At 56.5% G+C, this 68565-nt stretch overlaps 2 protein-coding genes across 3 annotated transcripts; both read left to right on the top strand.

The window, feature by feature from the left end:
• Nucleotides 1–8634: 8634 nt before the first annotated feature.
• TEKT3 (tektin 3) lies at nt 8635–20504 on the top strand. Its single transcript, XM_021539056.3, has 7 exons — nt 8635–9604; nt 10117–10200; nt 11545–11615; nt 11932–12075; nt 13286–13508; nt 13979–14133; nt 15344–20504. Exons 1-7 carry the CDS (start codon nt 9029–9031, stop codon nt 15573–15575), a joined length of 1485 nt encoding a protein of 494 aa, XP_021394731.1. The 5' UTR covers nt 8635–9028; the 3' UTR covers nt 15576–20504.
• Nucleotides 20505–21247: 743 nt separating this feature from the next.
• On the top strand, nt 21248–38467 carry PMP22 (peripheral myelin protein 22). Of its 2 annotated transcripts, none has more exons than XM_021539067.4 (5): nt 21248–21572; nt 22446–22546; nt 23774–23864; nt 33407–33547; nt 37323–38467. In XM_021539067.4, the coding sequence occupies exons 2-5, from the start codon at nt 22469–22471 to the stop codon at nt 37487–37489; spliced, it is 477 nt and encodes a 158-aa protein (XP_021394742.1). In that variant the 5' UTR covers nt 21248–21572; nt 22446–22468; the 3' UTR covers nt 37490–38467. The 2 variants fall into 2 exon arrangements, with proteins under 2 accessions (XP_021394742.1, XP_085413000.1); XM_085556874.1 differs by having other exon boundaries at nt 21286–21572; nt 22342–22546.
• The last annotated feature ends 30098 nt before the right edge of the window (nt 38468–68565 follow it).

Here is a 68565-nt window from a genome sequence, read left to right as displayed (position 1 = left end):
AAGTGAAAGCCTGTAATGGCCCTAAAGTGCTGCCGGGGAGGAAATGTTCTTCCTTGGCAGGCACAGGGATTCAGCTTTTGGAGCAGGATCAGAATCAATTGCTCCCCTCACGTCAGAATTTCCTCGGCAGTGGAAGCTCCCAGCCGGGCTGCTGAGTGTGTTAATGCTTCCCTGGGGTCGGTGTGTGTTGGTCATTCCTGGGGTCGGATGCAGCAGGATAACTCTTGGGAAGCGGATGCCACCCTGCTCCAAGACACCGCAGCCCAGCTGGGAGCATCCTGGGCTCCTCCCGGGATGGGATGTTTGATCCCTGCTCCAGGAGTGACAACGGCATGAGAGCTTTGCTGATTATTCCACACCAAACTTGTGTTCGCCTTGAAAAAGCAGCAGCAGCAGCAGAACACCTTCCCAAAAACCTTGCGAGGAGGAAAACAACTTTCTGTTTCTAATAAGGGCCTCCAGCACCAGCTGAGCAGGCTTTATTTTCATTTTTCTTCTCCACGAAAGTTTCCATTGTGTCCAAAAGCCATTTTCTGTCAGAAGGGGTTTTGGTGGAAAATATTTTACTAAACCTGTTTGCAACCGATTCAAAGCTGTGCCAAGAAAGAGCGAAGGAGTGAAGGCCCTGAAGCTGCTCCTCGGCACATTAAAGGGAATATCCCAGACTTCCAGGGCCTCTGGAGGGTGTTTGGGTGGTCCTGGTGGAGCTGGGCTCATCCCAGCCTCCGGTAAATGTTAAACCAACAAATAAATCTGCTTCGCTCAGCAACCAGGGCCCTTCGAGCTGGGGTGAAGCTTTTAAATATCATCAGCGTATTTTCTTTAGAGGAAGGAAGGATCTTAATTCCAGCATTCCAACCCAAAATAGACATCCCTAAGAACAGCCCTTCCCCATGGCAGGGCAGGATGCTGCCGGGAGGAAAAGGGCTGGGGGAAGCCAGGAGTGCTTTCCCTGGACAGGCTGGGACAGGGAAGGGATGGGTTTAGCTTTGGCTGGGGGGATTGGGAAGGGATGGGTTTAGCTTTGGCTGGGGGGATTGGGAAGGGATGGGTTTAGCTTTGGCTGGGGGGATTGGGAAGGGATGGGTTTAGCTTTGGCTGGGGGGTTGGAGCACCCAGCCCCATGGGAGCTGCTCCTGGGGCCGGGGCTGCAGCAGCTCGGGAGTCACCCTGGAGCCGGAGCTGCCAGGCTGGAGACATTGCTCCGGCAGGGAAGGCTCCTCTCCCACCCCTCCCAGTCTGAAAAGCCCAGAGCTGGAGCACCCCAGGCTCCGTGGAGCTCGGCAAGAGACTGGAGGGATGGAGTCTGTGTTCCCAGCCCTTTTCCCTACAAGTACAGCTTGGCACCATTTCAACATTTTGACTTGGACATTCCCCTTCTGGGGCCAGCTTTTCTGTGCAAATGGGAGCTTCAGAGAGGAGTCTCAGCATGAGAGATGAGTTTCTCAAACAGCTTTGTGACCCCCGAGCTGTGGCTTTAAGAAAACCCCGGATTTCCGTGGAAGTCCCGATGAAACAATAAAACCTGACAGCACAGGCAGCTCCTTCCACCCCATTTCCTTCCTGGAAGGGCTGGCAGTGCAACTGCAATTTCCCAAGTTATAAACACCCTCAGGAGCCGAGAGCTCAACATCTCCTGGAGGCTCCAGCTGCACCTTCCCAGTTCCTGCAGCTTGTTCCTGCTCCTGGGACACCCTCCCAGAGCTTTTGGGAGCTCTTCTGTGCAGCCTCAGTGTCACATTTGGATTGAGCCTTCCCCACAAATCCGTCACTGGGCTCTGGTGATGCTCAGCACTAAATAACACCAGCCCAAGGTTTTCACGAGCGCGTGCCAGACCTCAAATATCCTGATTTTGGCTTTACCAAATTGCATCTTTAGTTTGAAAACAGCATTTTGAGGGCTGCATGTGACTGGTGGAGGGTGGCATTTGTCCCAGTTCATGTCTGCAGGGAAAGCGTCCCCATGGGAACTGGGTGTGATGATTCCTTCAGCTCTCAGGGGGCACAAAGGGGAAATTTTGGGGCAGAATCACCCCCTGCCATGATGATATTAAATGTATAAGCAAGCAAATGAACTGGCTCTGTTTTATATCCCAGCTTCACAACTGAGATGATTTATGTATCAGGTGGGGTGAAAAATGTTGGTGTAAAACCAGGCAAAACCCACCGGGTTTGGCCAATTACTCACTCGGTTCTTTGGGCCCCTCTGAAATAAAGCTCCAGGTGGGTGTGATGAAAGCACAACCCCCAAATCTGCCCCAAGCCCTGAGGGGCTGGATCTCACACTCTGGGAAGGGGGGAAGCAATCAGGTGGGAAAGGTGGGCGCACAGCTGAAACCTTCTGGTGCTTCTGGGCAAAGGAGGCCCAGAGGGGAGCCCAGGGCAGGGCTGGCTCCTTCCTGCCTCCTGCATTCCTGAGGGATAAACCCTCCACAGAGACATGGCAAAACGCTTCCCGTGGGATGAGGACTCACACGCACCCCTGTGAGCCCACGCTGTGTGCTGAGCCCTGCCAGGGCCTGAAGGGGCTCCAGGACAGATGGAGAGGGACAGGACCCAGGGAATGGCTCCCACTGACACAGGGCAGGGCTGGATAGGGCTTTGGGAATTGGGAATTGTGCCCTGAGGGTGGACAGCCCTGGCACAGGGTGCCCAGAGCAGCTGTGGCTGCCCCTGGATCCCTGGCAGTGCCCAAGGCCAGGCTGGACAGGGTTGGAGCACCTGGGGCAGTGGAGGGTGTCCCTGCCATGGCAGGGGTGGCACTGATGGGCTCTGAGGTCTCTTCCAACCCATTCTGTGATTCCAGAATTGCTGGGATTGCAGATGATCAGGACAGGCAGATCATGAAATAATTTATTTGAAAAGTGTGGGGAAATGCAGATTTCCTGGTATGCTTTTCCTGCTTTTGTGACATATTGCAAATGTCTTCTGGCCATTATCTGCTTCACTGTCTTTATCTGGTTTTATGTGTTCTCATTGTTCCAAGGTGCAGCCAGGCTGGTTTGTTTTGCTCTGTCCAGCTGATGGCTGGAGGTGCATCACATTCCAGCCCCCCTGCCCACCGCTGTCTCCTTTGTGTGAGGAATTTTGGCTGCAGGACCTCCCTTGCCCAGGCCCGTGGGCGGCACTGGGGGAGCCCAGCCTGGAGCTCCTCACCCACTCCGTGCCATTCCTGGTGCCTTGGATTGTCATTGTGCAAGGCAGAACTTGGGAAGAAACCATGGGAGTTGGAGGAAAACTGAGAGGCTGGCTCCTGGGGATGCAGAAAATCCCAGCTCAAACCTCGAAATTGGAGCAAAGCTTTATGAAGCAGAGCCCTCAATGGTTTTCATCCTTTGCTGTCACTCTAAGTGCCATCCATCTCTCCAAACATGCCAGAATTAATCTCGTAACCTGAGCAGGCAGCTCAGGATACAATAACAAAACACCATTTGCTGAAACTCCTTGAAAAGATTTGTCCCTTCCAGGGGAAGAAGCTCGTGGCTTCACCCCCGCTCTCCATTTCCATCTCCACGGGCAGGCACCCTGTGCTCTGTCTGCCTGAGCAGACACGGGCTCCAGGGATAAAAATGTCATGTAACATGCGAGAAAGCGTCTGCAGCAGATTTGTGTAATGAAATGTTAACGGTGCCCCCAGAGGTCTGTGGCAGGGCAGGGCACAGAGGAACTCTCCTCTCCCCTTGCTGCAGTGGCACAGGCAGGGACAGAGGCACAGGCAGCCCTGGCAGGGGCAGGAAAAGGCCTTTAGTGGGAAATCTGATCTGCCTTTTCTACAAAAATCCCTGACAGACGAGGCCAGGTCATTTGCAGCATCTGATCTGATGTGATTGCTGCTGGCTCGATTATTTTTCAGCTGGGCACAGGAACGGGCTCCCTTTGTTCTGGAGGATAAACATCCTGGTGCCCCTGGCCCTGGCGGGCGCTCAGGGCTGGCTGGGAGGCAGAGCCAGCCCCGTTCCTGCTCCGTGCAGGATCCAGAGTGGGAAGGGGCTGCAGGGACCCTTCCCTCTGGATTATCCTGGGTTATCCTGGGATTGCTGCAGCTCCTCTATCCAGGGTCCTACAGCAGCACAGGCTCCTCCTGGTCACGTCCTGGGTGGCACCAAAGGACGTGGGACATCCCCAGCTTGTGCCAGGGGACAGGCACAGCCCCCTCCCCAAAGGCCCTGCCTGGGGAAGGGTTTGGGATGGAGGGAGCAGCTTGCCAGGGCTCAAGGGGAGCTGAAAAGTGAGGAGAGAGACTGTGGGGGTTGGGGCTAGAGGATCTTTAAGGTCCCTTCCAACCCAAACCATTCTGCGATTTTTATTTATTTATTTAAAGCAGTTTCCATGAATGCTGCTTTGGTTTTTTCCCAGGTGAGCTTTCTGGGCCCAGCACACCAGGGCTGTGTTCAGCCCTCACTGTTTCCTGAGGGGCAGGAGCTGAGGGTGTTCCTGTCAGCCCTGCAGACGTTTTGATCCTTTTGCTGTCTATGGAGTCACAGCCTGACTACGATGACAGGGAAAAAAAATACAGTAACTCTGCCTCCCTTTTGCAATGCAAGCCCTTTGCCAAAGCAATAAAAAACTTTAAACAATGGCCAGTCATGACATAAGCCAGCCCTGGAGCTGTCTGCCAAAATTCACCTCAAGAAAAGAGGTCCAGAAATAAACAGTAACCTATAAAAAGCCCCGCAGAGTTAGAGAGAGTCCTCTCAGTGTGTTAATTGCTTTCACATCTGGCTCTGAAATGAGGAGTGTGTAAGGCAAGGAGAGGCCACCAATAACTCACTGCAGCTGAGCACTAAAGCATGTGTGGAGCATCAATCACCAGAGCATCCACTTCCACTCAGAGCCCTGAGATGCTGGGGCTCACTTTTAAACTCTGTGTTTAAACTGCCCTGAAATAATGGGGCTGATGTTAATAAACAGCAGACGCTTAAACGCTTTCACAGGTGGGAAATCTCAAGGTAAATGCAGAGGGACCGGGTTCATTTCCCTTTCTCCCCCTCCATCAGTTACTGGAGCAGTTCTTGCCTGCCCTTCTTGGGAAGAAGTCAGCCCAGGGCGGGTGCAAGGTTTGACAATCCAGGGCTGCAGCAAGGTGGGACCCAGCAAGGAGAAATTGGGGATGCTTTCAGGAGGCCTGCTCTGCGTGCCCAGGAGGTGACCCCGGGCTGTGTGAGCTTGGCTGGGAGGTCCAGGCTCCCCTGGGCTCTGTCAGATGCTGGACGCCCTGCACCCCAGCTCTGGGCTCCTTTCCCCTCTCAGGCCAACATCTGCACCCTGGCTGTGCTCAGGGGCTCTCTCTCCTCCTGCCACCCCCGTGGGATGTGCAGCTGGGGGTTCTGAGGTGTGGGAGCCCTTGTCCTGCTGGCTGCAGTTCAGGGACACTGTCCCTGCTGCCCTGGGCTCTGCAGTGCCCCGTGCAGGAGCAGAGCTCCCCCAGCCCAGGGCCACTGAAGAGGCTGCAGGAGCCTCTCCCTGGGCTCAGTTTTGTACTGCTGATGGCTCCTGGGCGCTGCTGAGAGCATCACCAGTAAATGATGACATGTTCTGAGGCCACCACTGCTGTAATTACAGGAGTGATCCCAGGCTTAACCTCGGGGATGAGCAGAGCCTGCCCTGAGCAGCTGTGGTTCGGTGGTTGTGACTCACCACGAGAGCTCAGGGAGGGATTTGCCATGATTTATTCATGCCACATTTATTGTTTGGAAAGCTCAGTCAAATGCTGCTCTGACGAGACTGAATGATTCAGCTGCCAGTCTACTCTTGGTTTAGTTTTGATCTCCTTATTACTTTCTCTCTAAGAGCCTGGTGTTCAGAGGTGAAAGTCGTCTCAGAGAATCACGGAATGGTTTGGGCTGGGAGGAAACCTGAAGCTCATCTCCTTCCACCCCTGCCATGGGCAGGGACACCTTCCACTGTCCCAGGCTGCTCCGAGCCCCATCCAGCCCTGGGATCCTGTGGTTCTGTGAATGAGCACTTGATCCCTTTCCAGCAGGTGCAGCACTTGTGGGAGCCAGAGGAATATTCCAGCGTGAGTGAAAGAGTGGCTGGGCTGCTCTGGGTACGTGCAGGCTCACAGGGCTGTGAAGGATCTGGATCTGGGTATTTTCAGTAGGGCAGCTTCTGGCCCCGTGTAATGCTGTATTAATAGACAGCAGAATGCAGGGCTGTGACACAAAGATTGAGAGCTCTCGGCAGTGGATTTGTACTCAGGTATAAATGTATCCCTCGAAATTCCAGTTTGGCCAGCCTGGGCTGCCGTGCTGAGAACTGGCACCTCTGCTTCCCATCAGCTTCCCGGGTTCAGCCTGGTTTTGTTCTTCTATTGTGAGCTAAACTGGTCGAGGCTTCAGCACAAGCTGTGTCCTCATGTGTCCACCCAAACTGGATGTGCCCCAGCACAACTGGGTGGGGACAGTTTGTAATTTTAGTGATGTTGCAGCTGTTGGAGCTCTAGTCAGAATTAAGGAACCAGGTTTAATTGCTCAAATAAATGGTGGTGGTGTAAACAGCCTGTCTAATTCCCTGGGGTACCCCGAGATCTGGGGTTTTGAGATCACAGGCTGTGCACTTGGCAGCTACTTGAGAGTCACCTGTGGTATTTGACTGTGTTACCTGTGCCAGTTCTTCTCTTTGCAGCTTTTAGGATGTGTGAGAGGAGGTCTAGGTTGGATTCTAGGAACAGGATCTCCCCAAGGGTGCTGGCACTGCCCAGGCTGCACAGGGCATGGGCACGGCCCAGAGGCTGCCAGAGCTCCAGGGATGCCCAGGGTGGGGTTGGTGGGGTCTGGGCAGGGCCAGGGGTCCCTCTGATCCTTGTGGGGCCCTCCCAGCTCAGGGCATCCTGTGCCTCTGGTGGGGCCAAAGCTGGGCCCCCGTGATGTCCCCACTGTCCCTCTGCTGGTGGCACTGCCCCGCCAGGTCCTGCCTGGGCTGCTCAGGGCACCCCTGGGCATTCACAACATTATCAAATTATTATTGCCTAATTTAGCTAATGCTTCCAAAGCCTGGGGGTGCCTCCCACAATTAGCGGTGTCCTGGCCGGGCAGTGATTCATCTGAACAGAATTAGCCACGGGCAGGGCGTGAGAGCCCAGCTGGAGCGTGCAGGGAGCAGAGAGCCGGGCTGGGTGGGTGTCCTGCTGGGGACAGGGCTTGGCAGGCCTTCACTGCACTCATTTTTCTGCTTTGGCTCTGGAAAAACAACTGATGGGCTGAATGTTTTGTTTCAGGTTGATGGAGCCGATTCCTCCCCTGGCTGGGGCAGGACGTGTGTTTCAAGTGAAATTCAGATCTGCTGCACTCTGTACACACGAAGCACTTTGGGTTCCAGTTTCTGTCGCTCCTTGGCAAGAGGCAGAGCTGTCCCAGGGAGCAGCCCAGGAGGGGTGGCCAGGAGCTGTCCTGGGGAGCAGCCCAGGAGGGGTGGCCAGGGGTCACCAGGACCTGGGAAACCCCTTGGTGCAGTCCCAGTCTGCAGCTGCAGGAGCTGGGAGAATCAGGAGAAACGGAGGCAGTGAGAGGGCAGAAACACCAGCCTGGGTCCTCGATGAGCCATTGACACAGCTGGGAAGTGAAGAACATGAAATTATCCCTCTGGAGAAGATGGGAGGTGGAAGCTGCCACAGCAGAGCTGATGGCGTTCCCAGGAGCTGGGGAGCCAGAGACCTCCTTGGACGGGCTGGGGCGCCCGGGCCCACCCTGGCACCCCTCCCAGCTCCCGCTGTGCCTGTTCCAGGCTGAAGGCACTGCTGTGCCCATTCCAGGGCGGGTCAATGGGCAGGACGGGTCACAGAGCCCGGCAGCGTCACAGAGCCCAGAACGCGGCCGTGGCACGGAACCCCCGTCCATAGCGACGGGCGCAGCGAGCTGGGCAGAGCTGGGCAGTGCCAGCTCCACCACACAGCCAGGGATGGGCAGCAGCCCCCCCGGGCGCCCCCAGCCCTGAGCTCGCCCCGCTCTCGCAGCCGAGGGGGAGCTGGAGCTGAGCCCCAGCGAGGAGCCGTGCACAGCCGGTACCGGGACCGTCCCCAGCCCCGAACGCCCCCCGGCTGTGCCCTGGCAGCTCCCACCCCACCACGGCTTACCCCAGGGGCCGTGCAGGGACGTTCCTTTCAGCTGCAAATGCTGCAAAAGCCATCCAGTCCATTCCCAAGGCCTTTTCTCCCTCAAACACGTGTCTGTCAGTGTCTAAAGGGGAAGGATTTCTTTGCAGGCTGGGAGCCAGGGAAAGCATCCCTGTTCTCCAAATGCTGCTCCCCGGGTAGATGAGGGGCACAGAGGCAGGGAACGGCAGTGGCCCGTCCCCAGCAGGGACAAAGGGCTGGGGTGACTGCTTTGTGGGAGCAGCACATGCAGGGGCTTTGCTGGAGCTCAGCACAGACGTCTCCTCCTCGCTTCTGCCAAGGCGACTCAGAGCCAGCCACGCCCGTGAGAGCTTTAGTGCTGAATTTGGGGGTGTGAGTGTCCTGCTGCCCATCCCAAAGCCTTTGGCCAGGCTGGATCCAGGGATGAGTCTCGCTGGCCTGGGTGGGAAGGGACCACCCCTGCCATGGCAGGGACACCTCCCACTGCCCCAGGCTGCTCCAGCCCTGTCCAGCCTGGCCTGGGCACTGCCAGGGATCCAGGGGCAGCCACAGCTGCCCTGGGCACCTGTGCCAGGCCTGCCCACCCTGCCAGGGGAGGTCATTAGATTGACAGGGAAAATGAAGGAATAATGGGAAATAAGGAATTAAGGAATAGGGAAAGCAAAGGTATAAGGTCTGTCATCTTCCTAGGCAGCCATGATTTGTTCCTCTTCTCATTTCAAGACCTCAGACAAGATACCAACAGCAGAGTTGGTCTCAAATCCCTCCCTATGCAAGTGCCTGGTGTGCTGTCAGGGGATTTACATTCAGGAGATTTGTGGCTCTGTGGGTGCCCTGGGCTGGTCCCATCACAAGCTGGCTGTTGCTGTAAGAGGTGCCATAAGGACAGGAACTTTCTGAGCGAGGTTTTCCTCTGCCCCCTTTGTGTAGGACCCACACGAGCAGCATTCCAGGATGGAACTCTACGGCTATCCCCTGAAAGCCAAGTTTAACCAGCCTCGGCCACCACCTCCCAAGGTCCTGCCAGCGACCAGCACCGTGGCCGCCGGCTGCAAGAGCCGCACCCCCTATCACCCCGAGAGCTTCAGCATGCCATGGATGCCCAACTCCTACTACAAAGCAGCTGCCCTCAACCCCACCTTGTCTCCCCTCACTGAAAACTTCCCGGGGCTTCCCCCCACCAGGATAGTTCCTTTTATTTCCGAGAGACCCAACGGTGTCTTCACCCGGCACACGCTGGATGACTGGCACAGGTCCAACTTGACCAACTACAAGGAGTCGGAGACCACGCGGCACAACGCAGAGCGCCTGCGCGCCGACCTGACCCGCACCATCAAGGACGTGTACCAGCAGGCCAAGAGGACCCAAGGGGAGAGCACCAAGAACCTGGGAGAGCGCATCAATGACATAGACTACTGGAAGTCTGAGCTCTGCATCGAGCTGGATGCCATGATCAGGGAGAACAACTCCCTGATGGACATGCAGAAACGGCTGGAGAGAGCCTTGGCCGACACCGAGGGCCCTTTCCAGGTAGGGACGCTGCAGCCCCCAGCCCAAACATCTGCAGCCACTCAAACCTCTCATAAAGCCCATCTCAGCCCTGTAACGCTGGCAAGCTCCCAAGAAGAGCCCATTAGCTGAGTCAGTGATAAACAAACCCCCTGCATCTGCTGCATCCTCCTCCAGCACATGCTGAGCACATCACTGCAGTGTTTGTTTAACCAGATATTTCCTTATCCAAAATCCTGGCTTGGAACACAAAGCCCATGCCTTACTACGAGGCTCTGGGAGGCCAACACCAAGCCTGACACGGGTCCCTGCGCTGGGGTGGCCTGGGGACACGTGGGCTCCCTTTGCTTCCATGCGGATCTTGCACTCGGCTGCTGTTGCCAGCTAACCCAGCTGTCTCGGGCAGATTCTTCCAGGCTGCCATCCTGTGCCCACCTCCATTTTCTTTTCCTGCATTCCCTGGCATGGGCACAGGCCCTGCAGGGAGCCCTGTGGCTGCAGCCAGCGCTGATGCCACCACGTGTCCCCACCAGGTCGCTCACAAGTGTTTGCTCAACCGAGAGAAGAGGATGGGCATCGACCTGGTCAATGACGACGTGGAGAAGCAGCTGGTCACAGTGAGTTGGCAGCAGGCGTCCTGTGGCAGAGCTGTTGCTGCCTCTCCTCCCCTGGCAAGCCTGGCAGCCCCGTTCCCTCGCTGGCTCCCCAGCGCTGCTGAGGTGCCGAATTCTTCAGCGCCGAAGCTGCTAGGGCAGGGGCTGGTGTTCCCACCAGCAGCGAGTCCCTGGCAGAGGAAGGAAGAGCGGGAGAGGAGCTGGGTTTGTGTGGCACATCAGGAGCTGTGAGGTGGTCCTGCCTTTGGGAGCCCTGCCTGCACAGGTCTCTCCCTGCCCGTATGACCTGGCTGTCTCTGGAGCACATTCTGTGTCTCACACACGCAGATGGAGAGGGCAGGCTGTGTCCCACTGCTTGTCTGCTTTCCCCAGCTGTGTTCGTTGGGCTAATGAAAGATATTAATTACACTTCCCCAGCTCTGCTTTGCTCAGGGCAGAGTGCTGCAGCAGGACTGTCACTGTGTGCTCAGGCAATGGATTTTATAGAAATCATAAAAACCTGCACTCCTGCCTGCCTTCATCTGAGCTGCTTTAAATCATGAACTAAAAGCAAATATGGCACAGCAAATGGGATCCTAATGCAGGGTACAGCGAAATATAATCACTGCAAAAGCCTCACAAAACTGGGAAGGAAATTGCAGCCTGTGGGCCTGTGAAGCCACTGCTCTCTTAGAAGATATTTTGTTGTGAGTGAGGCCCTGAAAATTTAAAAAATTAGTTTAAAGGTCATGAGGGTTTAGGAAAATTATCAGAGCTGGTATCTCCATAATGGCATTTGGTTTTTAGGGGGGCTGAACCCTGCCTAGAGCTGACTCCAGGTTCACACCAAAGTCCTCTTGTCCATATGGATGGGATTTCTTGTGGGGAGGAAAATGCCCTGGGATTGAGGATGGGGATGTGTGGCACTGCTGGCCCAGGGCAGCACTGTGCCCGTTCCTGTCGGGTCAGGATGCAGCCCTGTCTCCTTGTAATGGAGAGCAGCCCTGGCCATTGATGTCAAGAGGAAAAAACTTGGGAACCCACCCTGAAAGTGATTCCAGAGGCCCTGGCCATGGCCACAGCCCCTCCTGTCCCTTCCCTGGCCATGGCCACAGCCCCTCCTGTCCCCTCCCAGGCTCTGGCCATGGCCACAGTCCCCTCCTGTCCCCTCCCTGGCCATGGTCACAGCCCCTCCTGGCCCCTCCCTGGCCCTGGCTGGCTCAGCTGCACAGGTTGTGCCCTGGGCTGGGGTCCCCTCCTGCCCTGTTTGCTGTGGGGGAAAGGGAATTCCTGCTGTGTGCCCCCAGGGCAGCAGTGCCCAGGGTGTCTGAGCACCGATGCTGATGGGTTGGTTCTGCCTGTGCCCAGGAAATCAAGATCATCAGGTCCTGCCGGGAGAGGCTGCAGCAGTGCCTGGACACGGTGAATGCCCAGATCATGTAAGGAGGGCTGGGGGCCCTGCTGCAGGGCTGGAGTGCATTTGCAGCTGTGCCCCCGGAGATCCCTGCGGGTTCAAACCCCCAGGCTCTGTGCAAGGCAGGCAGGGATGCTGCGGGGCACAGAGGGGTGAGGGGGGCACAGAACCTCCCACCCTGCAAGGCAGGCAGGGATGCTCCGGGGCACAGAGGGGTGAGGGGGGCACAGAACCTCCCACCCTGCAAGGCAGGCAGGGATGCTCTGGGGCACAGAGGGGTGAGGGGGGCACAGAACCTCCCACCCTCCATCCCAACTGAGGCTGCTGCTCTCACATTCCAGGTGCAACAAGGAGGCCCGGCAGGAGCTGGAGAAGGACCTGGCTGACAAGCAGATGGGCCACCACATCGACAGCAAGTGCTACCAGCTGAAGAACTCCTCCAGAGGCATCCACTTCTTCAAGGGCGTGGAGAGGATCGATGCCACGTGAGCACTGCGGGCCGGCAGGCACAGAGCAGGGAGCTGGGATTGCCCAGCCCTCCTGGAGACACTTCCATCCCTCCTGGAGACACTTCCAGCCCTCCTGGAGGCACATCCATCCCTCCTGGAGGCACCCACCTCCGAGGGGTGCTTTCCCTCTGGGCTCTCTGGGGTGAAGAGCCCTCTGCTCTCAGCTGGATGCCGAATACCCGGCGGGCAAGAGCGAGCCTGACCTAATTAAACATTAGATCTGGGCTCAGAGCTCAGCCTGCAAACGAATTCAGCCCAGCAGCTCTGCACAGCTCGTTAAGTTCATGCATATTTTCAAAGATGTCTCAGTGCTTGCCTGAGTGCTCCTCACTGATGGAATGTCTGGGGCTCACCCCTCTATGGAGAGGGCCTGGCAGGGAGCTGAAATGACCCAGAAAATCAAGAAATAAGAGTGTGGTCCTGGGACGAGGTTCCGCTGCTTTTGGGTGCCAGGAATTCAGCTTTGGCTTGGCAGTAAATGAACAGTGACCAAACCCAGCACTCACAGAGAGATGCCCAAGTGGCAAAGGGCTGAGAGAATAAATCTGCCCACAGAAACCCATAAAGTTTATGTAGAGGCACAGATTGAGACAATTTTTCTAGTAGTTTAAATAATTATTCACAGTAGAGCTCAGACATATTCAGACAGGCAAACGGATTGCAAAGGACCGAGGCTGAAATTCAGAGGGGGGTAAAATGTGCCGAGAATCAGCAGGTTTTAAATGGAGCTTATGTGGTATTTAAGTCTTTTGTTGACCTTGTTCTGGACTACTGCACAGGCAGGAACTTCATCCCAAATGCACAGACAGGGAGTGGAGTGGGATCTAAAGCTCGTTGGGTTTAGTGGGAGACTGAGAAGGGCTGTGAGCAAAAGGAATTGAGTGAACTGTGATCTGTGTGCCCTCTGAGGCTGGGGATTCCTCGACACTCAGTGCCTCCAAGGTGTAAATAGGAGCTCCGACTGGAATCTCTTTTTTATGGGAGAATCTTTTGTTTGTCTGAGCTTTCACAAGTTGTCTTGGTGAACAGGCCCTCATTTGGTAAATATCATCAAGCCAGCGGGGCCCAGATGTTTCAGTTCCACCCAGATGTTTCAGTTCCAGTCCTTTTGGGAGCAGAGATCTCCTCGCCCCGCTGCCGAGGGCTCGGCAGCGCGGCCGTGCCAAGGGCTGTGCTCTCCCCGCAGGGTCTCGGTGCCGGAGACGTGGGCCAGGTTCACGGACAACAACATCTTCCGCTCGCAGAGCGCGCGCGCGGCCTCGGCCAAGCTGCGGGCCAGCACCGAGAGCCTCCTGATGGGCACGGCCGACGAGATGTGGCGCCAGTTCAGCAAGGTCAACGACGCCTTCAGCAGCCGCATCACCGAGACTGCCAACGCCAAGAGCAAGATCCAGACGCACCTGGCCAAGGTACCGGCCCCGGCCTCGCCGGGGATGGACGCGGCTCCCGGTGCCAGGCGTGGCAGGGGGAGAGCAGTGATGGGACCAGGCTCAGACCTGTGGGACTCCTGGGAAGGGCTCAGCCCCACGAATCTGCAGCACCAGGGGCTGATGGCACGTCCTTAAATAAGGAGCCATTAAACCTTTCCCTGTCAGCTGATGGATGATCCATTCTTGCAAGCAGCAATTTTGGGAAGCTGGTAATTCAACAGATCCATCACCGCTCCTAAACCTCCTCTGCTCCTAACTCTCCTCTGATGTGGCAGCAAGAGCAAAGAGATTTTCCCTGAAAACTCATCTGGATCTGTGCCTTGATGTGGCCTGAGCCCAGGGGCTGTTTATTGAACTTGGGTTTTTCCTGCACAAGCAGGAGAGAAGGGAATGATGTGATCACTTGAGAAGATATCTTTTCATTGGTTCCTGTGTTTGTTTCACCCCAGACACGGCAGGAAATCTTCCAGCTGGAGACCAAGATCCAAGTCATCCAGAAGACCATAAGGGACAAGGAGGTTCAGCTGAAGGTGGCTCAGACCCGGCTGGATGAGCGCACGAGGAGACCCAACGTGGAGCTGTGCCGGGACGCCGCCCAGATCCGGTGAGGCCGGGCTGCAGGGCCCGGGGGGCACTCAGGAGCCTCTCTGCAAGACAGAATGGCTTTTTCCCAAAATATTCTTTCCATAAGTGCCCTGCTTGAATCTAAAGCACTGAGCAGGTGTCCCAGCCCTCGGGTGCCATCCTCTCCCCTGCCTCATCCAGGTGGCTGCATGTGCTCAGTTTTGGAGGATGAGCCTCTTGCTCTCTGTCCTGTGGCCCTCCAGTCCCCTAAGGGGGCTTAGAAAAAGGAGGGAGATGGACTTTTATACAGGCAGAGAGTGACAGGGCAAGGGGCAGTGGCTTTAAACTCAGAGATGGCAGGGACGGATGGGATATTGGGAAGGAATTCCTCTCTGTGAGGGTGGGCAGCCTTGGCACAGGTGCCCAGGGCAGCTGTGGCTGCCCCTGGATCCCTGGCAGTGCCCAAGGCCAGGCTGGACACTGGGGTTGGAGCAGCCTGGGACAGCGGGAGGTGTTCCTGCCGTGGCAGGGGTGGCTCTGGGTGGGCTTTCAGGTCCTTTCCAACCCAAACCACTTTGGGATTCTGGTCTATGATTCCGTGATTTTACTCTCTGACAGGCTGAGACTGAGAGCACTGAGCCACTTCCTTTTGGGTACCCCCAAAGAAGGGTGCACATGTGGAGCTGTCCTCCCCTCACTGGGCACACTGGGAATCCTTTCAAGGGCTTTGGGACAGGGAGTGCCCAGCAGCAGCCCTGGGAGGCACCCAAAGCTCACAGCTCCTCCTGGGAGCCCTCGGAGTACAGTTCCCTTTTCAAAATCATTTAAAGCCAGCCCCAGAACTGGTTGAGCATCTCACACACCACTGGTTTTCCATCCTCCACTTGCTCCACGTTCCCTTTTAGCCTCTCCCAGTGTCCTGTCCTGCTGTGTGTGTCTCCTGTGCGGGAGACCCCTGCACGGGAAGGTGCAGGAGGGTGAACCAAGAAAGCCACAAACCCAAACTGAAAGAGGAAGCCACGGCTGCTCGTCCCTGTTCCTGGTGGCATGAGCTGCTCTGGCACACGTGGCTGAGCACATCCAGAGCTTTGGAACAAAGCTCCATTCCTCCCCATGGAGGTCGGGAGGGACTCTGCCTTGGCTCTCCCGTGGCAGGGCATGGGGTGTGGGCAAACCCCGTGCCCAGAGAGCCCATCTGGGTGGACAGCACCCCACGGGGGTGGTTCTGACGGGGTCCCGCTCTTTTCCAGCCTTGTCCAAGAGGTCAACGAGATCAACGAGACGCTGCGGAACCTGCACCAGTGCCTGCGCGCCTCCGAGGACATGCTGCAGATGCTGGTGCGCTCCAAGGGGGTCCTGGAGCACGACCTGGTGGTCAAGAGCAACTCGCTGTTCATCGACCAGGAGCGCTGCATGGGCATGCGCAAGAGCTACCCCAGCACCGTGCAGATCCTGGGCTACGTCTCAGCAGGACTCACCTGAGCGCCGCGCAGGATGCGTCCCCACCTTCCCCCGCTTCTTTGCAAATACACGGTTGCAATTTCACAAAACCGTTAGGAGTTCATTTCCTGCCGTAAACCCCGGGCAAAAATTAAATGAGCGTTTTGTTTGTTGGGTTACCAGGATGATTCTTTGCCTTTGTATTTTCTCTTTCGCTGTGTGCCAGGAAGGAGCTGAAAATATCCTGTATGTCACCAAGTCCACCCACGGGGATCCATCCCTACCCTTCCAAGCTGGGTTTTCAGGAGAAAAACTCTCGCGTCTTCCTCCTTTTGAGTGTGTGTGATGTGGAAAAGGCACAAGGGGAAGTAAAGCCACTTGTCAGAATAATGAGCTGCTGACATCCAGGATGGATTTTTAATGTTGCAGCAGAAGAAACACAAACTGTCCCGGAAAGAGTTGCAGCTTGTGCTGTTCCTAAAATAGAAAAATGTGCATTTTAAGCTGATTTCTAATGATGATTGTCTTGCTTTTGAAAAATGTTAAATGCCATCAAAAATGTCGCTGCTGGGGTCTTAAAAAGAGGAAGCAGATTTGACTTGGAGAAAGTTCATTGAAGAAAATGCTGTGGCTTTAATTTTGGGTTCCTGTTTAACCTCCGGTGTAGTTTGTTGGTGGGAGCACAAAAGCACTTTGCAGATAAGGAGATTAATCGCTGTTTAAACCCCTCTGGCTGCACGGAGCCTCTCTCCTGCCCTAAGTCCTGGTTTTACCAAGTATTGGACTCTTCAGAGGAATTTCAGAGGAATAAGTCTTCAATGAATCTGAGGCTCAGTGTGAAAGTCACATTGCAGTTTCTCTCCTTAGGCTACCACAACTCTTGAGTCCTTTAACCTCAGCTGCTGAGCTCAGCCTAAAGCCCAGGAATGCCAGGAGGCAGAAGCTGAGTCCGTCCCTCCCTCGGGAGCCCGGGCAGGAGCAGCAGCCCTGGAGCTGGCAGGAGCTGGGGCACTTCCCTTGTCTGCCACGCTCCTCCTCGCCCACAGACCCTCTGCCCGCCTGGCCTCAGGTCCCGGCAGGATCTCCCTGCCAGCACCAGCCCTAAACAGGAAGCAATTGTCTTTCTAACCTTTTTTTTTTCTTTACTAGCACTAAAAATAGATTTCCTCTACGCTGTGTGTGTCCTGGGGCCAGAGTCCGTCGGAGGCAGCAGCCACCCTTCCCAAAGGAAAGAGAGAGCTGAGAGCAGGAGAAACTGCCCAGCTGTCTCACCTTCCCCTTCACTTCCCTGCCTCCCAGGGGAGCCAGGGGCAGCTGAACTCAGTTTTTGTCAGCACCTCACTGGCCTTGGGCTTCTCTGTGCTGTTCTCTGCCTCTGCTCCTTTCCTGAAGCCCCCCAGCCGCTGGTGCCCTTGTCTGCAGGCCCACTCCAGATGTTCTCAGACACAGCTGCCAGGTTTTGGGCGCCAGGAGTCTGTCCCCAGGTGGGCGTGGGGCAGCAGGGGCACCCACAGCCTTTTCCTGAAAGGCTCCAGCCTTTGAGTACCAGGAGCAAGTCCTGGCACCAGCTTTGCCTTTGCTTCACTTCCACCTTTCATTTGAGTCATGTCAAAAATATCTGGGCTCTGTTTTACAGTGAGGGCACACCAGGATCAGTCTCTACTTTTCTCCAGTTTTGCTTCCAGAGCTCCCCAGACACTGATCTTTCCCACTGGCCAGCTCCTTTAGGGCTTTCTCCTAACTGCCAGCATTTATGTGGTGCTGCAATTACCCGACCCCATTTTCTTTTGCTGTCCTGGCCTCTCGGTGCTCTTTCCACAGCACTGCCAGAGAGCTTCTTTCCTCTGTCTGAGCCATGACCAGAGGAATTTCAGCTTCAGCTCCTCTAATTTCTTTCACAAATACTTTCCACTTTCCTGCAGCCATTTCCCAGACGTTAGAGAATTCCCAGGTCCCTCTGGGGTTTCGTTCTCTCCACGCCAGTTTTCCATAAATTGACAGTACTGATGTTACTCCTTCTGGCAGCTGATACCCCCCAACCCCGCAGACACTTCGATCAGGGCATCCCTCAGTGTGAGTCCTCCTCCTTCTCCCCAGGGGAGCTGCCCTGCCCCAGGCTCTGTCCCACGGGGCTCCAGGGACCTCTGGGTGCAGTTCCAGTGAGCACCAGGCTCGTGGCCGCTCTCCTGCACAGGGCGGGGTTTGCTTTCCATGACAGAGCTGCTGCTGAGTGAAGCTGCTCCATTTAATCCCTGCAGGGCTGGCTTTGGGATTTGAGCAGCCTTTGATGTGCTGGGAGATGAAACAACAGCCCTGCCTCCTCCTGCTGATGGCTGAGATGCCTTTGCTGCTGTGCCATTAAATGATTTCCTTTCAGAGATCATTTCTACATCACAGCCCAGGCGCATCATCTGCCTTTCTGGACTGAGGGGATGGCTCCTTTCTCCACGAGAACGACGCGTCTGCTTTTATTGCTATTTATTGCTGGTTTATTGCTGCCTCTATCAGCCAAGTTGCTGAGAAAGTTACCCTGTGGAAATTCCTTTGCATCTTACAACCATGTTCCCACCCTCCTGCATCATTCCATTTGCATCACTGCTGCAGAGCCAGGTGTGTAAATTAATTGTTTACTGACTGGAGGAGAGACAATAAATAAATAAACCCAGGACACTGTTGATTTGTGTCTGCCCAGGGTCCAGGTGAACACTCCAGGCAGGGCTAGGCAAGAAACTTCTCAGAAAAGAGGTTTTGTTGTTTAAGAAAACAAAAATCATTGAGTGTCCTGGAAGGTTCTGATATGAATTTGGATGAAATCAAAGTTTGCCAAAACCCATGTTAACAATGTATTGCATAACTAGTGCAGATAATTGTGCTCAAGGGAGAGAGAATTCCCCAAACAGCATCAGCAGTCGGGAAAAAAACCCAACCCCAATCTCATTGCTATTATGGAAAAAAAGGGAGAAAACTTTGGCAAAATGCAAAAGGAAAGTTTGGGCAGTGTAGGATCACAGAAATGCTGACTCAGACCAAAGTGCAGCCTCTGGTGCAGCCTCTGCCAGAGCCAACGGGAGATGCTGAGATAAAAGCACCAGAAGGCAGCAGGGATCTGTGAGATCCTCCCAGTCCACTTTCCCAGCTCCCAGCAATTGGCATCCCAAGGACTTCCTGAGCCGGCAGGGCCGTCCTTGGGTTGAGTATCCCCCGGCAGATTTGCTTCACGTGCTCTTGATGGAGCTGCTCTTGGGGCTCGTGCGGCACCCGCCGTGTCCCTGGCAGGGATCCGCGGGGATCCGCGGGGCACGGGGCATCCCCAGGGCAGCTGTGGCCACTCTGGGGACCCTGCAGGGGACAGGAAAAGAGGCCACACCTGGCACCGCTGGAGCCAGAGGTGTACAACTCTGCAGTTTGGGCAGACGTGTGGCCCGAAGCTGCTTTAGACCTGTGTCCTCTGCAGGGTCTGTTCGGTGCTGGCAGGAGAGGAGCATGAACCAGCAGCTCAGAAAGTTTCCGAGGCTGTTCCCAGTCCAGCTGCGCAGCTCAGCTGAGTTTTTGAGGGTTTTGGTGTCAGTGGGTAAATAAATGTTGGTTTCCTTGAAGTCGGTGGGATTTTCTCCAGTGATTTCAGCCTGGCTCTATCAGTGCTTCACTGGCTTGGAGTGGAAAGCAAAAACTTGGATGAAGTTGGTTTGGGGGCATGAATGCAGAAAGGACTAAAGTATTTTATAAATTCTTCTTGAATTGGTAGAAAACAAATCAGGAAAAATAAGTCAGTGCCTCCAAGATACATTAGACCTTTTGTTATTGAAAACTGCTGAATATAAAGTCTCGCTTTATGTTTTTTCTGGTGGAAATATTTTTTTCCAATACCCATTCCACCGGTGTAAATGTATTTATATATTTACATATATATCTATATATATTTATACATCTGCATGTGTGTTCTTTGAGGGAGCACTATTGATCTTGCACGAAGTGCAGCCAAACCATATCTTGCTCTCCTTTCCCTGGTGGCACGGTCATTTGAGAACGCCTGCTCTCCTCCCTGGACAGGCTCCCTCCAGCACCTCTGGCTGGTGGAAGGTGTGGAGAGGAGCGCTGCCCCAGCCCCGGAGCTCTGTCACCGCACTTTTGGCACGTTGTCAGGAGCGGAGCTGGGCGGGTTTGCTGTCCCGCTCTGGAGGAGCTCGGGAGCTCTCTGTGACCGCCGGCCCCGGTGCCTTCCCGGCCGTGCGTCCCGCTCTGCTGCGGGAACAGGCTGATGCTCTGTCCGGGATCTCAGACCCGCAAACCCGGGTCAGAGAACGTCTCCACCAGAGCCTGGATGGGACAAGACCTTTCCAAGACCTTTCTCGCTCAGCCCCGAGCGCGGGGGCTCCTCCCGGCACCGGCCCGAGGGGGGCCAGCCCCCACCAGCCCCGCTAGCCAGCAATGTTGGTGGTGGCACAGACGTTCCAGCCCCCCGGATGGCACTGACAGGGTCACAGGGTGCACAGGGACGGCAGCAGCAGAGGAATTGGTGGGATTTTTGGAGGGGAAGGGAAATTGCGTCCTTTGGAATCTCGTTTCAGCCTCTCTGCCCCGACCCTCCCGGGCGCTCGGAGCTCCGCTCCCGCTCGCTGACGCTTGTACCGGGACCCCTTCCGTGAGTGTGAGGAGCCCGTGCTGCAGGAACACGCCTCTGCTTGCCAGGAGAGAGGAGCCAAGCACGCTTCCCCAGCTCCCTTCTCCCAAGATTTACAGTCCCGGTGGCTGCGTGCCGAATTCCCTCGTTTGTGCAACAATGCGGGACGCGTCTGGAGCTGGTGGGGAGAGGGCAGGCGATGGGGACTGGTGTTAATGCTCAGGAGAGTGCAGGTCTCCTGGTGGCATTATTTGGGAGCTGGGGGGTGCACTCTGCGTGTGGGGCTTGTTTGAACAGACTGGCTGTGCTCGAGGAATGAGCGAGGGCGGCAGCGCAGCCACCCCTTCCTTCCCGAGCACCTGAGTCACAGAATCCCAGAATGGGTTGAGTTGAAAAGGATCTGAAAGCCCACCCAGTGCCACTCCTGCCGTGGCAGGGACACCTCCCACTGTCCCAGGCTGCTCCAGCCCCAGTGTCCAGCCTGGCCTTGGGCACTGCCAGGGATCCAGGGGCAGCCACAGCTGCTCTGGGCACCTGTGCCAGGGCCTGCCCACTCTCCCAGGGAACAATTCCTAATTCCCAATCTCCCATCCAGCCCGCCCTTTGGCAGTGGGAGCCATTCCCTGTGTCCTGTCCCTCCCTGCCTTGTTCCCAGTCCCCCTCCAGCTCTCCTGGAGCCCCTTTAGGTACTGGAAGGGCTCTGAGCTCTCCCCGGAGCCTCCTCCAGGCAGAACAGCCCCAACTCTGAGCATCCTCCAAAGCTGTGGAAAATCGCACCCTCTGTTCAGTGCAAAGTTGCTCAATTCTACCTAATTTGGCTCTCAAGTGCTAAAAAAGGTCGACTACAAGTGCTGGAATGCTTCAGCTCAGCCAGATGCTCGTTCCCCAAATCCTGAGCCACGGATCCCGTCCGGAGCTGCACAAACCCTCCCGGGCCGGGCCGAGGGGACCCCGATGTGCGGAGCTCTGTCCTCCCGGCACGGGCCGGTCCTGCTCGCACAGCCCGGGGCTGCCGCGCCCCCGCTGCGGGACACCCCCACCCACCCACGGGGGCTGCTCGGCGAGCGGGGCACGGCCGCCTCTGCCCCGCCTTCCTCCGCGGCTGCAGGGCAGCGGGGGCTCAGGAGAGCCGGCTGCTCGGCCCTTGGCCCCCTCACATCTCCTCGCCGCCGGGCGGGAGCGGCTCGGGAGCCGTGGCCGGGGAAGGCATCGGCTCCGTGAGCGGCTCCCGGGGGAGGCGGCGAGGCCGGGGCCGAGCCGGGCGCTGCCCCGTTTATAGGAGGGCGGCAGGCGGCGGCTGAGCCCTCCCCGTGCCGCAGACGCAAACGGGGCGGTGGCCCCGGTTAAAGGGGAAACTTGACAGCGCCGCCGCCCGCTCCGCTCCGCTCCGCCGCCAGCGCGCTCCGCTCCGCCGCGATGTGAGTACGGAGCGCCCGTCCCGCCGGGGACACGGGCTGGAGAGCCGGGAGGGACGGGAGCAGCACCCCCGCTCGGGGGTCCTCCAAGGAGAGGGGCCAGGGCAGCTCCCTCCTCTCTTCACCGAGGGGAGATGGGCTGGGGACAGCCCCCACCAACTCGGGAGAGGCTCCAGGGGAGCCTCTGCCGGGGAGGGAGCGGAGATGGGCTGAGGGCACCGCGGAGAAGAGGGGCCGAGGCAGCCCGGTGGGCTGGAAGGGGCAGGGGCTGACGCCCCCTGCTCCCCGCCCCCTGCCCTCTCCCCGGGGGTCGCCAGGGCAGATGAGCCCGGTAAAATTCCCCCTGGGGTGGGGACCGACAGAATCACCCACACTGCTCCCATGGGTGGGTGGGCAAGGCCCTCTGCCCCCTCTCCCCGCGGAGTGGAGCTGGGGCACCCTCGGGTGCGATGCCCGAGCCCGAGCCCTCCCCGGGCAGGGGGGAAGCACATTCCCCTGGAGATGGACCGGGTCCCTCTCGGGGAGAGGGGCTGGGGGAGCCCCCTGGGGACCGCCCCCCGTGAAGGCCCAGGGGAGGGAACTGGGAGGAGCCCCTTCGGTGGGAGAGGGGGAGCAGGCGCGGGGGAAGGTCTCGAGGGACCCCCGGGGATATCGGGGAGCGGCCGGGGGCTCGGGCCCGTCTCTGGGGACCCCCGGGGATATCGGGGAGCGGCCGGGGGCTCGGGCCCGTCTCCGTCGGAGAGAACCCGAGCGCCGGGCACTGCCCCAGCAGCATCCCCCGCGCCGGGCGGGGCACAGCGGAGCGTTCCGGGGCAGACGCACCGACAGACAGACAGACAGACACACGCGCTCAGCATCATCCCTGTCCCGGTGCAGCTCTGCCCTCTACCACCGCCAAGATGCTGCTCCTGCTGCTGGGGATCATCGTGCTCCACGTCACCGTGCTGGTGCTGCTCTTCGTCTCCACCATCGTCAGTGTGAGTGCGGATTTCCCTGCTCCGGCCTTCCGCGGGGCACGGACGTGGCCTGGCAGGAGCAGGAGGGGTTATTTTTGTTTACGGCTGGTTTTACAGCCTGGCTGTTAGCAGGAAGCCTTTACGGGCTGGTTGCTGGGCTCAGTAGCGGTGGGATTTGGGAATCTGGGAGTTGGTGCTGCCAGGGGAAGCTGGTGGGATGCTTGACTGTGTTCTGTGGTGGGTGCTCAGGGCATCCACGTTGGTACAGAGACACAAGGACTGTTGGAAACGATCTCCTCATCCTCCCCGGGCTGGTTCACATCGAGGAGCAGCCTCGGAGCACCCAAAATCCCCTCCTTCGGGTGATGGTGCTCTCCCCTTTCATAAGGGAGCTCCACCTGCTATTGAGCTTCAGGCACAGGACCAGAACACCAGGCCGAGCAAAGCCCTTGGACGGGGCTGGCTGGGCACCGACTCCTCAGCACAGCAGCTCTGCTCCCCAGCTCTCCTCCTCTGGGGCTGGCCATAAGGCACAGCCTCTTTTTCCTAACGCGGCTTCCAAGGCTGAATCTGCGTGAGCAGCGGCGGGGCCGAGGGCTGGATGCAGCACAGAGGCTTCCCAGCCCTGTCCGGGGCTGCAGCCCAGCGAACACGTCAGCTGCTCGGGCGAGGCTGGAGTTGGCTTTAGGCAGCTGCTCTGTGGAGCTGGTGGCTTCCAAGCTTGCTTCACCAGGGGCTTCTTTCCCGGTTTCTTTTTTATTTTTTTTTTTCGGGTTTTTTTTTGTTTTTTTTTTTTTTTTTTTTTTTGGTAACAGTCACGGAAAACGTTACAAAAATCTTCCGAGCCGTTAGGAATCACATGGAAGCTTTCAAATATCCCGGCCAGGCAGCGGGCGAGCCCGGCCGGGGAGGGAAGCGCGGCCCCGCGGGACTCGCTCGCGTTTAAAGAGCATAAAGAGCTTCTGTTCCTGCGCCGCCGGGGCCAAAGCAGTTAAAAACAAATTCCGGGACTGGCTTTCCAAAGCCCTCTCCACGGAAGGGCGCCTGGCCGGGCAGGCACGTGCGGGGCTGCTCGGTGCCGAAGCCCGGGGGGGACGCGGTGGCGATGGGGGGACACGGCCGGGACTGGGAGGACACGCCGGGGCTGGGTGACACGGCCGGGGCTGGGGGGACACGCCGGGGCTGGGTGACACGGCCGGGGCTGGCTGCTGCCCCCGGGCCCTGCTCAGGGCTGTGTCTCTCCCGCAGCAATGGCTGGTGAACGGCGAGCACGCGGCAGACCTGTGGCAGAACTGCACCTCCGGAGCCTCCTTCCACTGCCTGGCATCCTCCTCCAACGGTGAGTGCCCCCGGGATCAGATCTGTGTCCCCGGGATCGGGGCTGTGCCTCTGGGATCAGATCTGTGCACCCACGGATCATATCTGTGCACCCATGGATTTGGGCTGTGCACCCATGGATCAGATCTGTGCTCCTGGAACCAGGGCTGTGCCCCAGGATCGGGGCTGCTCCTGCCCGCTGCTTTCATTCTCCCCTCAGCACCTCTGGGTTCAAGAGGGGCTTAGGACGAGGACTGGACCCGCTGCCCAGGGCTCTGCCCGACTGCCCTCGGGCTGAGGGCAGCTCCTGGCAGCACCAGGGCAGGGTGACACGCTCAGCGACGCTGGCAGTGCAGCCCAGCCCGGCTCGAGCCCTTTTGGGGGTCTCCTGTTATTAGTACATTTTTCTTCTTGAACGTGGCACACACACGAGGTGCTTTGTGGGCCTGTCACCCTGCCGGAGGCTGAAGGGGTTGAAGGATGCACACGGGGCCCTGAGGACGCCTGTCCTCCAGCTGGCAATCTGTCCTGGTTTGTGGTGGCACGGGCTGAGGTTCGGGCACACGCTGGCCCTGGGGTTTGCCGGGGGGCTGAGCTGAGTGCCCGGCCCTTCAGCCAGTGAGCTGCACAGCCGGGGCTGCACGGCCGCCGCGGGACCCGGCCGGGTGAAGGCTGGTGTCACACTGGGTGACATCCCCCTGAACTGTTTGCTGAGGTCAGCAGGGGAGGACAGTGTGCTGAGACACCGTGACACGCAGTTCCCAGGGTGACCAATGGCACCAGGAACACAAAATCTGTGTCAGATAGTTGGGTGAGCCCGTGCCTCAGTTTCCCTGGAAGACAGAGCTAATGCCAGCGGTGCTGGGACCAGCATTTGTTTTGTTAGCCTGGTTTTTGCTTTCCTGGGAGAACGGATTGTCCCGGTGCGAGCCCCAGTGGCAGCAGCCGTGAATCCCAGCGCCGTCCGTGGGACCGGGGCGCCCGGGGGCAGGAGCACATGGATGCCGTGTGGCCCTGGTGGGGGGACACAGTCACACGGGAGCGTTCGGCGCTCCCGGAGCGTCCCGCAGTGCCGACGGGCTGTGAGAGGGGTTCGGGAGACTCCCATCAGAGCCCGCATCCTTTGGGAGTGATCCACTCGTGTTACCGCGTGGGGAGGCGATGGCGCCGCGCTGTCCCCTCGCTGTCCCCACACTGTCCCCGCTGTCCCCACGCTGTCCCCCCGCTGTCCCCGCTATCCCCTCGCTCTCCCCACTGTCCCCGCCCTGTCCCCCCGCTGTACCCGCTATCCCCTCGCTCTCCCCTCTGTCCCCGCTCTGTCCCCGCTGTCCCCGCTCTGTCCCCGCTCTGTCCCCGCTCTGTCCCCGCTCTGTCCCCGCTCTGGCCCCGCTGTCCCCACACTGTCCCCGCTGTCCCCATACTGTCCCCGCTGTCCCCACGCTGTCCCCCCGCTGTCCCCGCTATCCCCTCGCTCTCCCCACTGTCCCCGCTCTGTCCCCCCGCTGTACCCGCTATCCCCTCGCTCTCCCCTCTGTCCCCGCTCTGTCCCCGCTGTCCCCGCTCTGTCCCCGCTCTGGCCCCGCTGTCCCCGCTCTGGCCCCGCTCTGGCCCCGCTGTCCCCGCTCTGTCCCCGCTGTCCCTGCTCTGTCCCCGCTCTGTCCCCGCTCTGTCCCCGCTCTGTCCCCGCTCTGGCCCCGCTGTCCCCACACTGTCCCCGCTGTCCCCATACTGTCCCCGCTGTCCCCACGCTGTCCCCCCGCTGTCCCCGCTATCCCCTCGCTCTCCCCACTGTCCCCGCTCTGTCCCCCCGCTGTACCCGCTATCCCCTCGCTCTCCCCTCTGTCCCCGCTCTGTCCCCGCTGTCCCCGCTCTGTCCCCGCTGTCCCCGCTCTGTCCCCGCTCTGGCCCCGCTGTCCCCGCTCTGTCCCCGCTCTGTCCCCGCTGTCCCCGCTCTGCTCTCCCGAGCCCAGCGCGGGTCTCTGCTGACGCCTGGCGGTGTCGGGGCCAGCCGGAGCGCCTGGATCGCGTCCCGGGCGCGGAGCCCTCGGCGCCCGCAGCAGCCCCGGCCGGGCCGGCTGCTGCAGCGTCGGCAGCCCCGCTTCAGGGCCAGTCATGCGAGCTCCGAAACTGCTGAGCCCCTGCCTGTCCTGAAAGGCAGCGCCCGCCCCCAGCAGCCCCGAGCCCGGCGCTCTAAAGCCTCCCCAAATCTTCGCCTTTTCAAGCCTGCGCCGCTCGTTCTGGATGTTTACAGAGGCTCTGTCGGGGCTGTCAGTGCTGAGAGCAGCTCGTCCAAACCGTGCTTGGGTGGTTTCCGCACACCCGACGGTCCTGCCGCGGGCTGGGAATGTCCCCTGCCCGTTCCCAGAGCCTCCAGAGCCTTTCCAGTGCTGATTTATCATCATTAAGGGATGATGGGCACGATGATCCTGTTGAAAGTGCAGCTGAGCAGCTGAGTTGGGTTGAGAGCCCCGATGCAGTGGGAGGTGCCCATGGCAGGTGGGGTGGAATGAGAGCATCCGTAACGTCCCTTCCAACCCAAACCACTCTGAAGTGCCCCCGTGGGCAGCTCTGTGGGTAGAAGCCCACTGTGCTCAAGCATATCTCTGACAGCTCTCACCCATCCAAGGGCTCTGCTCTGGCAGCAGGACAAGGGGGTTTCGCTTGCACAAAAGCTTGTGCCCCATTCACCCTGAGGCCAGGGGGTGGGAGCAGTGCTGTTGAGGACCTGCTTTCATCTTGTGGGGCCCTGGATGCAGGGTCCAGAGCCCACTGCTGCTGTAGGAATGTAAAATCAAAGGATATTTCCTGGGCTTATGTAGGGCTTTTCAGGTCTGTTGGAAAAACAACAAAAATACCACTTGGTCTCCTTTCCAGCAGGTCTTTTCTCCCCTGTCACTGCTGAAGAAGCTGCTGTCAGCCACTCTTTGGAGCAGCAGTGAGGTCACAGGGCAAGGACACTGTGGCAGAGCCACCTCCGAGGCTCACTCTTGTCTCCTGCCTCATCCTCACCTCTTTCCTAGGAATATGCATATTTTCAAAATTAGGAATGATCCCATACAAATACCACAAACCATCCTTGGTCACAGCTCTCAGAACAGAGGCTGTAAGCAGTGGGCTCCAGAGCCATAAAAATTCATTTCCCTAGGCCCAGGATGCTTCTGAATGGTTAATCCTGGAGTGCCAGGGTGCTCTGGGGAAACAGCAAGGAATCGTCCTTGGGAATTGTGGCAGAACTTTCAGTCTCTACATGGGAGCAGTTTTTGCTCTGGCCATCATGGTGGCCTTTGGGTGTGGTTATTTCTTCTTCTCTTTTCAGAAGGCAGTGGGAGTCAGTGAGTGGGATTTGGGAATTAGATGGTGTTGGGTCACCTGTGCTCATCATGGATGGGGATTTTGGCGGGGTGATGCTGTGGTGCTGTGTTAGTCTCAGCTGAACCTCCCCTGTCCTGTCACACAGGAAGCCGTTTCTTCGTGACCTCGGTGTGGATTCCCAGCAAGAAGCAGAGCTTTTAAATCCAGGTGCCAGCAGGATTTGCTCTGGTTTCACCCCGGGGCAGGCTGTGGGCTGTGCTGCTCATCCCACAGACCATCCCGTGGGGATGGAGCAGGGAGCAAGGCAGCACCAGGCTGGGCACAGCGCTGCATTCGGGACTTCAGCAGCCCCTGGGCTCAGGCTGGGCTGAGCTCCCCGTCCCCAGCTCCCCTCGGCAGGGCTCAGCCCTGTGTGTGAGCCATCCCAGCAGGAGCCCCAGCACCTTCCCACTCCCTCTCCACGTACAACCGCCTGCTTGTCGCTTTGATTTTTGCATTTGCTGTTAGATAATGCTTTATTTTTCTTTGAGAGGCCGAGAACTATGGAAAAAATGTTGCAATCATTGCTTCGTTTGCGCTGTCAGACATTCCTGGAAAAGCCTTATCTCAGGAATTCAGCTCTGCTGCGGGGCTGTGGGTCGGCAGGGCCTCGAGCCAGCCAGGCTGAGCGGCCAGCAAGGGCTCTCCAGGAGGTTCCAGATCTCCAGACAGCCATGCTTCTCCCTCCAAAAACGGCCTTTTCTTTCCTCAGCTGAATGTCTTATGTGGGAAAGAAGCTTCTGTTCTGCTGCATTCCACTCTGCTTGTGCTGGGAGTGCTGAAAGTGGGGAGGCCGTGGGGATCCCCACGTCCCTCTGCAGTGGCAGGAGATGCTTCTCCTGTTGTCCTCTCACAGGTTCTCCTGTTGTCCTCTCACAGCTTCTCCTGTTGTCCTCTCACAGTTTCTCCTGTGGCTGGTTTGTCCACTGGCAGGCTGCTGGTTTGGGGCTGTGTTAAAGAGAGAAGGAGCCCCTAAACCTTGGGAAGTGCCCATCACTGAGTGCCGGGGGCCCTGTGATGCCCCTGCTGCTTTGCTGATGTGGTGGCCACAAGCAAAGCCCAGCTGGTTGCCCAGAGCAGATTTTATTTACGCTGTCAATAACGGGTGACACCGGCTTAACTCGGGCAGGGCTGAGCCCTCTCTGGCAGCCCTGGGGACTGTAACTCGTCCCTTGGTGTTCTGAAAGCACCTGAGTCACAGAATCCCAGAATGGGTTGAGTTGGAAAGGACCTCAAAGCCCATCTCATCCCACCCCTGCCATGGCAGGGACACCTTCCACTGTCCCAGGCTGCTCCCAGCCTGGCCTTGGGCACTGCCAGGGATCCAGGGGCAGCCCCAGCTGCTCTGGGCACGTGTGCCAGGGCCTCACCTCCCTTTGGGTAAAGAATTTACTCCTAAAATCTAAAAATCTCCTATTCCAAGACAATATTTTATATTCCAGATCACTTTGTCCCATAATTCTCTTGCTTTCAATAGGAAAGGGATTTCCTCTGCTTAAAACCAATTCTTTATTGTTGAAGAGCATCTGATAAAGGAGAGGTTAGGAGCTGGTGCTGGTTTTTTCTCAGCTGCTCCAGATGTCTTTGGCCCCCATTTTTTCCTGTGAGAGGAGGGGTCAGACAGCTTTCCCTGCCGTATTTGTGTTCTGGCCCACAGAGGAATGGGAGGAAGAAGGCAACACGTGGGCAAAGGATGACTGTCAAACCAGAAGAAAGGGTGGGGTGTCCCCTGCAGAGTGTGGTGCTGGAAAACCCTTCAACCTGCAATTTTTGGCCTTGGTGAGCCCCTCAGATGCCGCTGTGGGCACAGGCTGAGTGACCCTGCCCCAGGCCTGTGGGCCAAGGCAGCACTGCTGCCCACTCCTGCTGCCTGGACTGGACATCCCTGGGAGTCCTTGGGAGGATGTGGGCACAGAACAATGGATCTGCCACCTCAGCACAGGCCAGCAGGAGGTCAGAGCCACCACGGCGAGGGAAAGGAGCTGCTGTGGGCTTTGCAGAGCTGTTGGAAGGAGCTTCTCATGGTGCCAGCAGCTTTCTGCTGCCTCAGCTGCGTCGGCAGCGTCTCTGCGGGATGTGAGCTCTGTGGGACGTCGGAGCGGGGCAGCTCTGGAGAGCTCTGCATGTCCTGGCCTCGTGGACTTCTTGGATGGAGCTTCAGGGAGAAGGAAAGGGAGGAGAGTCAAGAGGAAAAGAGGAGGAGAGAAGAGGAGAGGAGAAGACAGAGGTTTGAGGGGTTCATCTCCTTCGGAAGGAGCTGCAGGAGGGGAGCAGGAGGCCTTGGACAGGACTCGGAGCGCTGTGTTCAGTGATTGCCTCCCTGAAGCCCCAGGGTTTCCCTCCTGCTCATCCCCCACAAACACCTGGGGAGCCCTTTAGAATCCCCCTTTGCCAGGGGATTTCCAGGAGCACCCTGATCCAGCACAGCGTGGTTCCCAGGGGATGGAGATGGGAGGGTGGCAAAGGGGCAGCCGGGAATGTCTGACTGTGCCAGAGTGATGCTGGGCCACAGCAGAGAGAGCTGCATGGGAGCTGGGCTGGCCATGGCTTTTCCCTGGGACAGAGCAGTGGCTCAGGGACAGACGGGGAGGATGTGTCCCCAGCTGGAGAGCAGAGCTGTCTCTGCAGCAGAGCTGTACAGCCCTACAGCCCTGGGCTGAGGGGCAGGGCTGGGGCAGTGCAGAGCAGCACCGCTGGCACCGGAGCTTTTCTGGTCCTGGGGGTTCTCAGGGGCTCTGTCTGAAGGGCAGCCCAGAGTCCTGCAGCTGTTCTGGTGTTTCTGCATCTCCAGCTCACCCTTTTCCAACCCTCTTGATCAGAACCACTGCAAGTCCCAGCCTTTTGCTGCAACCTGGCCACTTCAGAGGGGAGGATGTGAGCTGGGCTCAGGACCTCAGTCAGGCCTTGACACCTGAGAGTGTGCTCTGGAAAAACTCTGCTCAGAAATCCTGCCTTTTCTGGGCTGGTGCCTTTGTACCCGTGCTGCTCCTGACCCTGCTGAGATTTAACAACTTGCAGCATGGGAGCAGCAGGTGTTACAGCTGGGGGCATGAGTTTCCCTCCCTCAGCTTTGGCAGTGTATCTGATAGTTACCTCCCTAATGGATGTTTTCTTCCCCAGAAGTGGTTGATTTTTGAATGTACAGAGCGTACACACTTGGCAAAGGGAAAGCTCCATCTGCAGAATGTTCCCATCAGCTGCAGACCCCAGCATGGAGGGGTTTTTAATGCACAGCATTCATTTAGGGACTCCTTACAGCAGTGGATAGGCTGAGTGCTCAAATAAATGTCTTCAGTGTGCACTTTGTTCTTCCTCCTTGGCTGGGGCCAAAGAGGGTGGGAGAGTGTGAATTAAACCCTGGGGAAGCAATGCCTGTCCTTCAAGGCCTCTGCTCCTGGCCAAGGGCATATTTTCCCTGCCCTGTCAGTCCTGTCAGGGCATAAAACCTCTCTGCAAGCAGGGCTGGGGCTCTGCTGCCAGGGGCTGCGTTGGCTGCTGTCTCTCTGGGAGATTCAGTTGCAATTTCTGGGCTCCAAGCTCCAATTTCTGCTCTGGGTTTCTTTCTTTTGTGCTGGATTTTAGGGCAGTGAAACATGGTCTTTATCTTCCCAGGGCTGAAGTCTTCTCCCTGCTGTTGTAAGTAGTGCTGTGAGCACATCAGGGCCTGCAGAACTGAAAGGAAAATTCAAATTTGTTTTGTAAGAATTCCTTGCTGTGTCTCTGGCTGCCTGACAGGGCTGTTAACCCAGTCTGACCGGGTCTCGTCTGGAAGCGGAGTGCAGGGTGTTATCTGTCCTTTCCATGCTGCTTCCTCTTCTCCTTCCTCCTGAAGAAAAAAGATATAAACAGAGCTGAAGAGATGCAGGGGAAAAAATGGGATAACCAGCTCACTGCCCAGGGGAAACCACAAATAACAGCCTGGCAGTAAACAGTGCTGACAGCCCAGCTGCAGCTCTGGGAAACTTGCTGTGTTTGAGATCCCGAGGGCTGGACACAGCACCAGCAGCACAGGGGTTAAAGGCACGTGGGGCTGAGCAGGTAGAAACCCCACCTGCAGTTGTAGGGGTGATCTAAAATGTAATAAAGGCAATTAGCTGTCCCAGTGCAGCTGGAGTCTGTGGGCAGCTGGCGTGGAGTTAATGGATCTCTGGAACTTGCTCTCGTGGGTCGCAGTGCTGGGCTGGGATCCTGCCCTTTGTTTTCACAAAGCAGGCCAGCAAAAGTCAGCAAAGGGCTGGATGTGAGCTCAGAGCTCTGGTCTGTGGGGTCAGCTCCTGATTTCCCTGCTCCCAGGCTGGCTGCCCAAACCCTCCGGCCACGGTGGGCTCCCTTTCTCTGCCTCTGACATAGCTCTTTATCACAATGGGATTTTGCAAAGCCCCTGTAAATCATTTGCATTCAGAACCAAAAACCAGGCAGGGGAGGCGGATGCAATTAAAGGGCAGCTCAGCTCAGCTCAGCTTTCTGTCTAGACAGCTCTCTCCTAAAATAACCAGCAGTGGGAGCATCCACCTCCCAGCAGAAAGGCTCCTCTCGGGCCGGATCCCGTGGCCTTTGCCATCACAAAAGACTTGGCTTTCTGCTCCTGGATGGAGCTGCAGGGCTTGGCTTAGGCTGAGCCGGTGCCCGGAGCTGGGGAGGGCTGAGAGGAGAGCCCAGCTGGGATGGGAATGGAGGGAGGTGCAGTTCAGAAGCTGCACATCCTCCAACCACTTCTCTGGTCTGATCTGAGTGAGGATTTCAGATGACTTTGGTGGTGCTGGAGCTGCCTCACGCTGTTCCCACTGGTGGAGGAGAGCCAGAGCTGAAGGGGCAGGTAGGGCGAAGGCAGGGGTGTTCCCTGCCTGGCAACCTGAGACAGGGGAAATCCATTGGACATTTTGTGTGCACATTGCAGTGAAATCCACCCTGGGATTTCCTGGAAGCAGCAAAAGCTGCTCCTTTCTAAGGAATGGCACTGCCAGGGCACTGGCGTGAGGGAAGGGCAGCAGCTGGAAATGGGAAGTGTGACAGGAGGAGAAGGACCAGGCTGGCTGTGAGGAGCAGGGGCTGCTCTGGGTGGTTCCAGAGCTCTGGGAGCAGGGCCTGTGTCTGCTCCATTGCCTGAGTGCCCAGAGACAAGAGGCAGAGACCAGGGCTAGGAGTCCTGGTCCAAAGTCAGACCCAGAGGCGTGAGTGAGCCGCGGGTTTGCTGGCAGGGCCGTGGGTCAGCTGCCAGCCCAGCTGGAGGCTGTGCCTCACCCTGCTCCGAGCCCCGCTCTGCCCTCCCGAGCGTGGCTCACGGGGATTTGGGGACGCGTGGTCAGTTCTGCGGGGCAGACCCTGCCCTGGACAGTCCCCGTGGCCCCCTTTGCTGCTCCGAGGTCGGATGTGGTGAGCTGAGGGCTGAGCCTTGTTTGGAGGTTTTGCTGCAGGAGCCGACTCTGCAGGCAGGGCACTGAAACTGGTGGGAGTAAAAGTGTAGAGGAACGTGGGGCTGAGTCTGAGGCTTCAGTGCTGCCTAATCCCATCTGAGGATCCAGCCCCAAGCAGGAGTGTTCTGCCTTTCACTGGGTGGTTTGTGCCTCAATTTACCTGCACCGAGTCCTGCATTCTGATTTCAAACTTTACAAGGAAAGGGGAAGGCAGATGTATTATTAGTGAGCACTGCCTCTTTCTGTCAAGCTGCAGCAGCTCACGGCATGGCGCTGCATTTTGCTTGTTTATTTATATTTTTACGTGAGGAGTTACACACCCACTAGGCCTGGAAATAGCTGAGCAGTGACTCACAGGGGCTGGTTTAACTGGCCTGCTCTGGGACACAGCTGCGCTTGGCAGCTGGGGAGGACTTCCAGAGGGCTCAGCTCCACAGGGGCAGAGGGTGTTTTCGTCCCGTGTGTGTATCTGCCCTCGGAGCTCGGCCAGCGCGGTGTCCCGGAGCCTGCTGTGCATGCTTTGGTGTTTGCAGCACAGCTCAGCAGCCGGGCCTGGCCGGAGCTGGGGCAGAGGCTCTGCCTGCTCTCTGCAGGTCGGGGTTTGTCTCTGCTCCGTTTTGTGGCCAGCGTTCCCGCAGCAGTGCCCAGGCCTGCCATCGCGTGCTGGCGGCTGGCAGCTGGGCAGCGCCAGGCACGGCCCCGGCTGCTCCCGAGCCCCGTGGGCTGGTGGCAAGGCCGTGGGCACGGCAGGGCCCCGCGGGGCCCTCGCTGAGGTGTCTGTGTGTCTGTCTGTCCCCAGAATGGCTGCAGGCTGTCCAAGCCATGATGATCCTCTCCGTCATCTTCAGCGTGCTGTCGCTGTTCCTGTTCTTCTGCCAGCTCTTCACGCTCACCAAGGGCGGCCGCTTCTACATCACCGGAGTCTTCCAGATCCTGGCGGGTGAGCGGGGCTGGCGGCTGGCACTGCCCGCTGCGGCAGGGAGAGGGCAGGGAGAGGGCAGGGAGGGAGGAACAGCCCCCGGGGCACACCGGGAAGGGAAGGGAAGGGAAGGGAAGGGAAGGGAAGGGAAGGGAAGGGAAGGGAAGGGAAGGGAAGGGAAGGGAATAATTTGGGGGTGTTGAGGATGGGATCCTGGGAATCCAGCTCTTGGGCCGTTGTGCATCCAGGATCTTCTGCCCTTGCACAGGGGAGGGGCAAGCAGGTTTGTGCCCCAGGCAGGGAGGCTCTGGAGGGACAGGGTGCCGGGGCACCGGGGCAGAGCTGGGGGCAGTAGATCACAGGGATGCTGGAAGGAGAGCTCTGCCTGTTCCCCAGGACTCGAGTTGGATGTTGTGTCCAGGGTGGCTGTGCTGACCCTGGGACCTTTCACCAGGCTGGGTGAGGCTTCCACAGCTGCTGGCAGGGTGGGGAGAGTCCTGACAGTCCTGTTTTGGCAAAAGAGGGCACGGTGATTATTTATAAACTTGCCATGAGGGGGCCTGGTGCTTTCCCCATGAGCACAGAGCCCTGGAGCTGCAGGGTGAGCTCTGACTTGGACTGTCAGCTGCTATTTTTAACTCTTTGAGAGCTCAGTGCTGGAAAGGAGCCACAGCTCACATCCTGTGCTGCAGCTCCCCAAATACTGATGCTCTAAAGCCACTGGTTCTGTTTATGCTTCTACGTATGAAACCAGTGGAGAGGATTTTCAAGAGTTCAGACTAAAAAATGTAATGGTGCTTCGAGGTCCTGCCTGCTTTGGGACAGAGTGTCTGTGAAGGAGACTGGTTCTTTCCTAGAGCTTTAGATGTTAAACTAGAAGTCACCCAAGGTCCTGCTGTTTTATCAGTGGAAAAACTCATTCACTGAGTTTAGACTTTAAACTTTCTGGGCATCCTCTAAGCAACTGGCCTTCCCAAACACTGGCGGAATCCAGAGCTAAGCTTTATTGGCATGAATTCATGAGGAGTGGATCTGCTTGGCTGCGGTGCTGGTGGAGTTCAGATCAGTTCACCATCTCTGGAAAAAGAGATGTGTGGAAACTCCTTAGAGCCATGGAGCCAAGGAGGGGAAATGGGCATTAATAATGCAATTACCTGCCTGAGAGCTCTCTAATAGCCCTGGGAGCAGAAGGCTTCTCTCTGCTGAGTGATTGCTGTGAGCCCTCATTGCCAGAGGAGCAGAGCACAGGAGTGTAGCCCTCCTGTCTGTGCCGTGCTGGGTGTCCCAGGGGATTCAGGGTCACACCTCAGTCTCTTTGGGCTGTGGGTTAACGCCATGCCCAGCCACCGTGAACGACAGAAAACGTGTGTCCTCATCCACCTAGGTTCCCTGTGGCCAGGGGAGCTGTAGGCAGAGCTCTGGATCCAGGTGCACCAGGCAGAGGTGGGCACTGGTGCCCATCCCCGCTGTTCTCCCTGGCCAGGGCTGCAGCAGGAGGCTCAGGCCAGTTTTGATCTTTGTGACCTCAGTCAGGAGACAGGACATGGCTGTGCCAGCACTGCCAGGACATCCCCCCTGGAGGTGGGGACAGCTTTGGTCACAGGAGCTGAGCCTGTTCTGGCCTCCTCGCTGCTGTGGGAGCCAGGGCAGGAGCACTGGGCACTCCTGGGTGGCAGAGCTGGGCAGTGCTGCCCTGAGAGCCAGGGAGGAAGGCAGGGGCTGGCACCCACTGCAGGCACACCAGCGAGGGCAGGGCAGGGCAGAAAGAAAAGTGTGAGGCCACTTTGGTTTGTGGTGCAGCAGCCAGGCAGGATCATCCCCAGCACCCCCACACTGCTTGGAATCACCCACAAAGCCTGGCTGCATCTGTCCTGATGGGATCAAGGGCATCACAAGGCCTCAAAGGCTCCCCCGCATCCTTGGTGGGCCCAGCATACCCATGGGTCCAGCATATCCACATCCTGAGCTACTCCTTGTAGCTCAGCATGGCAGAGATGTGAGTTTGGGCCTCTCAGGGTCTGACCCAACTCCTGCATCCTTCTCATCATCGCTTTTGTCTCTTCCCTCCCACCCCTCTCACCGCAGAGCTGCTGCCCTGGGGCTGCAGAGGGTGGGCTCAGCTCCAAGGCTGTGTCTGCCCTCGTCCCACGGCTGTTTGCAAACCCCTGGTCTGGAGAGCTGCCCCGGAGCTCTCCCAGCCCAGCCCAGCTCCTCTGCAGGGCTGGGGCTGCCCCGGCACAAACAAACCCTGGGAACAAGTGTCGGGAAGTGTTCGCCCTCCTGACCTCCAGAGCCAGGCTGCAGTGTGCTCCCGAAGCCAGGCTCTGCAGGGGTGGTGGATGCATTGCTGCTTGCAGCTGGCTGCAGCTGGGGCTCCCTGCCCAGCGTCTTCTCAGCCCAGAGCAGGGCAGGTGCCCCCCAAGCTCAGCCATGGCCATTGCTTGCAGCTGGCCACACAATCACTGCTGTATCCGTGGCCGTCTGGAGGTGACGGGGTGGCCACACGCCTGTCCCTGTCCCCAGACAATGGCCGTGCTCTCTCTCTGTGCCTGGGCCGGGCAGTGGGAGTTGGCTCCCGTGCTCGGAGAATGGAAACGGCTCCAGCAGCGCCGTAATGAAGTGAATTCCCACTTGTGCACTTTCCCTGAACAAAAGGAGCAGTGTCAAGTGGAATTACAGCTCAAATATCACCGTGCTGAAATGTAGGTGGTCCTGAGCTCCGGGCAGGGGATTTGGAACTCGGCTCCAACAACAGCCCCACGGCCGGATAATAGAACTACTGGGACTGACTCAAAGAGCTCGTTTGGGGCAGGAATAGAGGTGGCTTTGTGCGAGCTCTGGGCGGTGCCCACCCCTGATGGGGGGCTGGCAATGACGCTTACATGCTGCCCACCAGGGCTGGGCACCGCCGGGACCCCCACGGGCCCTGCCTGGGCCGGGCTGCCATGAGGGGCGAGCAAGGGCACAGAAGGGTTTGCAGGGAGCTGGGCTTTCAGGGAACGGGGTTTTCAAGGAGCAGCATTTTCAAGGAACAGGGTTTGTGGGGAGCAGGGTTTTCAGGGAACAGGGTTTTCAAGGAACAGGGTTTGTGGGGAGCAGGGTTTCCAGGGAACAGGGTTTTCAGGGAACAGGGTTTTCAGAGAGCAGGGTTTTCAGGGAACAGGGTTTTCAGGGAACAGGGTTAGCAGGGACCAGGGTTTTCGGGGAACAGGGTTTTCAGGGAACAGGGTTTGCTGGAAATGGGGTTTGCAGTTGAGCTTCTGGTGCAGCTGTGAAGGATGGGGGATCACAGCCAGAGCATCCTGAGGCCCCGTTGGGTTTGTGGATTTTATCACCTGGAGAGGTGATACAGAAACATTGCTTCGGAAGCCCAGCTCTGCGTCTGCCCTCTTGCAGCAGTGCAGGGAGGTGGCTCAGGCCAGGGTTTTACACAGGGCACCAGGGGAGCGGGGTTGGTCTGGAGCAGCAGCCCTGGGCTCCTGAGGGATGGGTTAGCCCAGGTGATGCTCCGGCTTTGTCTGCTCCAGAACCTCTGGCTTTGCCTCTGAGCATGGCAGAGACATCCCTGCTCACCTCCAGGCAGACCAGAGCCCACAGCATCACCCCCACACCCCCAGGGACAGGATCCAAGGGGGCAAGACACAGCCAGCTCCCTTCTGAGCTGAGCTGTGCTGTGCTGAGCTGTACTGAGCTGTGCTCTGCTGAGCTGTGCTGAGCTGTGCTGTGCTGGGTGACCCTGGGGCCCCGGCAGGGCCTGGCCCGTGCCACCACTGACGTCCCCCATGTCACCCTGCAGGGCTGTGTGTGATGAGTGGCGCTGCCATCTTCACAGTGAGGCACACGGACTGGCACCAAGCCTCGGAAAACACCTCCTACGGCTTCGCCTACATCCTGGCGTGGCTGGCCTTCCCCCTGGCCCTGGCCAGCGGCATCATCTACGTCATCCTGCGGAAGCGCGAGTGACGCCGCGGGACGTGGCCGCGGGACGGGGCAGCCGCGACGTCCCCGCAGCCGACGGAGGCGGGGGAGAATAGATGAGGAAATGGAAAAGAAAATTAACCAAAAAAACAAAAAAAAAAAGGAATAAACCCTCCCACCCAAGCCAAACCCAACCGACCCCCAGAGGAAACACTCAAAGGGTTCCTTGTTAATTGAAGATGTATATAGTATCTATGGTTTAAAAAACCTATTTATAACACTTTTTACATATATGTACATAGTCTTGTTTGCTTCTGTTGACCATGCGCTGTTTTAAAGCCTAAAGCAAGTGCCTAAGGAACTCTCACTCCTAACAGTGTAACAAGAGCGCGGTGATTTTTCTCTCATGCAAAATCCTCTTTGAGCTGAACTCTCCTGCCCTGTCCCAGCCCGCCAGGACCCCCAGCTCTGGCTTTGGGCCGGCGTGGATCAGCACGCCCGGTTCCACAGCCGGGGGCCAGGCCTGCTCCTGCCACACGCTGTGATCCGAGGGCACGTCCAGATCTGATGGGAGACGCTTCCAAAAGGTTTGAAGGATTTCGGAGCAAAGGCTTTGACTGCCCCAAGTGCCTAAATGACTTACGTGCCTAAGTCCCGATGCCTTGCCGCCACACCCGCGGGGAATTTGGGCTTTTAAATCACTTAGGCCGAGCTGCAGTCCAGCCCGGGTCCCAGCCTGGAACGTGCTCTGCCCTTGCCGTGGAGCTAAAGTGCCCTGAGGAAGCAGCCAGCCCGGGCTCTCCCTGAAATCCAACCCCAGATGTATGAAATGGTGCTATCTATTTACCATTCCTTACCCTGCTACGCCACTTAACCTTAGTCACTGGAAATTCAGTTAACGACCTTGAGGTAAACAAGCTAAGAAATGAGAAATAATTCTGTGTAATATAAATGAGCTATAACTGCTTTTGTACTTAAGATTTGCTCTTACTATTATTTTTAATAAAGCATTTATAACCAAGATTCCTTTTCCCCTCTGTGGTGCAGAGGAACAGAAGCAGCTCTGGCTGGAGCCTGTGGGGCTCTGGCACCGGAGCGAGGTGTGAGTCCTCTGTCTGTCAGCAAAGAGTCTGGCCATGAATGGAACAGGCACCAGCACAGACCCCGGCTGCCTCTGAGGACTCCAGACACTGCTGCTTTTTTTGGTTAATCCTGAGGTTTTTTGGAGTTCTACTTTTTTTTTTTTCTTTTTTGCTTTGCTTTTCTGATTTTATACCGACTGTGTGGACTAAGAAGCAATGAAATAAAAGTCAGAATAACTCAGGTGCTTCTGCTTTTTGGGGGTTTGGGGGCTGAGAGGTGGACTCTGCTCCACCAGCCTGCTTGCGCAGCCGTCCCGTGGAATCATGGAATCAGTGATTTGTGTTGGAAGGGACCTCAAAGCCCATCCTGTTTCCCTGGCTCTCCACCGGGGCTGCAAACGCGGCACAGCTCGGTGGGGATGGGGGCTGCTGGGTGACCCCCGCACCAGGGTGCTCCTTTGCCCATTTTCCCCGTTATCCCCCCGTTTATCCCCCCATAATTCCCCCCGTTATCCCCCCGTTATTCCTCCCCGTTATTCCCCAGCCCGGTCCCGTCGGTCCCGGCCGAGCGCGGAGCGCGGGCGCCCTCCTGTGGCGTCGGGCGGAGCGGCGGCTGCGGCACCGCCGAGCCCCGCCGGGACTGGGGACAGGGACGGGACTGGGGACAGGGACGGGATTGGGGACAGGGACGGGACTGGGGACAGAGCCAGGACTGGGGACAGGGACGGGACTGGGGACAGAGACGGGACTGGGGACAGGGACGGGACTGGGGACAGGGACGGGATTGGGGACAGGGACGGGACTGGGGACAGAGACGGGACTGGGGACAGGGACGGGACTGGGGACAGGGACGGGACTGGGGACAGAGCCGGGACTGGGGACAGGGACGGGACTGGGGACAGGGACGGGACTGGGGACAGGGACGGGATTGGGGACAGGGACGGGACTGGGGACAGAGCCGGGCCTGGGGACAGGGACGGGACTGGGGACAGAGCCGGGACTGGGGACAGGGACGGGACTGGGGACAGGGACGGGACTGGGGACAGAGCCAGGACTGGGGACAGGGACGGGACTGGGGACAGGGACGGGCCTGGGCACAGGGACGGGATTGGGGACAGGGACGGGATTGGGGACAGGGACAGGCATGGGGACAGAGCCGGGACTGGGGACAGAGCCGGGACTGGGGACAGAGCCGGGACTGGGGCTAACTGAGCCAGGCCTGGGGACAAACACAGCCGGGCTTGGGGATAAACACGGCTGGCATCCAGGCGCAGCCACAGCTGCTCTGGGCACCCTGTGCCAGGGCCTGCCCACCTTCTCAGGGAACAATTCCCAATTCCCAATCTCCCATCCAGCCCTGCCCTCTGGCAGTGGGAGCCATTCCCTGTGTCCTGTCCCTCCATCCCTTGTCCCCGGTCCCTCTCCTGCTCTCCTGGAGCCTATTTAGCCCTTACAAGGGCTCCGAGCTCTCCCCGGAGCCTTTCCTTCTCCAAGTGAGCACCCGCAGCTCTCCCAGCCCGGCCCCTGGGCTGCTGTGCCTGCGCTCAGGTGGTGGAGACGGGCTGCAGCTCCCAGGCTATGTTCAGCAGCACGGGGAGCTGGCTTCCCTCCGAGGGCATCACTTACTGCCCACTGGGAGTGAATGTTGAGGAGTTGAAGTCTGTAACAAAACCACGAGCTGCTCCCGAGGTCTGCATTGCCGCCTGCTGCCCGGGTGTGTCTGCGCCAGCTCCGGGCCGGGCCGGACTTTGTTCACCAAGCCTCGGAGAACTCCAGGGTGGAGAGTCCCAGCGCTCCCGTGCTAGGGAAAAGCCTTCCCTGGACATCCCCGCGCTCAGTCTGCCCTCCCTGCACGCTCTGGCCACAGCACTCGCCCTCTGAGCGCCAGGAATCGCTCTGCACGGGCTGGGCAGCAGCGGGGTGGCGAACCCAGGCCGGGGGTCCGTCCCCTCCCCGAGCCCTGCGCTCCCCGCTCCGGGGGCAGCGCCGGGGCAGACCCGGCCTTTGTGCCGGATCAGCTGCGAGCATCGCCGAGCTCAATGCGCCTCCGGATTTCAGCGCTCCCTGGGGCTACAGCCCAATTAAAATCCAAACAGCCCATAAAGCAGCGAGCTGAGCACAGCAGCAGCGGCGCGGCACGAACCGGCAGAGGGGTGAAAAAAATATTAGGGAAGTTTCTTTAATGTGTGTTGTGTCATAAAAGCAATTGTTTAAATGGCTTTCGCGGCGTTCTCAGCAGTAAATACTCCTGGAAAACGCGCTGAGCAAATCTCATCTCCCTCTTTCATTTACTGCCTTGTAAATTGAAAAATTACGGTGGGAGTGGGTGGCGTGGGTGCCCGGGCACAGCTGCGGCTCCAGCCCCGCTCCGGCCGGGCGGGGGCGGCCCCGGCCCGCGCACCGGGAGCGCGGGGAGCCGAGCCGGGACGAGCCGAGCCGTGCGGGGCCGAACCGAGACGGGCGGGGCCGAGCCGGGCCGGGCCCTGCCCCGAGGGACCCGGGACACGGGACCCGGGACACGGGACACGGGACACGGGGCAGGACACGGCTCGGCCCCAGCGCGGGCTGCAGCAGCCAAGCCTGGGCAAAGGGGCTCCCTCTGCCCGCTCAGGTGAGACCCAGCTGCCGAGCTGCTCCCCCCGGGATCCACCCTCTGCTCCTCCTGGGATCCATCCTCTGCTCCCCCCGGGATCCTTCCCCTGTTCCCCCCCACGGCCGAGGCTCTTCCTGCCTTTCCAGCCTCCCTGGGCTCCCAGCATTAACCAGCCACTTCCCGCAGGCCGATGAAAGGATAAAAGCTCCGTGCTGTCCCTGGTTTATTTGCTTCCTGGGGGATAATTCAACACATTTAGCTTTCCCCAGGGGTGAGCTTTCCTGGGGGAATCTTTGGCTGGCACTTTGCAGGATGGTTTTATTGCTCCTCTGCAGGCACTGGGTGGGGAAAGGCTTTATTTTAAAGTCCTTTAACTGCTTCATTACAGTCTTTGTTGGTCATGTTTCCTTTCATATCCACTTTTTCAGCTTTCATTTCCCAGGGCTCCCTCTTATCTGCCTTTGGAGACAGCCCTTGTAAAAAAAAAAATTAAGAAAGGGAAATCAAACCTCAAAGCTCTGTCCCTGGGCTGCTTTCAAGAGAAAGGCCCCTGCCCCTTTTCAAACCTCTTTTGGGAGGAATAGATCCCAACCCGGCGTGCGCCACAATCCCCAGGAAAGCCTTTGAAGTAAATTAACCCAAATTAGTGTCTGTGATATAGATGAGCAGAGGAGCCCCCGCTGCGTCCCCGGCTTGGCCCTCGGCGCAATCTTTAACCCCTGTCCTGGCTCCCCTCGCCTCTAATTGACCGTGAAGTGCCTGGGGGTGGCTCGGCGGGATCCCATCTGCCCTGTGCAGGGCAGGGTCCCCACTCCGAGGGGATGGGGGCTTTAACAGGCCGAGCAAGGCTGGGATAATGAATTACCTCCCACATCATCTTCCCTGTGCTCAGTGTCCAATTCTGCTGCTTCTTCTCTCTTGTTCCCCCTTAATGAGAGCCCCCCTGAGCCCGGGGGCATCCCAGGCCTGCCCCAGAGCCCCGGAGCTGCTCCTGACCCCAGCTCAGCCCAGGAGGCTCCTGAGCCCGGCACTGACAGCCCTGCAGGGTGGGCTTTTTGTGTCCCCGGGCTGTGACAGAGCCAGGGGGGCTTTTCCTGTCCCCGGGCTGTGACAGCCCCGCAAGGAGAAGAAGTCCTGGACTTCTCTGACGGATGCCTGGGCAAACCCAGCAGTGCCATGGTGGGGTTTAATCCAGGGCAGAGGGAAGAGCCAATAAATCTCTATGAAAGCAAAAGGTGTCACCAGCCAAGGTGTGCAGAGGGTGAAGGGATTACAGGCAGGGCAGGTGACCCTCACTCCAGGTCACACGGGGTTATCTTGGAACATCAGGCATGGTGTGAGACTCCCCTGCATGGAAAACCTGGATTTGTACCTAGGAAATGCAAGGAGACACCTTTTAGCTGTGAATCAGAGCAGCAAAAGGAATTTCTCCTTGCTGAGGGTGGTAGGAGGAATTATTGGTTGTTTTAAGTGGTCTCAGTGAATTCTTCAGGTGCTCAGAGGAGAGACATGAGGAGCGGAAGCAAATGACAAGAATAAATCCAACTGGCATCTTCCCAGGGCCTTGCAGGATGTCCTGGTGTGCCAGGGTCACTTGTGCCTTGGCTTGGAGCTTCCCAGGGCTGGGCAGTGCCCTGATGAGCCCCTGCTGCTCCGCCCAAGCCTCTCTCAGGCCCTCTCCTCCCCCCGGGACAGACTGAGGAGGGAGCAGCACCCGGTGCAGGCACTCAGGCAGAGCTCAGCCAGGGCTGCAGGATCCATCCTGCCTGAGCTCTGGCCGAGATCCCTCAGATCCTGCAGATCCCTCTGGCTGCTGCTCCCCCGTCAGAAGCCCCGGGCTGGAGTGATGCTTCCCCTGCTGCCTCCTGGGCTGGCTGGATCCCAGCCGGGCCCTTCCAAACCTGCCCAGGGGACCTGGGCCACTGGGGAGAAGGGTGGGGATCCCCAAGTGCTTAAATATTCGAATCACTCCATCTTCTGGGAGATAATACTTTTAATTTTCACCACACAAAGAATATGTCTTGAAGCAGAAGGGGTTAGCCTAATTCATCATGCTTGCTCTGCCCACAATACCAGGGCTGACAAGCAGAACATTTTAAAATGAGAGAAGTGGACATAATTAATGCTCATGAATTGCAAACGCTTCTTTATTAAAGGGCTTTTGCTTGCCCCGGGACCATCTGCTTCATATCACTGGGCCGGGGTCCTCAGGCTATAATAACTTGCAGCTTTAATAATTTTACCTCTTAATTAAAGCTCATCTCAAAGTGCAGGAGCACAGACATGTTCCAAGCCCAAATCTGATTTTGAATGGAGCAAGCCTTGAGGGCTGGGTGATAGAATTTGCATCTTTTCCTTTGCAGCCTCCCTGCAGCGAGGCTGAGCTGCCTGGAGGGGGTCACAGCCCCGGAGTAGCCCTGTTCCCAAAGCTGAGCTGGCCGATCCCGTTCCCAAAGCCGATCCCGTTCCCAAAGCCGATCCCGTTCCCAAAGCTGAGCTGGCTGATCCCATTCCCAAAGCCGATCCCGTTCCCAAAGCCGATCCCGTTCCCAAAGCCGATCCTGTTCCCAAAGCTGAGCTGGCTGATCCCATTCCCAAAGCCGATCCCATTCCCAAAGCTGATCCCATTCCCAAAGCCGATCCCGTTCCCAAAGCCGATCCTGTTCCCAAAGCTGAGCTGGCTGATCCCATTCCCAAAGCCGATCCTGTTCCCAAAGCCGATCCTGTTCCCAAAGCTGAGCTGGCTGATCCCATTCCCAAAGCTGATCCCATTCCCAAAGCCGATCCCGTTCCCAAAGCCGATCCCGTTCCCAAAGCCGATCCTGTTCCCAAAGCTGAGCTGGCCGATCCTGTTCCCAAAGCCGATCCCGTTCCCAAAGCCGATCCCGTTCCCAAAGCCGATCCCTTTCCCAAAGCCGATCCCGTTCCCAAAGCCGAGCTGGCTGAGCCCCGGGCTGCAGGGAAGGTGCTGCCAGGCTTAGCCTGGTGCCGCTGGAGCCTTGGGGCACCCCATGCAGGGGAGCCCAGACCTTTGCAAAGCTGACACCATCCACAGCTGCCCTCCCCACAGATCCAGGTGACCTCTGGGGGGCTGTGCTCCATGGGGGGGAAGAGTTGACAGCCCATGAAATACGGTGGATTAATTCCCACTTCATTGTGCCAGACACAAGGCCGAAGGTCGAGGTCCATTAAGAAAACTGGGTATGAATTAATGCCCTGCACTTCACACATTGAGGTCTTCTTATGGACAGAACATTTCATTGGGAATGTTTTAATTATTTATGTATTAATTGAGTGCTGTAGAATTTGATTCAGTGAAGGCACATTAAGGAGGAAGAGTTTGGGTTTTGAATGACACTTTGTTTGTCCAAATTGAAAAATCAATCAATAACGTAAGAGCCACAAAGACATCTTGATCCTCTCCTCTCCTCTCCTCTCCTCTCCTCTCCTCTCCTCTCCTCTCCTCTCCTCTCCTCTCCTCTCCTCTCCTCTCCTCTCCTCTCCTCTCCTCTCCTCTCCTCTCCTCTCCTCTCCTCTCCTCTCCTCTCCTCTCCTCTCCTCTCCTCTCCTCTCCTCTCCTCTCCTCTCCTCTCCTCTCCTCTCCTCTCCTCTCCTCTCCTCTCCTCTCCTCTCCTCTCCTCTCCTCTCCTCTCCTCTCCTCTCCTCTCCTCTCCTCTCCTCTCCTCTCCTCTCCTCTCCTCTCCTCTCCTCGCCTCAGGAAGGATTTTGCTCCTGAAGAGCCGCTGTCCATCCTGCTGAGCCCCCCCCAGAGCAGGAAGGGCTGCAAACACTCAGCATCTGCAGCAGAGCCAGGGCACCACAATCGAATCGTGTCTTCCCTTTATGTTCTTGGAAGTTCTGAGGAAAACATTTGTTTTAGTCGTTGTGACAGTTTCCTTTTGTTTTTGCTTTGCTGACCAAAGCAGCTGCTTTTCAAAAACGTTTTAAAGAGCAACCTTCTGGTTTTGGTTACAGAAAACAAAACAAACAGCTGCTTTTCTGTAACCAACATTTACTTTAATGAAAATTCTTGCTTTTAATGCAAATTGGAACAAATGATTGATCATAATTTTGTTGGGATTTTTTTTCCCTGCAAAAATTGTCATTTCCAGTGTCATGTCTCCAGCCAAATTTCCATTTGGATGGGGAGTGCACAGCCAGCTCTGCCTGTGTGTTCTCACCCAGGAATGAGGGGATGTCTGTGGATCCGTGAGCCTGCAGGGTGCAAGGACTGGCCCAGGGAGCCCCCGCTCCTGCTGCCTCCACATAAAACTCCCAGCAAGGAAAGCATTTGTGGAGAGGAGCTGTGGCTGTGCTGAACCAGGCTGCAGCTCAGAGTTCTGCTCATGGATTATAATTAATCTTTGTCCCTCAAAGGGAATCCCCCTCAAAAGGGGATGGACAAAAACCTGTTTTCCTCCTGTGCTTGTCACGCTCTCTCCCCTCACTGGAGGCACAGGAGAGGGATTCCTGGCAGCTGCCCTCTCCTGCAGCTCTTCCCTTGTGGATGGGGCTGGCTGGGCAGGGCTGTCCCCACAAGCTGCTGCTGCTGTGTCCCTAAGAACCTTCAGTCGTGCTCCAGGAGAAGGTTACCATCACCTCTGTGCATTGACCTTCTGTGCTTCCCACCCTGCACCCAACGTCCTTCCAGTTCTTGCTCCTGAAATGGGTGCCTTGGACAAAATTGGGTCCCTGACACAAAATTCCTGACAAAAGAATACATTGGCAGGAAGAATATGGCCCATATTGAGCTCCAGACCATGCCCAGAGTGTTTGGGCTTTTCATCTCTTTGGGGACATCGATACTGGTCATGGGATGAACACTGGACACTGAAAACCCCTTGGGCTGTTCAGGACCTCCAGTTGTGCATCCCCAGTGGTGGCACCGGACCCTGCGGTGGCTGCTGGGCAGGAGCCCTGCTGGAGCAGCAGCTCCTCGTGCTGGCAATGGAGCTGAAATCCTGAGTCCTCTGCCCCTGGGACCACAGGCCTCTCCTGCTGTCCCTGGGCCGCCAGGGCCAGCCCAGGAGCTCGCACGGGGCTGGCTCTGCCACCCTTTGGGCACATCCAGGACCAGGGGCAGCCCCAGCCTCTCTGGGCACCTGTGCCAGGGCCTCTCACCCTCACAGGCATCCTACAGAGCATGGGAGCACGGGGGAATTATAGAAGGTAAATCTTCCCATTTCTCTCCAAACGAGTTATTAATCATATCTCATTTACATATTAATTAACCATAATACATACACAATATTTTTATTAATATGGCAAAGAAACAATTACAGGTGAAAAATGGGTTGTCTGTTTATTTTATACAAGGATCTTGTTCCTCATTTGCATGAGTTAATAACTGATGTTTTTTCTTGCCACACAAAAAAAAGATTCTGCTGAGGATGAGTTCCAGCCCATGGGAAGAGATGTTGGGATGAGCAGCTGGCATCAAAGCCACTGGCACTGAGGGATTTTCTTCTCTTTGGCCAGGACTGGCTTGTACCGAGTCAGTCCTGGGCTGGCACGGGGAGCAGCCTGCAGCAGGGATTTTCCATCCAGTGCTGCCTCCTGTTTGAAGGGTTTCAGAGGGTGCCTTGGCAAGATTCTGCAAACCAGCACAGAAATCCTCTCTGTGCATTTCCACTCAAGCAAGAGAAACGTGGGGAGCAGAGCTAACAAATGAATATTCAAAGCCCAGCTTTGAATTGATTATAAAGGGAAGCCATCCAATGGTCAATAGTTTATTTTGTTCTCATTGAAGTGAGATGAAGTTTTGGGTTAAAATGCTTGAGGAGCTACATCCCCAAGTCCTTCCCACTCCCCTCCCTGCAGTTTTATGATGAAAATTACTGGATTTCAGTGCATTTTTTGGTGAATCAGGAATGAGTCACTCAAAGAGGAAACTCCAGTTTTTCCATCGCCATTTCTTTGGTCCAGAAGGTTAAACTGGACTTCAGCCAAATGATGTGGCAGAGAAAAAAAGACATTGTTGGTTAAAGTCTTGAATGATGGGTTCCTATGGGGGAGTTGTGATGTTGGGATCACACTGGGAATGAGGGGAGCTGCTCTTGCAGCCCGGCAGGGCTGTGTTACACAGACAGCAGTTCCTTTCTCCAGAGGACACACACCTTGCACTGCTCAGCTGGGACCCTGCCAGGATCAGGCCCATCCCTGCAGAGCCTGTGGAAGCAGAGTCTGTCCAGTCTGGCTCGAGGAACGTGCCTGTGCTGGGTTTCTGCCCGAGCAGCCCAGAGGTTGATCAGCAGTGAAGCCGGGGGAGCCGCTTTTCATCAGCTCCAGTTCTGCATCGTGTTCAGCCCTGTTAGACCCCAGTCATCTCCCCCTGACCATTTCTTCCCTCCTCTGCTTCCATCGGAGCTTTTCTTCTCTCCCAAGCCCTGGAACAACCTGGACTGCGACGAGCTGGCGATGGCACAAACACATGTCCGCTCCAAGGGAAAATATTGATGCTTCTGAGTCATCCCATGGCACATCTGCGGTCCTGGGGGCCCAAATACCAGCCCTGCCCAGCCCAGCAGGCCAGGGGAAGCAGGAGAAAGAAAAAGAAATGTGACGACAGTTGGGCTCTTGCAAATGAGTCGTGGTCTGAAGGGAGCCAGAATAAGCATCCCGAGGCAGCTGAGCTGCGGGGCTGGAGCCCGGGGAAAGGGGGAACGTGCCGCCTTCACACCGTGGGGGCAAAGGTCTGCAACATGAGCAGTGCTGCTCAGAGAGGCAGATTTCCTGCCTCATAATGCTCCAGGAAATACCTGGGCACTTGCTGCTCAGCCATGTCCAAAGCCTGTGTGTGGAGCAGGAGGAGGGAGGGTGGGAATGCTGCAGCTCCTGCAGCCCGGCTGTGCGGGCACTGCCCCTGCCCAGGCGTGTGCTTGGCTCTGGAAGCCCTCACAGGTCCCTTGTGTTTTGGCCAGTGGGCTTCAGTGTGAGCAGCCGTGCCTAAAACCCAGTCTAACCTCGTGCACAGAGAGGTGCTGGGAGCCTTAGCGTGGATTCAGCCCTTCCAGAGGGACGGAAATGGACTGTGCACAGCAACTTCAGCTCAGGGCTCTGGGCTCTGGGTGTCAGGACAGGCCTCCCTTGCAATGAAGAGTTAACTTGGGTCTGAACAGCACAGCTTGGGGTTTATTGTCCTCCAGTCCCACCAAGCAATTCCCTGGGCTGCTTTTTCCATCCTTTTTAGTGACTCCCTTTGGTCTCGTTCCTGCACACCCCGAGTCTCTGGGTGGTTTGTGCACGCTTGGCTGGGGCTCAGATCCCTGTGGCCCTCTCCATTCCTCCAGCATCTGCCTTGGGTTCCAGTCAACTTCTGCTCCACCAGAAACCTGAAAAACTTCTCCGGCAATGTCAGAAAGCTCCTGCAGTTGATATTTATTAAGGCTTTTGCTGCCTGTAAGAAATGTCAAAGCCAACCCAAGCGATTGCTGGGTCTGATCTGCTTTGCTCCATGCTTTCTTGGCCAGGTTGAGATTTGGCTTGAATGAATGAAATCTGGAATTCTCTTTTGAGCAGCAGCACAGTCAGTCCCAGCTTCTGGCCAGAGACAAAATAAAGGCAGAGCAGGACCAGGCAGGAGAGCCAGGTGAGAATCTCACCTGAGCCCTGCCTGTCTCACCTGCACCGTGGCAGCTTCCAGGGGTCCTTCCCAGCACTGATCAGCCAAATCCATGGTCAGCAACAGCAATGGGTCATTCATGCACCATCTGCATCCAGAATCCATGGTCAGCAGCAGCAATGGGTTATTCATGCCCCATCTGTATCCAGAGCTGCATCTGCCCCTGCTTGTCTGGGAGCGAGCCACAGCTCCTGCCTTCAAAGCAGAGCCAGGCTGCCAAGTTTCAGCACAGCTCCTCATGTCCACCCGATCTGGAGAGGGTTCTCTGTCTGCTGCTACACCCCTCCAAATCCTTCTGAGCACAGCTGCCTTCCCACAGATCTGCCAGGGCAGACAAACAGCCTCATCCCACACTCGGTGCCCGCGTTAATCCGTGAAAGGCATTTGGGGAGAGGTGTCAGAGCAGCCAAGTGGGAGCTTTCAACCAAAAACCTTCACACATTTCTCCTGCAGGCAGGGGGCTGGGGCGGGTGCAGTGTGGAGCAGACGGGGCTCTGGGTGGCAGCAAGGGCTGCAAACCTCCGGGCCCATCCAGCTTGGCAGGGCACAGCAGGAGCTGCTGGAGGGTTGCAAACCTGGCACGCTGCAGGGCCGTGGCTGGGCAGGAGCCTCAGCTGCAAGCCAGGCTCAGAACCACTGGGTTCACAGGGACTGGGACTCATGGAACCAGGAAATAAAACTGCCCAAGCGTGCTTGCAGGGCTGAGGCTGCTCAGCCCCACAGCTCAGGCATCGGGGCTGGGGTTACTGCTCCTGTCCCCTCTCCTCAGGGAATTCCATTTCCTGGCCTTTTCCTGCCTCAAATCAGAGCCTTCCACCTCTGATCCTCCTGCTTGTAGGGGTGTCTAAAAAGGGTGCAAGCAGTGCCCCGCTCCCTGGCATGGCTGTGCTGCAGTAGGGCAGCAGTGCCTGGATTTCACAGCAGGGAGCTCAGCAGCAGTCCAGGTGGCACATCCAGGTGACACATCCAGGTGGCACGTCCAGGTGACACAATGTCCATGTGCCACGCCCTTGACAACCACGCAGACCTGAGGTGTTGTGCAGGGCAAGGCTGCAAAGTCTTGGTGATGAAGGCTCTGTTGAGAGCAGCTGGGGGAACGAGGGCTGGGCTTAGGGGCTCCCTGTAAATCCCAGCACAGCAGGTGAGGCCTTGGTCTCCCTGGGTGAGTCCTCAGGGTGGTTTTGGTTCCTGGGGAAGACAGAGCTGTGCCTTTTCAAATCAGGATCAGAGGGAAACCTCACATTTTCCCACAAGCTGGAGCCAGGGAGTGTTCAGCTGTGAGGTCATGCTGGGGGATGCTTGTCCCATGAGCTCACTGGGGATGGGGATGGGGATGGGGATGGGGATGGGGATGGGGATGGGGATGGGGATGGGGATGGGGATGGGAGGGAGCAGGTGGCTCTGTCCCACACGGCTGGGCTTGGCACGGGCTCCTCCCAGCCCACCCTGAGCCCTCCCTTGCAGAAAACACCAGAGACCCAGGAGGACAACATCCCAGGGATAGGGGAATGGGAAATTTCCCCCTAAAGTAGTATTTATTTTTTTTTTAGCTAAGGAAGTGATTATCAGCAAAATGGGAGGCTTATGGTTGAAAACCATTTGGATTTTTTTCAAAGAACATTTCCAAATGGAACATGGGAGTGTTTAAACAAACACCTCCAAGCAAGACACAACTTGGAAGTGGCTTTTAGGGGGAATGAAGCAGCTCTGATCACCCTGGTCCATTACTCCTGACAAGAGAGATGAGGAGCTGCTGAGCATCCCTGTCAGGGGAGGCTGAGCCCGGCAGAGCAACGTGCCTGAGCCGATGAGCCCGTGAATCTGCCAGCAGGGCTCCACGTCCCATCTCCCCGGGCTGGGCTGGGCTGGCAGCCGGCTGCCCTGGGAGCCCCTCGGCAGAGCCCCCGAGCAGCCCAGCCCGGGAGATGCTCCCCAGCCTCCCCGAGCAGTGCTGGGAGCAGGGGCTGGACTCCGTTCAGCTTCTTCCACTGCCTAGTCCTAAATTTCAACTTTTCCGCTTGGCTTGCAAGATTTGCTGAGGAGCATTGCTCAGATTTCTGTTTGCAGAACGAGCAGCAGCATCTCTCACCTGCTGGGAACCATTTGTACAATGAAGCTGTTCATGGCCCTGTCTCATGGCCCGCTCCTGAATGTCAGTGGTGGGAACAAAAGGAATAAAAGCCAATCCATCCTAGTAACAGGCAGATTTCTACAGGGGCTTGGCACTGCAGAGTGGAATTTCAGCAAAAGGACCTCAACAGCTGAACAAAACACCACGGTGGGGTGGGCTTTGTCACGACAGAAGGCTGCATTTTGCAGCTGGGTTGGCCGTTTTCTATAGATGGGTGCTGCGATGCCCTGGGATTATTCCACATGGAACAAGTGGAGATGTGTCGGATTGTTCTGAGGATTGACTCAGCTCCAGGCTTCCACCAAAGCTTCCGTCCAGCAGCTTTGGGCTGGGGCAGGGCTGTGACCCGGGGTGAGGGCTCAGCTCCCCTCCAGGGTTGCTGCCACCCCTGGGGACAGGAACATGCTGCTGACACTCCCGGGAGGCAGGAGGAGCATCCTGGGACCTGTTGAACAGAAGAATTTTAATTGGCATTATTAAAATATTTTGCATGACATCCAAAGCTGGGGATGTAATTTGGGAAACAGCCCTGTAATTTATGCCCAGATATTACTTGGCACATTGGCTGCTCCATGACAAAGGGAACTGAGAGGGAACAATGTTCCACCTTCTTCTTGCTCCTCCCACCATCTGCTTGCAATATTCCTGCCTGAGCACATAAAAACATTCGTGTCCAGAGGAGCTGGCCCAGCTCATCAGGCTAAATATGAACCATGTCAGAATGATTATGGGAGAACAGGGCAAAAATGGCTTAAACATCCAGCCCTCCTCATTAATAGCTTGTTATTGGCACAACTGATGTGTGTTCCCATCCCACACGACACTCAGCCAGTACATAAATGTTTTCCTTAGCATATTTTTAATGTTGCTAATTTATCTGTTACTGTCACACTGGGGCTGTTAGCTTTGAACAAATGGCTGTTATTAATCACCGGAGAGCTGTTAGACACCACAGCCGTGGTGTTAAATCAGCTCAGGAGTGGCACTTGTAGGGATATTCAAACAGAAATGTAAAATTGCCTCCGTGCTGGGCGTGTGCTCGACGCCTCTGGGATGGAGCCTGCAAACGCTGCTCCTGTGTGCCCCGTGGAAATTCCTGCCTCTGAAGAGTCATTTCAGTTTAAGACTTTATTATGAAGTTGCTCTGGGGTGGAAAAAAAAAAAGGCAAAAACATTTGCAGCAGCTGGAGCAGCCGTGGTTTAACCCCGGCTGTGTCGTGCTCGGGGCTTGGGGCTCTGACCAGAGAAGGGTTTTGTGTTCCCCGGTTCCCCTGCTGGCCTGGGGAGGGACAGGGTCCCTGGGATCCGCTGTGTCTGGGTGAGGAGAGGGTTAATTCTCCCTGCTGAGCCCGAGGCTGTGCCAGTGTGCTCATCCCTCCTGGGCACAGGCAATACATCGGATGTTTGTGGGATGGCAAGAGCAAAGATCTGGGCTGCGGGGGAATTTGGCTGACGTTCTCCCTGTTTCCAACTTTATTTTCATCAGGAAAAACTGAGCTCCAGGGAGATGAGCATGTGAAACAGCACTAAGCTGGGCTCAGACCCTGATGTCCCTTTCAGTCCCCTGCCCTTACCTGTGTGAGCAGGACACTCCTGTTTCTCCAGCCTCTGGCACAACAGGTTCTCTTCGGGATGATGGCAAAGCCAGAATCAGAGAGTCCCAGGGAGGTTTGGGCTGGAAGGGACCTTAAATATCAGCCAGTGCCACCCTGCCATGGCAGGGACACCTCCCACTGTCCCAGGCTGCTCCAGCCCTGCCCAGCCTGGCCTTGGGCACTGCCAGGGATCCAAGGGCACCCACAGCTCTGGAAACCTGTGCCAGGGAACCCTCCCAGGAAACAATTCCTTCCTAAAATCTAAACGAAATCTCTCCTCCCAAATACCAGCTGTAGGTTAGAGCTGCCCTCTGTAGCTGGGCAGCATCTCTGCAGATCGGGCACTTCCAGGGCAGAATGCAGCTGGGCAGAGGAAGGAACTTCACAGGAGCTCGTTCAGAGATGGTTTACAGAAATCACTTTGGGTTTAATGGATTTCTGTTGTCCAGCAAGGCGTTGATTCATGAGAAATCTTTGATTCATGAGCCTGCTGGACTCACAGGTCCCTGAAATCTATGGCTGCTCTAAGGGAGGTGCCAAAAAGCAGCCGTGAGTGGGAAATGCCTGGTGGTCACCTATGGTGCTCCACAAATGCTTCCTCAACTGAAAACAAATGGAATTTGGCACAGTTTTATTGATGTTTTGGAAGGCCTGCTGTAATTTTTTACTTCTCCCTCCTTTCTGGAAGCTGAGGCCCTTTGGAAGGACAAACCCCAGCAGCAGAGTGCTTTTGTCATTAACCTTGTGGAAGACTTCAGAGGGAAAACTCTGCAGGGATTTTGGGGTCCCATGAAAATGTCATAGCCCAGAACTGGCATTTCCCAAATCCACTGTGGCTTCCATTAACACTGGGTTACCCGGGGAAATTCCTCACAGGAGCGGGAATTAACAGCAGCCCCAGCCCAGCCAGCGCTGCACTGACCGAGCAGAGGCTCTTTTCTCTCCCTGTGGCACCTCCTGCAGTGTTTTCCAGGGGGTTGGCGGGCAGGGGACACGCGTGGGCTGCAGCAGGCATGGGCAGGGGCAGACAGACCCTTCCTCCCCCGTGCTCTGTGCTGCCCCTGCCTCCTGCGGTGCTCCTGGCACTGGCTGGAGACATCCCAGCTGGGCTCTCCCATCTGGCCAGACCTCGCTGGGCCTTCCTGAACCCCCTGTGCAAGGGCAGAGCAGCACCAGCACTGGCCCAGCCTGACTGCTCAGTTCAGGCCACTCTGCCACAAATCCTGTCTGTGCTCGCGTGGGACTGAACACGTGCCAGGACAGCCAGGAGCTGGGAATTCACACTTCCTCAGCCAGGATTTCAGAATTTGTATTTCTTTCCAGACAGCTTTGTTTCGCTTTCAGTGGGCAACCACTAAACCTTGCTGCACCTTTGCCTCCTGGTTTCAGAGCCTTCTCTGGGAGTTTTGTGGCCAGGTCCTTTCTCTGGTGAGTAGGAAAGGAGCATCCCGAGGCTGGGCCTTTGCTGTCACTGCTGTTTCCCATCACAAAGCTCCCAGACCAGACAGCTGCCTCCCAAACCCTCCTCTGGCCACGCAATTAGCACAAGGGGCAGAGGATGGGAGTCTTTTCTTTAATGCACAGTACCATTTTCTCCCCTTGAGAAATCAATTGTATTTTGATTGCAAATGGGCATCCCCAAAGATTGCAGCCCCTCTCTAAACAAGGTCCCCTGGGGGACCCCAGCCATCAAACCCTTTTCCAGGCTGCCACAGCTTGGTAGAAAAGGCAGAGGGATGCTCTCCCTCTGTGGCCAGGCAGGTCTGCTGCCAGTTCTAACCTTCTCTGGGCCTCAGAGGAGACAGTGGTGCATCAGTTGTTCTAAAAACCAAACTGAATTTCCACTGAGATTCTCCCCCTTCCCAAAAGACAAAAGAAAAAAAAAAAAAAAAGAGAGAGAGAGAGAGAGAGAGAGAGAAAAAATAATCAGTTGAACTCTCAGTCTCTGGGTGCTCCCCAGCACCTTCATATTTGAGAGCAGTGTCAGGGAAAGGAACTTTTCTGGGGGGGCTCCCAGCCTTTCCCTCCTCAGCACACGTTTCTGGCAGCTTGCACTGGAGAGCCCCAAGTGCTCCCTGCTGCCTGCTGGGCTGCTGCAGGCAGGTAAAACACAGACAGAACACATTCACTGCCTCTTTCCTTTACACCCAGGCTCTTTTCTGGCTCCTAACAGAAACCCAAAGCCTGCCTTTTTTTAAACTCAGATCTAAACAGTAGCTGCTAAAACATATTAGGCTGGAGTATGAACTCTGTATGAAAGATGAAGGGGAAATGATGAATTTCAAAAATGATCTCAGTGGGTCCTAACTTAAAAGCTTCTGTAGGAACTCATTGCAAGTAATATGCTCTTAATTATTCATTTTCCTTGGCACTGGTTAAAGAGCGCAGCAAGGGCGTCTGTCTCTTTATATTTCGGCTGTTATTGTTTGAAAAAGGCCAGGGAGCCGCCAGCCCCGGGAGAGGGGACATTGCCCCTCAAATCACACAGCCCTCCTACAGCAGCCCCAGACAGGGCTGAGATCAAGCAGCTGAGGGGCGAGGAGGTTTTGTGGAGGCCTGGCAAAGCTGCCGTGGGACAGAGCCTGGCAAGGCCTTGGCATCCCCAAGGGAGGGCTGGGGCAGCTCCCAGCCCTGCTGGGATCCCTCCCGCGGGGCCAGGCTGCTCCCCGCTCTGCTGGAGCCCTGGCAGGGCACCGAGCTCATCCTCTGCCTGCCCCACGGGCTGGGCCTGGGCTCTGCCTTCCTGATATCCCACCTAAACCTCTCTTATTTTGAAGTCTGAAACAAAATATCTGGAAAGATGCACCAAGAAACTGGAATCCTTTTCAGTTCCTTTTTCTTGTGGTGTGATCCCCAAAGCCCTGCTGAGCTCTGCCCTTGGGAAGAGCAGGCGAGTGACCCCGAGGGGACAGCGATGCTGAGGCTGGCTGAGCCCAGGGAAATGATCCTGGTGCAGCACAAGTTCCACGGAGCAGTCTGGGCTGGGCCGTGCTGCCAGAGGGAACAGACAGGGGGGATGGCAGCGGGGCAGGAGAAGCCCCCGGGACGGGACGGGGGCTGTCTGAGCAGGGACAGCTCCACACCTGCAGGGATGTTTCACACTGCAAACGTGGGATGCATTCCCAAAGGTAACAGTGCAATAAAACCACACTGGGATGAGAGGGATGGAGGCCAGCTGAAAGGAGCCTGATATGGATCTGTAGAAATCAGCTACATTTATATCATTTATAGGGAAAAAATTCCTTTCTGTGGCTGCATGGTTTTTCAGCACTACTTTAGAGATTTCTCTAGCAGGGTTGTAATTCCCTTTTTTCCACCCATTCTTTAGGATGTCCTAATCCTTGGGCTGCTGAATATTCCCTACAACTCCTTTTTCAAAGAAGTCAGAACATTTATTTCGGGGCCATCTTAATGAAGTGCTATTGGCATTTTTTAACTGCCTCTGTTTCCTAAAGTACGAAATGAAAGCACTTCAGACGTTCACAGTTACTGAGGCAAGTAGGAGGGTGAAATTTTATTTTAAACCCATTTGTAAATCCTGCCTATTTCTCATGGATCTCCGGCATGCACTCCAGCCAGCGTCCTGCTTTTTCCCATCTGCAGTGCCCCTTTGATCTAGCAGTGCCAGGGCTCTGGATAATGGCCACGTTCACATTTCTCCAGCAGACCTGACCGCTGATGCAGGGAGTGATGCCGCAGTGACACACCTCAGGGAATGGAAGAAGAGGAGAGGAGAGGAGAACGGGAACTCTCATCCAGCCCAGGGAGCCTCCCCTGCCTGGCTTTCGTCAGGAGGCTCAGGGCAGGTCCTGGTGTGACTCCCAGATCTTGGCAAGGAGCAAACAAAGCCTTGGTTTAATGCACAGAGGGCACAGAGGATCCAGGGGCAGCCACAGCTGCTCTGGACACCCTGTGCCAGGGCCTCCCACCCTCACAGGGAACAAGTCCTAATTCCCAATGTCCAACATAAATTTCCCCTCCTGCAGTTCTCCCCTGTCCCTGTCCCTGTCCCTGTCCCTGTCCCTGTCCCTGTCCCTGTCCCTGTCCCTGTCCCTGTCCCTGTCCCCGCTGCCTGTCCCTGTCCCCACGTCCCGCATCGGGGACTGCAGCCTGGGGAACACCAGAACTGGAGAAATCAGTGATGCTGCAGAGTCTCAGCACCGCAGCTCCCGCTGCTTCCCAGGGTACGGGCAAAGCATCCTCAGAGGCAGCAGAAGGAATTTGTGATGTCAGCCCATAAATCTCCTCTCCATCGTCAGCTGAACACGGGGAATCAGTTTCTGATAACATCTCCAAATTGCTGGGAGCAATTTTGCAGCTTGTGGTAATTGCAATCTTCTGTTGAATGCCTCTGAGCTCTCAATAACTTTGTAATTAAAGTGCAATTAACAAATTATCTTGTATGTGTCAAACGGAATGCTAATGTTGTTGTTAATGAGGAGATAATTAGCTGGTGTCATGGAGAGACTCATCGGGCATCCGTGAGCTCTAGAACCCTTTTGGCTCCTGTGGCAGGTTAATGGAGTTTGCTGGGAGTGAATGAGGGAATTGTCCTTGGATGACACCGCTGGAGCAGTCAGAGAGATCCAGGTGAGTGGCCCAGGTGAGTGATCCAGGTGAGTGATCCAGGTGAGTGGCCCAGGTGAGTGATCCAGGTGAGTGGCCCAGGTGAGTGATCCAGGTGAGTGACCCAGGTGAGTGTTCCCCCAGCCAGGAATGGCATTCCCAGGCACTCCCTTCCTGGGCAGCTGCCAGTGCTTCACAGAGGCCTCTGCAGCACAACTGGAACTCTGCTAGAATACAGGGCTGGGTTTTGGGAAGGGCTTAGCAGGTGATGAAACCACTCAGCACCCTCCAGGCCTGGAGGCAACATTCCCACTCCTCCAAACCCTGCTCAGCTTCTGTGTGCTGCGCTGCAGTCTCCCTCTCCAAAGCCCAGGACAGATCTGCCCATCCCACCTCTGCCGGACACAGGTCCCCTCTCCAGATGCTGTCACAATCTGTGTCTGTACCATGGCAGGCTGGCAAAAATGACCATGTTTGTTAAAACTGGCTCCAGGAGCCAGTCCCAAATGGAAATTGGTATGGGCTGCTCCCTCACACACTGGGAAAGACCAGAAGCTGCCCACAAAGCCACGTGGTGCCTCTCACAGCTGCTGATCCTGAGCCCAGCTCTGCTCTTGCTGATCCCACCAGGAGTATCTCCCTTCCTCCCCCTCCCCAGGCTCTTCTTGCCTGGCCTGGGACCTGCCCTGGACACAGCCAAACTGTTTTCCAGTTCCACTCAGGCCAGAATCCCCTTCCCCACTCTGAAAGGTGTGGCCTGGCTGGGAAAAGCCCGCAGCTTGTGCAGGCAGAAGGTGCAGGAGGGAAGCTGTGGCAGTGCAGAAGGTGCAGGAGGGAAGCTGTGGCAGTGCAGAGATGCTGCTCTCACCGGGTGCTTGGAGCAGGGGACATCCAGACACCTTTACATCAATTTCTGCAAAAAGCTGGTCCTGAAGTCACACATCAGCCAGGCACATAAACCATTACTGGAGAAGAAAGGAACTGCTTGTGGTCTGAACCTCGGTTCAGTCTCACTGCCTTTAAATGAATGATATGCCCCTTGCTTTCCTGAATAGCAGTGTTTTCCTGTCTCAGGTCAGCCACAATATCCTACAGATAAACATTTCCCTCTCCCTGGATCTACAAAGAGAGGGGGCCTTGGCCTCCGTGCTCCCCCTCAGAGCTATAAATTGGACATTTCTGCCGCATTCCCTTCAGGACCTGCGAGACTGCACACAGCAGCTAAGTCATATTTTACTGGGATTTCCTTTAATGACTTCAGAAGTGCTTATTCTTTCCCTCAACCAGCATTGCATGAATAACGTAATTCTACAATTAATCCTGAATTACTCATACACTGCACTTCATTTTCCTTTGCATTCAGGACAAGTTTTAAAAAGTTATTGCTTTCTCCCTCCTTTCTCGTTTTTTAAAGACTCATTTAATCAGACCAAATGGGGCTTAAAAGCACTGGAAATGTCTGGTTTTCTTTCATACTCAGCCTGTTCAAAATCAAGCTAATTGCAAAGGACAAGGAAAGTTCTTTGCATTCATGGGCTGAGAGAAGGGACACGAGGAACAGGCAGTCCTTCACACATTTCTGATGCACATTTACTGGGGACAGGAATCTTTGAGCAACTCTATTGGGTCCCTGGGGGGGACAGGGGGGCTTTATTCCCGCATCAGACCTGTGTTTTGTGGCTGAGCTCCACACAAGTGCTCAGTTTAGGGTGAGTTTAACGTGCCTTGAGCGCTGAGTTGATGCTTGAGGCCGGTCCTGCCAAGAGAACGGGGTGGACTTGAGGAATGAGAGCAAGCCCAGCTGTGGTCAGTGCCAGGGTCCCCCAGGGGTTCCTGGGAGGATCATCCCCTCTCTCTAGTCTGGGATCTAACCTTTGATCTGCTGACTGCTGGTGGAGAACACCTGAATTCTCCAGGCCGTGCCAGCTGCCAGCCTTCCCTGCAGACAGTGGGCACCTCCTCAGCAGGCCTCCAGGTGGAAACACCTGCCAGGGGCTGGGGAGCAGCTGCAGGTCACTGCTGGGTGCTTTACCCTGCTCTGGCACCTGTGCCAGCCTCGGGGCACGGGGATGCTCCCCCAGGCCAGGGACTGCCTGAGCTGTGTCTCCTGTAGGGCTCTGCTGAGCCCAGCCCTGCCAGGCTCAGCCCCAAATCCACCTTGGGGAGCACTTTGGGCTGAACTCCTCTGGGTTTTTCTGTTTAGTCTCGGCTGTTAGACTGAGTGGCAACTCCAGGGGCTGCTGAGAGATTTACTGGAGCTGGCTGTGGGTATTTATGGCCCGTGAGCTCCAGGCTGGCTGCTGAGCCCTGTGCAGCCTCCTGGCTCACCTGCAGCTCCCTGGAAGGGGTCCTGGGAGCCCGGGGCCAGCACCTTTCTAGAGCAGATCTCTCTGGCCCTGGGCAGCTGGGGGTGGGAGAAGCTTTCTGGGTGTCCTTTCCGTGCCTCTGGGGACTTGGAGAGGTCAGGCCATGAACTAATGCATGTTATCCCTGTGGAAAGGCCACTGTGTCCCCTCCACTGCACAAGCCCTCCCCTTCACCCAGCGCTGTTTGTGGAATGTGTGGAAAGGAATAAATTTGTACCCTGACAAGAATAACACTCGGCATCCGCTGCTCGTCCTGAGCTGCAGCCAGTGCCCAGAGAGCATTAGATGAGCCAGTAATTATTCCTGCCTTGACTTAAAATAAAGTTTTCTCTTTCCATAAATGCCTTAGCAGAGTAAACATCTCCCCTCCCAAGGGAACGAAGCTTTCTTTATCTTTGCTTTTCTTCCCATCCAGTCCCTTCCCTGCAGCGTTTCAGGTTTCGCACACCGTGTCCTGCACCGCCTGCTCTTCCTCCAGGCAGCCCCGGGTTTATTTGTAGGGCATCTCCTGCCCATCACACACCCACACTGCTTCCTGCACCACGCTCCACAGGGACCCTGCAGAGCCCTGGGGCTGCTCTGTCTCACAGAGCTCCCCCTGTGCTCCCTGGAGCTGCTACAGACCCAGCCAAAGCCAAAAATAACAACCCTCAACCAGATCCGTGGTCACTAGAAAGGAAAACTCGGGAGTGTATTAAAAAAACCCAAAACAATCAACCATGGGAGATAAATGTGAAAACCTGCATTGCTTCTATTTCCACTTCTGTTAGGGGAGCAGAAGAGGAAAGGACTAACTCAGGAATATCCTGGCAAGAAGGGGAGGCACAGCCTATTTTCCAAGTCTCCTCCTTCACTGCCTTGAAGGTGAAGATGCTCCTGACCTACCCTGGCTGAGTAAGGGAGGCTCAGGCCTTTTGGCTGATGCTCTCAGCCAGGTGGGAAGCCCAGGAGCTTGAAAGTCTCCAATTCCAAATGGGTACATACAACTCAGGCCTTGAAACATGAAAAATAACTGCATTTTAATGAAATTTGTAAGGCTACTTTTGCTGCAGAAATGCCAGAGATGTCTGAGCTGAAGTTGTGTTAAGTACTTGCAATTTGAAAATTCAGCACTGTCTGCTTGTTGCAGCTGCTGCAGTTTAGTAAAATTTTCACTTTGAATGAGTGAGCTTTTTGGGGATGAGAGAAAGGTGCATTCCAGGTCACCAGAAAGTGTTTGACCAGTTGTGGCAGCCCCGTTGGAGAGGCTGACTTTGCAGGGTGTTGAAGGGACAGGGAGATGCCCCAGCCCCATCTGCCCCAGGAAGCAAGCAGAGCTGTGCAAGTAAAGGCAGGGAAGTTTTGCTGTGGAAGGGGTGATGGGCTGATTCCTTGGAATTTACCTACTCTGGGAACAACCTCAGGCCAATGCACACAGCTGGAAAATCCCACAGGCTGGCAGGATTGCACCTGGACACGTGGCTTTCCTGGAGGAAAGAGGGATGTCCTTTGGACCTGGGATAAATGCACACCTTCTCATGCTGGGAACCTGGAGTAGAACCCAGAAGTCCTCTGGCAACCTCAGCTCCATCAGCAGGGACTGCCCAGCCTGAGGAAGTGGGAGACTGAGGCCCACAACCACCTCATCTCTCATTCCACATCCCTCTGCCTCAGGGTGGGAACAGGACAAAAGACCTTTCTTCAACATCTGGGGGAAATTAGAGAAAAATCCTGCCTTTCCCCGTGTCAGTAACTGCAGTGGGAAGAAGGGACAGTAAGAAATGGAGCAAGGAAAGGTTGATCACAGGCCCAGACTTTGCCCTCCAGCTAGTGCAGACCAGATAGTGCTAAATAAATCTATTTCATAATACAGCATAATAGATTTGATCCAAGTCATGGTATTCCTGCTTTTCAGGCAGCTGTTTCTCTTACAATTATTTTTCCATGCCAATGACTTCTTGGTCCATGGGGCTCAGCCACCTCTCCCGTGCACGTGCCAAACTTGCATTAACTCTGGGAAGTTGTGCCTGTGCATGGAGAGGAGAACAGATCCCCTTTCTGTTTTCAGGAAGGGTTTGTGTGTGATTTATGAGCCTGGCGAAGGAGCACGGAATATCGGAGTGCCAAATGAAGGCATGCCCAGCAATCGAGAGGACGAGGCGAAATTCAGAATTAATTACTGGAACAACAGAGGCTCCGTGGAGCGACGGCAGCTCACGGTAGCTGATCCAGCCAGCTTCAGGTGCAAAGGTGTATTTGTTCATGGCTCAGGGTTTTCATCTCCGTGCTGACAGGGCGATAATTCAATCCTATAAAGCAGCAAATTATCACTGCCTGCTTAGCATTAATTTCCCTCCCCAATGGACACCATAAAAAAGTGAATGCTTTCTCCTCAAGGCCTCGGTGGAGAATTTCCCATGGCAGCCATGACTTACAACTCTATCTCCAAAGGCATCCTGTAAATAACACGTCAGGATTTTAATTCATTAAATAAATCTAATGCCTTGCCCAATCCATAACACCCAGGATATTCAAGTCTCCTTCTAGCGAGGCTGTCAGTGCTTTTTCCCTGTCTCTGAGGTGTATGTGGCACAGGCACAGGTGGATTTATCCACCCCTCCCCAGATCCAGACAGAAAACTGTGTCTGTGCAAGCACCTGAAGCACTCCCATGCTCTGGGGGAGCCAGGGCAGATGTGGGCCAGAGCTGCTATTTTCTGTCCCTGCAGGAGAGCCCTACCTCTGCAGCTCTGTTAATTCCTGATGCTGGCTGGTTCCCTGGGAGGCTGGCACTAAAGGCTCAGAGCAAACTGGAGATGCTCCAGCACAGGTTTAGGTTGGAAGAGACCTTAAAACCTATCTCATGCCACCCACTGCCATGGACAGGGACACTTTCAGTAGACCAGGTTGCCCAAAACCTCATCTGGCCTGGCCTTGAACACTTCTAGAGAACATATAGAAATCCTTCCTGTTCCCTTTTACACTCCTGGCCCAGTTCTAACTGAGCCTTAGGTCTCCCATCCTCATCCCTACCTCTCCCTGTATTCCTCCCAGGCTGTCTGTCCTCACCCTCCAGAAGCTTTTTCCCTCCCAGCCTGCTCAGCAGCTCCTTGTCCACCCACAGAGTCCTCCTGGTGTTTTTGCCTTGTCAGGATCCTCCCTCCTGAGTCTGGATTCAGAGATCCCCAAACAGCAGGCAGCCCTCCAGGGCCCTGTCCCACGGGGCTCTCCTGCCTGGGCTCCTCGAGAGGCCAGCTCAGCTCTCCTGAGCTGCTCAGGCTCCTCTGAGCAGAGCAGGAGCAGAGCAGGAGCTGCGGTGCCTGTCCCACCTTCCTCCCCTTCGGGAGCCTCTCGTCCCAGCCCTCTGCTGCACACGGCTGTTTCTGTGGGGATGAGATCTCCCCGTCCTGCACAGCCCCTAATTTGCATTTGTCCAGGTCCATAAACCCTTCCCCTGGAGTGCCAGGGCTGGGCATCCCCCTGTCCTTGTCCTGGGGCCCACAGAGCTGCCCTGATGTCCCCTGTCTCCTCACTCCAGCTGCTCAGCTTTATGGAGATGCACTTGAGAACTTCCATGCCCTGCTCCAAGGCCACTCGAGGTTTTTTATGTGCCCTTGAAAGAGGAGCACCCCCAAAACATGGGAATTTTCATTCTTCAGCTGCACAGGAACATTGCGAGGTGGCAGTGGGCTTGTGTGCACACGAGAGGGCTTTGAAAACTTTAATTTTCTAAGAAAACGCTGAGCTGCTGTGAATATAATAATTAATCCTGGAAGATCTGCTGGAGCCCTGTGGTGTGTTTGTTTCTGCTCTAATTCATGCCGAAGGGGGGAAATTTTGCAAGGATTGTTTTCATTTCTAGCAGGATAATGTCCCTACTTTCTCTTTTCCTTTTTGATTAACATAAAAGGGCTAAAGAAAATTAGCTTGCGGCTGGACTAATTTGGTGGATGTTTCACCACGGAGCATCTTTTGATTGCTGAATACTACCCTGCTGTAGGATTCTGACAGGGAGCATGGCAGGGTTTCCTGATTTACTGCTATTTTGGGCATTGCTGAGTTGATAGGACTTCCCATTTTATTATTTTAATCTTTTTTAGAGGCTAGGGGGGGAAGGGATGGGAAGGAAAGAAAAGACCTCAGTCAGAAAGAGGCTTTGTATTCCTGGTCCAGATTCAAGTGACATTTCCTGCTGAATCCGTACAAGTGACACGCCAGGTCCCTTTGTCCCCTCTCTCTGTTCCATGGGGTGCCACAGCTGAGCCGAGCTGCACCCCAGCCCTGATAAAGTTCATAATTAGCTGCCCTAATAAAGCACTTAATCTGCAGACATGGTTTTGCTAATCGCAGCCGGGCAGAGCAGTTTTCCTGCTGCCGTGCCCAGCGCTCCCTGCGGGCCCTGGGGACCGACACCACCGGGCCCGGGGCTTTGCCGGGTCCCAGCATTCAGAAGGGAAACAATCCTCCACGTTCTCCTGAAAAGCTGAGAGAGAGCCGTGGTCCCCCCAGTTCTTTTCCCTTAAACACGGAGTGACAATTCCGCCCTGGAGAAGCCGCTCCTCGTTTATGGCCCCGATTAGAAAAGACAATGGGATTAGTTCGAAGCGACTCGAGAGGCCTTGGTGACTCTTTGCTGGCTAAATGGTGGGCGAGGGTGGATAATGGGAGATTGATTAGGGTTAATAGACTTATTTTTCCAGGTCACCCGCACAGCACTCTGGGTTGCAGGGCTCCAACACATCTTATTGCGAGCCATAAATCAAGGGGCTGGCAGGGACCTCGGGGCTCCCTCCCTCCCTCCGGGCTGTGCGGGACAATCGCCTTTTGTGCCCGCGGTGCCAGCGCTGCCCCTGCTTGGGCAGGGCCCGATCCTGGGGATCTGCGCCCCCTCCCCACCGGGACAGCCCCATGCCCATGGGACAGCCCCCTCCCCATGGGACAGCCCCCTCCCCATGGGACAACGCCATCTCCATGGCACAGCCCCATCCCCATGGGACAGCTCCATCCCCACCGGGACAGCCCCCTCCCCATGGGACAGCCCCCTCCCCATGGGACAACGCCATCTCCATGGCACAGCCCCATCCCCATGGGACAGCCCCGTCCCCACCGGGACAGCCCCCTCCCCACCGGGACAGCCCTGGCAGCGCTGCGGGAAGGAGCCGGAGCCCGAGCCCGGCCGGGCAGCGCTGCCCGCCGGGTCCCGCTGGGTCCCGCTGGGTCCGCCCCAAAGGCTCGGTTTGGATACATGGGACCGGGGTTGGGCTGAGCTTTGTAAAGCGTGTTTTGTCACTTTTCTGCTCGGGGATGAATGGGAGCCCTGAAATCAGCTCTGTGGGAGTCCCAGGTTTGTTTTCTCTCATTTCTGAGGTTACCGAGCGTGTTCCACAGCTGGAACAGCTGGCGGGGCTGTCCGGCCTCTGTGCCCCGGAGCGGTCCCGGCGCTGGAGGAAGGACGGGCAGGGAGCAGCGAATCCCCCGGGTTTGGGGCTGGATTGGCTCCAGCCCCGGCGCTGGAGGAAGGACGAGCGGGGAGCAGCGAACCCCCCGGGTCCCGAGCCGTGAGCCCGCTGTGCCCGGGGCTCGGCTGGGCGGCAGTGCCAGCCGGGTTGTGTGTATGGGGTACCACAGCACGGCTCTCCCCTGGGTGACCCTGGGAATGTGTTCTCGCCGCTGGGAAGGTGCGGAAAGCCGTTCTGCGGAGAGCTCTCTCCAGCAGGGAGGGCTCTGCTCCGTCTTGCACCGGGACAAATCCCCGCTGCTCTGCTGCGCTCCGTGCTTTTCACAAGCTGTCAGCTCTCCTGGTTTTATATCGGTGTCCCCTGATCCCAGGCGGCTGCTCAGCGGGATGAGTGCAAAGGAATCCAAAATCCCCTCCTGGACTGAAGCACAGCCTGCAGCGCTGCAGTATTGCTCATCTTGCCGCGGGGATTTGCCGTGTCCCACTCGGCAGCACCACCCGTCCCTGTCCTGAGAGCCCCCAGGTGTCCGGCAGAGCCCACCCAAAGGTTTCAATTGCTTTACACTCTGCAAGGTGTCAGTGAAACACAGGAGTGAAATGAAATCTCAGTGCCGGTGCTGCAGTGGGAAATGCCAGGCTGGTGCACGGCAGGAGCGAGGTCAGAGCTGCGGGCAGGGCGCCGCAGCCGGGCCCAGGCTGGCATCTGAGTCTGCCCGAAGCACAGAAGGCTCGTCCCCAGTTTGACCAGCACCGTGATGGTGATGGGTGGGGACACTGGGAGCAGCTTTGTGAACTTCCCTCCCCTCCTTTAGACTGAGGCTCTCACTGCTCCCAGCTCAGGTTTAGAGAAACCTCCCAAAGTACCCCTGCTGCTGTGACTCTCATTTCCAAAAACGTCCCTGCAGACAGCATTTCCTTCCTATGGATGTGTGATTCCAGGGCTGCTGGAATACGTTTGCGTTTCTTTATGCAAATTGAGAACTGCAAATAAATTTTGGCAGCCTCGTCCTGGCTCACAGCAGTACAGCACCAACAGAACATATGTGGAGTCGATGACAACTTTATAATAACAACAAAATGCAGTCAGATCAAGCATGTGTATCCCTTGTTATGTCTTCACTGTGAAAGGAGAGGTGTTTTTACACAGATAATTACTGCAGATATCTGCCTCGGTGTGCATTGCAAACTGTGATAAGATAGTGTTACCTAAGAGGGACTGGCTGGCTTTTTCTTCCCTAGGTATATCTGGGCAAAATCTATAATTCTTTGTCTAGACAATGATCTCACAACAAGAGAATGAACTTCAATTAGTTGTTTTGATGGGAAAAACCTTTTGTGTAATGGAGACAAAGCCAGAGCACTTATGAGCAATCCTATAAAAACAAACCTGCGTGTGCATAAACACAGGAGACGGGGAAGGGTGGCAGCAGCAGCGGGATTCAATTTCAAAGTGTCACACAGTTGTTCCAGATGCTGGCACGCACCTGCCCTGCTGACAGGGGGAAAGGCAAAGTCTGCAGTTCCCTACCCACAGCTCGTGTCCAACAAGAGAGAGCCAGGGAGGTTTTCCCTGCTCCTTCTGCCTCTGGAAAGTGCCGAGCAGGTCATGGGATGGGATGAAGGCAAGAGCCACACGGCCTCGTGTTCGAAGAGCTGTTGGGGCTGTGGCAGTGAAACCAGGTCGTGCCTGGTGTCCCTGCAGGACAAGGAGGGCCCCAGACCTCTGCCCTTGCCGTGCCCATGGCCTGGAATGCTCTCTGAATAAACACCTGGGTCTGGGCTGTGGTGCCAGGCTGTGGGCACGCTGGGGAGCTGCAGCCCCTCGGGTGGCCGGGCACGGGGCACAGAGGTGCTGAGCATGTCACACGATGCCAGTGACTGATGTCACCCAAGGCTCCAGAACCCACAGCCCAGCCTCTGCTTTCACACCCAGCTTGGGGAGTGTGAATAGCACCTGGCAAAGAACACCAACACTCCAGAAACTTCCTCGTTTCCCTTCTCATTTCTGCAGTAGCACAGGTCATTGCTTGGGGCTCTTCTGTGCACCTACAGTCCCTCCTGGAGGTGACAGACCCGAAATGGGCTCCCTGCCCCCTAAGGCCCTGCTCCCTCCAGCCCAGGGCTCTCCCTGACCCCAGCGCTGGGTTTTCCCCAGAGAGAAATCCCAGAGGTGCCCTGACCCCGGCCCTGTTCCCAAGGGATGCCCTGAGAGGGAATGGAGCCTGCTTTTCCAGGTATTTTCTGGATCAGCTGTCACAGCAGCTGCAGCCATGGGGCTTCCACTGGGGGGGACCTGCTGCTCCTCTTCAAAGCAGAGCCTTAAATACATCTCAGCTTTTGTGTCGGCTTCAGCGTGGACTCAGATCATTCATCAAAGGTGACTTTTGATCAGAGCCCCCTCGGGAGGGTCCTCTCGGCAGGAAACCTGAACCAGGGAGGCACAAAAGAAAGACAAGATGAGGAAATAATAATATTCTTTAAGCAGTGCCCTTCATTAATATCTTCAATAAACAAACATGTGCATCTGAACAGAACCTCTCTCCCACATGACTGTTATCACTCACTCTATTCCACATGAAAGCACACGTGTCATAAGCCATCCCAGCTCTCATCCCCAGTTAATGCATTAGCACTCATTTCATTTGCATTTTAATGGCGAGACTACACTTTTCAAATAAATGACTGCACTTTATCAAAGGATTACTTCATTTGGGCTGTAATGCTGCTCTGCATCAGGAGCCTGGGGCTTGCAGAAAGCCCTGCAGAGGAGACCCACTGGGCTCAAGAGCTGCAGCCCTGCTCTCCTCAGCTCCAGCTCTGCAAGGAGGGGAAAAGAGCAGCGCTGGAGCGTTCTGGCTGCTCCTCCTGTGCTGCAGGGGGATGCTCATGGTGTCATTCCACTCCCACATTTTGTTCGTGCAGGGACTCCTCCAGGGAACGTCATCCAGGGCTCGAGGTGGCCTGGAATGAACCTGGGCATAGAAATCCCTCTCTGCGCAGGTTTGAATCCCCAGCGTGCAGCTGAAGCTCGCTCTGGTGCTGGGCCTGCTCCCAGCAGGTCAGAGCAGCCTCCGGTGGGTTTGGATCAGCAGCCCTGGCTCAGAGCAGGGCAGAACACACTGGCCACCCTGTGGGCTCAGCTGGAAGCTTCTAGGGCTAGAGAGCCAGATGATAAAAATAAAATTAACCTTTACTTCAAGAGCAAGAAGGGGATTCCAAGCTGCACATTGCTACATCTCTGGCTAGCAAGTAGAGCCAGAAGAGAAGAGGAGAAGATGGAGTCTGTGTGGGGAGAGGCTCCAGCAGTGCCTGAGCAGCACTGCTGCCCGGGGGAGCAAGCAGGAGCTGTCTGGAGGCTCCTGGAGATGACATCGGCTCGTCCCAACGTGGAGCATTCCTTGGCCATGCCGGGACATGGAAGAAGGGCTGCAGCCCCTTTGAGGGACCAGTCTGGCTGCTGGACTCCAGCTGGTGCTGGAGGAGACGGGGTGGAAGCAGGCCCAGCTGGGGATTTGGGGGTGCAGGGAGGCATGCTGTGTGCTGGTGAAAGCTGCTGGGAAGATCCACGGGGGCTCCTGCTGAAGGGCGAGCACTGGAGAGGGGCTGGATGTGGTGGGATTTGCCTGGGAAGGGGATGGAAATCCATGAGCCAAGCCTTAGGGCTTTCCTGGCTGGTTATTTCACTCTGAAGTCTTTTCCTTGCACGAGTGCTGGGGGAGTTTGGAGGTGGT

The sequence above is a fragment of the Lonchura striata genome, chromosome 18 (genome assembly GCF_050655825.1).
Source record: "Lonchura striata isolate lonStrDom1 chromosome 18, ASM5065582v1, whole genome shotgun sequence".
In the NCBI taxonomy this organism is placed as follows: Eukaryota; Metazoa; Chordata; class Aves; order Passeriformes; family Estrildidae; genus Lonchura; species Lonchura striata.
The sequence above is the reverse complement of the archived record's forward strand: the minus strand, read 5'-3'. Positions and strand labels throughout refer to the sequence as shown.

Excerpts from the sequence above, each read along its gene's own strand:
- TEKT3 (XM_021539056.3), top strand. The coding sequence starts at position 9,029 with ATGGAACTCTACGGCTATCCCCTGAAAGCCAAGTTTAACCAGCCTCGG. Across the intron at positions 11,616-11,931 it reads ACGGTGAATGCCCAGATCAT|GTGCAACAAGGAGGCCCGGC; the intron begins GTAAGGAGGGCT and ends CTCACATTCCAG. Across the intron at positions 14,134-15,343 it reads CGGGACGCCGCCCAGATCCG|CCTTGTCCAAGAGGTCAACG; the intron begins GTGAGGCCGGGC and ends GCTCTTTTCCAG.
- PMP22 (XM_021539067.4), top strand. The coding sequence starts at position 22,469 with ATGCTGCTCCTGCTGCTGGGGATCATCGTGCTCCACGTCACCGTGCTG. Across the intron at positions 22,547-23,773 it reads TCGTCTCCACCATCGTCAGT|CAATGGCTGGTGAACGGCGA; the intron begins GTGAGTGCGGAT and ends TCTCTCCCGCAG. Across the intron at positions 33,548-37,322 it reads AGTCTTCCAGATCCTGGCGG|GGCTGTGTGTGATGAGTGGC; the intron begins GTGAGCGGGGCT and ends GTCACCCTGCAG.